The following is a 72089-nucleotide window of genomic DNA, read 5'->3' as shown; positions in this document are numbered from 1 at the left end:
GGAACCTATCCAAAAATCAATTTTTGTCACTTGTTTAGAAGGCAAACATATCTCACATAGATATGGAATAGGTTTGGTGTACCCTCAATGAAGACGCTCCCCTAGCAGCAGAGCTTTCTTACGATGAACAACGGCACGTCCCTTGATAGCAGGCTGAATACCTTTGCCAACCAGAAACCCAATTTCTAATAGTTACTGTTTGAAGTGTTGCACAATATTTTATTCATCGCTTCTGAGTTAAGCTAGACTGCTCTGCGCCAAGCTACCCAAGGGTTGAGCACAGGTTAATTTAGAGCTTGCTTGTGACTTCACTCTGAGAAGAATTGTGCTTGCTGCTTGAGAAGGGTTACAAACCCCCCAACCAGTAACCCAATTTCTCACACAGCAGGTTCCGATCTGGGATCCGTAAGAGTGGCTATACAATCTGTCCATGATTTTGGACATGCAAGAACTAAACACCATGAGATAACTCCAAAAAGAGAAGCCTGTGGCACGAGGGCACCAGTAACTCCTTGGAGGCACAGTTCATGGCCAAAACTCTCTAAGAAGGACACCATTCTCCCAGTCGAGTTTTATTATCCCACTGTGTTTTACCTTAGCTTATACCCAACTTTCAAACTAAAACCCTAAAATAGAGGGGCCATTTACTCGATTCTTTGCAGACTTCTTCCTGGGATGATGCTTCTGCATCTTTCAACTCTGCAATTTTAGGGGTTTCCTCCAGGACAGACAGGTCTTGGTCTCTTGGTCTCTCACTCTCTCTTTCTCTGTCTCTCTTTCCCAGTGTCCACTGCAACCACCTCCCAAAATGGCAATAGATATACAATTGTCAACTGCCTTTTATGATGAGTGTTTCCGATCTGTCCTTCGCAGACAACTGGCGTGTAGAGATTACAGAGAGCTACAATCTTTGGACCAGGGATACACTACTCACTTTACTCTAGGGTGGCCATCACATTTGGGTGATACTAGACCATGCAGAGTATTTCTGTGACTCAGAGTTCATTTGATTCATATTGTTGTAGAGATGCCAGCTTTTTCTCCCCTGTGGTCATACTGACACCTTTATTTCTCAGTGCAACTACTGAAGTCCTGTTAAAGGGGTGCTACAACCACTGGAGACAGACAGGTTGTCCTACAGAGAAATCAGTAGTTTTCTGGGTAAATAAGTGTTTTGAGAAAGCTGATATGACATGAACAGAGCACATAATATTCAACAGCAACAGTCTAACATTTCCTCTCACCCTCCTATTGCCACCTGCACAAGCACAGTGACAGTATATTTTCCTGCTGTGATGTTGCGCCCTCTCTCTCTGGAAGCTGATGTGCAATTCTTGCTTATACATTCTTTCTGATGTATCTTCATCCCCACACAGGAGTTCCCTTCCACTACGTTCTGGTGGCAGGAGAATAGTTTTAGAATTTAGCAATAAATCCTGGATTAATGCTCAGTCATGATTTAATGGACCCGAAATGCATCCAGCCTAGTTCATAAAAAGCAAGACAGGCTCTTTTACTGAAGTTAATTCTTTGCAATTAAACCTTAATTCCATGTCAATACACTGTTCAATACAGAAACGTTTTAAGGCGAAAGAAAACTGGGCAAATGCCCACGGCCCACACCTTCCAAGGGGCCCCCCCTTTACAGATTAAAAAAGTATTTTTAATGCCTTTGCTTGCAACTGCCTATTGACACGAAAAGTGAAGATTTGGCAGGAGGGGGCAGCCATGTGAACAACTGAATGCAACACAATCCGAGACAATGTTTGGCATAGGCACATGTGTGCCTGAACTGGCTGTGTTCTCCTGATAGTCCTGCCTGCTGTATGAATATTGAACGTTTTAAATGTCATTTTTATTTAACGTACTTTGATAAAAGGGAGACTAGGGTGGAATGTGAGAATATTTTTATTTTTAACCCTGTTCAACATCTAGATCAAAACAGTACCTCACTTATGAGTTTTGAGAGCGGTTTATGGAGACTATTTGTGATAATACAAATCACATTATTGAAAACCAATATCTGTTTACTGCCTTCTTGGGCATGTATTCCATATATATGATGTAAGCACAATCAGAGAATGGTCCAGTGTGTGGCACATATTTATATGTTACTTTTGCATATTCATCTACATTATGGTGTAGCCTCTTTTTAGAATTAATAAAGTGGCATACAGCCTCTCCCATCACAATAGCTTCCTAAGCAAGAATCATTTCTGCGAGCATCCTTCACTTCAAGTTCAATTTTTCAGTAGCATGAAATAGTAAAATGAAATAGTGAAATTAGATGTACACAGGAGTGCTTTCCACTAATAGTGATTTCTATAAATTTGCAATGGCAAATAGGAAATCTCTAACTTGCAAATCGCAAAATTGCAATTTCCAAATCAGAATTAGGAAACGTTGCATTCTGGATGCAGAACGACGATGTAAGATTAGGAAGTTTAGAAATACAGGGTGTGGGCCTAACCCAGAAGCCTAGGAAGGTGCTTTAAGGAAGGAGTGCTCCTGTCTGACAACTGGCAGTGGAATCCTAATCAGTGGAGAACACCATGTCCAAAAAAGATGGGGACAAGGACTCTGGCAGCAGGAAGTGCAAAGTAAAATTCTCAGAGAAGGAGCTGGAGCTTCCAACCGAAGAATGTGTGGCACACATGGACCAGCTCTTTAGGAAAGCATCATTTACTGTTCCTGAGGGCCAGAAAAAACAAAATATTGAACAGCATCCTGGAGAAGGTCAACTGCCTTGGTGTTACCCAGGGAACCATGCCAAAGATTAGAAAACACTGGTATGACCTAAGATCCAGCACCAAAGGTGGCCAGCAGGATGGCTGAGGCTTGTGGCACAGGTGGTGGACCCTCCAAACACCCCCTCCCACTGATTGAGGGGACACTTGAACCTGCAAGTGTGGCGGGTGTGTCAGAGATTGACACCTCCAATCCTGCAGGCTCCAGCCAGGTAAGTCATTTTCCCTTCAATTACTTACCATAACATATTGTCTGTAAGTCTATCTTAGCTAACAAAACTCCAGTGAGATGTTTGCTGTACTTTGGCAAACCATTATGGGAGCTGTAGTACATCTAGGTTACATGGTGCACTGTGTGCTGATATCTCCCCTACACATATATGTACATCACCTACATGTCCCAAACACACAAATCACAGTTTACAACAATATTGTGAATAAACATTACCCATTATTTAAAACTATATACATACATTCCCACAGATTACACGCAGAACGTGTTGAGACTCCTGAAGCTATTGACACACATGTGGAAATGAAGGACAGCACAATTGCAAATCCTACACACATTACACCACTACCATACTTTGAGCAAGGTGATGAGGAGCTATCCCAAAGCTGATCTACATCTGTGGGCAAGTCTATCAAGCAAGAGTCCACAATGAGGATATCAGACAGTTCACCTTTGTTTGGGTCCTGGAGAAATCCATCATCTCAGTACAGTGCCTGCAAGCCACACATAGAAAAACTGTTAATAGACACCTGCAAAGCCTGTCAAGGGCAATCCTGCAATTGCAGTAAGGACAAGACTGTTGGTTTGCTGCCATGGAGATGGAGCAACGTCTTCAAAGGCAGCACATGGCACCCTATGATGCCTTCAAAAGATCAATCAGTCAATTGGCAGGAGCCACAACCAATCTTGCCAGGATAACTGTCAATATACAAAATGTTATGGGGCATTGCTTCCAAGATGTTGTATGTGGGCAAGTACAAGCGACCACAGTCCTTGAAAACATACAGACACACAACCTGTCTGTCCCTCACATTTTGCCACCACCCGAGAGTAAAGTAAAGATGGCTTTAGCCTCAGTGCCACACAGGTGCCAGAAGTATACTGTACCAGGCGGACGTGTCGAAACACATCAGGAACAGACATATCCCCTCCTACACAGCCCAGTCCTGATGAGAAGGCAACCAACACTAGAGGCCAAAAAAAAGTGAATTTTGGAAACACTCAGAATTGTGAGGCTACTTTGTTATGATTGTGTTTCTTTACTTTGCTGCTTTCTTGACACAACAGCACATCCTCTGTGGATACAGTTGATGATGAACATTTACATTGTTGCAACCAAAATAAAAGGTGATCTTTCAGTCATGCGCAAACATTACCATCATGTGTATTGTCTATTTCTTAGGTGTGCTAATCACCTTAAAAATAGTTGTTGGTAATCTCTGTACATCAAGCTGGACTCTCTGCTGTACGTGCCCCATCCTGCTGAATTTGTAGGGGTGGTAGGACTTCATCATAGATAGAATCTGGCTCGATTTTGATGTTGCGCAGACCCTTCCTCGTGGAGCATGGCACTTGTGGCAATAATTTTACAACATGCTCAGGTGTGTAAAGCAATGCTCCACCAGCTTTGTGGAGATATCTGAATTTAGACTTCAGTATACCAAAGGTATGTTCTATTATTGATCGTGTTGTCTTTTATGTCCTGTTGTACTGCCTTTCACTTCTTGTTCTTGGAATCAAGTATGGTGTTAGTATTCAAGAGCACAAGGCATATGCACTGTCTCCTTAAATAGTATGAGAAGAAGAACTCATTAGGTCACATTACAAACACACTTTTGGACACTGTATGAATTGAGTTTGCAATTCTCTTTCCAAGTAAAAAGCCATCACCATAGTCACCCTGAGACAGGTGGCTATGTATTCCACTGTGGTGAAACATAAAGGAGTCATGTGTGCTGCCTGGAAATGTGACTACCTGTACAGTGAGTAAATGGGTGCGTTCCTATTTCTATAAATAGTAGGGGTGGGTGGAATTTGCGTAATTACGCAAAGCTCCGCGAAACGGTAAACAATCTCCGCGAGCAGGCAAAAGTTCCACGAACTCACGGAATTGCTTGTTCCGGCCGTTTGCGATTCTTTTTTTCTGTTCGCAAACGCTGTTTGCATGCTCGGGGGAAATATCTCGCGAACACGCATTTTGAAAGCGTGAACAAGCAAAAATTCCGCGAAGCCACGGATCGCAGAATTTTTGGCAATTTTGTGTTCTCTGCGGAATGCAAAATTACCGAAATTCCACGCGCCTAACGGAATTTACCGCCCAGGCCTAATAAATACATTCATTTGCAGACAGGGGGACTTATGGCAATATGTGTGCCATCAACACAGCTAATTACATTGGAAAACTGTGCTACCCTGTAAAACATTCATTTGGTCTGTTGCAAATATTGGGAAGCATTTGGAAAAATATATATATACATATATTCGTTCACTTTGCTAACCATGATGTCCAGAAACCTGTTGAAGAAACATTGAATATGCACTTTGTGACACTCCCCCTGCCACTGGCGTGACTCTCTGGTAACTGCCAGAGCCAAAAGGTATAAACAATACAATACCTGCACATGTGGTGGGATTGGCTTGCTTCTGATTGTTAGGGCCTGTAGCTAAGGTTGTAACTCAGCAATTCATTCCAGAATTGCCTCAGTACTGGGTCTGAACTTCTCATATTTCCCTTCCTCAGTCCGTTCAAACAGGTTGACCCTCAACCAAAATATCATCTCCTGTCTCCTCCTCCTTCTTTGCCTACCAGCCAAAATCCTCATCCTCCTCACCAAGACATTCACAGCTGCCATTCTGAAAGAACCAGGTGCATTCTGGGCGATGTTTTGTAGTTTGCACCTGGTTACCACATGATACATATTGATGGTATTATGGGAATTTTGCAACTATTTGCAATTAGGAAATCTTTTGTACATAGTGTTAGTGATTCACTATTTGGGAATCCCAATTTGTGATTTCCTATTTAAGGAATCCCAAAATGTGATTTCTACATGATGGAAATGGCATCATTTTGCACCACATAAAATGCCTTTGGTACATACCGAAGTGACATGCTGCATTTTCTAAAGACACACAAATGGTGGACTGAATGCAGAACAAATCAAAACATTCACACCCAGTCAAGAGATCAGGGGGAAATCCATCATTCTTTTGCTCACCATGCCACCCCAGTTTAGACCCAGCCATATGCAAATCAGTCTTGACCCTGTTCCTCATGGGAACAGTTCAGCCTGAATTTTCAAGCCAGGTCCTCCCAGACCAGAAACAAGCATCCTAGTACCGGTTTTGGGATTTCACCCCTGATCACCTAGGCTAGCTTGAATCCAGTAGCACAGTGAGCCCGGGTCCCATGCCTGGGAAAACCAGCCGTACTTAAAGTGAGAAAGCAAAAGACACACAAATGATGCATGGAATGCAGAACAAATCAAAACATTCACCACAGTCAAGAGATCAGGGTTAAATCCATTGTTCTTTTGCTCACCATGCCACCTCAGTTTAGACGCAGCCATATGTAAATCAGACTTGACTCTGTTCCTCATGGGAATAGTCGAGCCCGAACTGACAAGGCAGGTCCTCCCTGGACCAGAAACAAGCATCCTAGGACCGGTTTTGGTGTTTCACCCCTCATCAGTCAGGCTTGCTTGAATCCAGTTAAACAGTGAGCCCGGGAACTACATCTCTACATACCTGGCACACTTTTAGCATTTCCAAAAAGCCTAAAATTGTGAATTGCACCATAAGTGCCTTTGTACATCTCTCCCTGTGTTCCTACGAGGAAAGACAAACACATTCAGCCCAGTGCACAGTCCTCATTGCACTTGCAAGTGTTGCAGCGCGGAATACAAAATCCCTCCCTTTGTCACAGACCATAGATCTCACAGACACACTCAATCACTTTCATTCGCTGGTGGGGCCCATAACACCAACATTCATTCTCTATCGGTCTGCCTTCTAAGGAGGTGATTGTTCCATCCGCTGTAATGAAAGGAAATACCCGCTTATCTCTAATGAGCAATAGATTTGCCTAACCTTCCCTATTCATTAAGGCCTAAACTTCACCTTTTGGTACTCCTCTCATGGATAGGCCATGGATCAGCTAGTCACTGGTTTGGTCAGTTTCTAATTCTATAATTTCTTTACTTCAATACATTTTCTTGAAATAAACAACCCAACACAATTCTGTAATAAATCAAATTGAACTTTATCTAAATAATGCAAATAAATTCATTAATTGATTAAGCAGCCGACCATCATATTTACCTATTCTGGCTAAATGTCGTCCTCTAAGTCAAATTCAGTAATTCTGTCACTCAATGCCCTTTAAATGCAAGAGTTCTGAGTATCAGGAAATTTAGAATTCGATCAGTCCGTCAAAGATTCAGGGAAACAGCTGTGCTGCAGCGTCACCGTCCTCTCCGTCAGCATAACGTCAGGAAATGGAAAGAGCAACCCCCAACCTCTCTATTCTATGGGTTTTTATAATGAAATTTGACAAGATATTGTATCAATATAAGTTTTCTCATTCTCCGATTGGTCAATTCAAGATCGGATGACAAGTTCCCACCAAAGTATGGGATATGAGTTCATAGGTCTTGATCGTTCTGGTTTAAGAAGATGGCCCATTGTTCTTTGTAACTTGGCCGGTGTCCCGGGCTGTCCTTGATGGGTACAGTCTGGTTAGGTCATGAGCAGGCCACTGCTGCTGGTGTTGGTGCAGGCGCACTTCACTCAGAACCATACGAAGTAGCTCATGTCTCATCGAATACGAAAGTCGGCCATTTTAACTAGGCCCGAATGGTCAACTTAAGTAAAGAAACACAAAAACGTAATTAATACATAGAAATGACTAATAAAATGTTATTCCCTCACTAATACCTATATGTGTGTGTACTTATCTAGCAAAAGCAACACTCATTGCTGGTTATACTCACTTTATAAAGCACAAATCATAAATACATCACGAAAGCAACATATATCATGCAATATTCTAATTATCTATCATTAGTATGCATACACAATTTAGTTTACGTATTAATTAGGCCATGCAAATGCAATTCCCACGTGTATTTCATATATTAGTAAAGTTGGTAAATATCCACAGCAAACCAATTAGTACAATTACTATTAGTTAATTATTCTGATTAATGTAAACATGCAGAATGGAGAGGGTATACAAATTTTCTAAATTAAACCCGCTCCAGCAATCCCCCCACCACAACAACACAAAACTTTTATTACACTTTTACGGAAAATTTAAAATGTGTTCTTGCTCTTATTCATAATTCAGTTTCTTCAAATTCTTCTCTTTTTGCCTTTTTATACATACTCTCTTTCCACTCTTCTAATGTTATCTCTTCTAAATCTCTATCTGGATCCTTTTCTTTTCTTTTTAGTTTTTTTAGTTTTTCTCTTTTTATTTTATTCTTTTGTTTTCTTGTTTCTACAACACACACAACCTAATCTTAATACTAATAATATGAAGATCACACATGTTAATGGAAACAATATTTTACCCATAAATGTACTACCTATTTTAACTAAGAAATTCATAATAGCAGCTATTTTCTTCCCAATCCTTTCCCAAACACCTTCAACCTCCAGTGGTGCAATTTCGTCATGCAATTCAATAATATTTTTAATGTAATTTTTCAGATCTTTGCTTTCATCAGGAATATAAGTGCAACAATGTTGAACTTTCAGCATTCCACAGACTCCACCCTCTTTTGCCAATAGTATATCAAGGGCAAGTCGATGTTGCATTACCATAGCAAGCATGGCAACCATTTCAGTGTTTACCAATAAGAATCCTCCAGCGGTGCTTGTTGACAAGCGATCCACTACTGTTGATAATTTTCTAATTTTATTTGCATTCAGAGATATTCCCACTGCTGGTATCAATGCTCCAAAAATATCACCCACAATTTCTGCCCAAGATTCTCTCTTACTACGTACTAAATGATTACCTAAGCTATGTACACCATCTTCTCCTCTATCCATGTGAAAGATTTTTGGACATGTGCCATACCAATGGTCTGGCAAACGATAATATGCCCTGTTCCCACAGATAAAATACAGTCCAGGGAAAACTGGATCTCTTCCACCTTTAAATCCCCATCCACCCATGATCCGGTATGTATCATGGCACTCACTATTCCCTAGAAAATAATTGTCATACGCCGTTTGATTCCTTCTTATACACAATTTCCCTTTCTGGGGCCAATCTAAAGCTAAAGTTGGATTAGATTCACCCTTCAAATGTTTTTCCATTTCTACATCCCAGACAGTTTTCTCCACCTTTCCTTCAGATGCCTTTCTTTGCATTTTCAATCTCCTTTCCTCGACCATGTCTAAGAATGTCTTTTCTTCCTTCTTCAAACTGCAAGTCAAATTATTTTCGAAAATATATTCTAATGTTAGTTCTTTAGTTTCTAAGAAAAATTCACCTAATACCTTAGCAGGTTTTACCTTGTTTAGTTTGTTATTAGCAGGTACCTGCGCAAAAATGTTATCTACATCTGAGAAATAATATTCTAATTTTCCTGTCTGATAAAATAAACTAGCTATTACACTACATGTTATTCCATACGTTGCTGGAAGGTGATGATAAGTCACTCCTTCTGACACAGATGCAGGTAACTGCATGCATACGTAGCAGTCTCTTACGTCCATGGTCTTTACATATTCATACAACAATTTGAAAAGACGTTATTAGAAACATCATTAATAGACCTATCTTTATATAAATAATTATTATCTATTCTAGTCGTGACGAATACAGGCCCCAGCTAGGCCCGCAGGACACAAGGGTTCGCTCTCCTGTAATGGAATCTATAAGGAAGTTGGCACGGAAACTGCAAAGTATAAAGACAGCATTTATTAACCCTTAAGGGTGGTCCTACAATCCACACAACACTCTTCAGTATTGCATAGAGTAGCACAAAGAACTTACGTACATGGTCCCCTTTTATACACAATAGAGGGGCTCATAAGTGGGTGGATACAACATGAGGCCGAAGAACATTACCATTTATGGTCATTTTCGATACTGAATCAATATGTGGGCGGAGCTAACACACTCCTTGAGCCCGCGAAAACATGGTCAAGCAAGGCTAACTGATAACAGATGTGGTCAAGTCTGGGCATGTACCAGATGGACAAGGGAGCTATTTATAGACTGTTACTAGGCAGATTACAAGAGCAACTAACACAGAGGTTGGACTCTTCTCGTGGGGAACACGTGGAAGCATGACAATACAAAATGGAGTCCGAACTTCGGTCAACATAACAGAGAAAACATGATCTAGAGGAAGGGGATTAATGTCTTTAGTAAATGCTTAATCACATCGTTGTTTCAATTTACAAAAGACGACCCTTTCAGCATTTTTTGAAGACATCCGGTTTATTAGAATAATCATCATATATGTCAATTGTCATCATTTCTTCAACTTCTTTAGCTAGACGTTTCTGGTGAGCAACATCGGCAATAGCTTTCTTATCAGGGATACAGAGTGATACACATAGGGAGCAGAGCAAGGGACCACATTGAACACAGATACAGCACGAAAACAGAACTGCTACAATAATGCAGAGACCAGTTAAAACCTTCCATCCCCAGGCAGTAATTAATGCCCAAAACCATCCAGAAAAGGACCAAGTGCCGTTTTCTGTATGGATTTCAGCTGCAATTTTATGTAGCTTGTTGATGGCATTATAAACTGATGGCGTATGATCAGGGATAAACACACAACAGCTACTTCCGATAATTTTACATGCTCCTCCTCTGTCAGCTAGCATAACGTCTAATACCATACGATTCTGCAATGCAACAATTCTAGTAATTTGCAATTCCTCCGTAAGATTCCCAAGAGCAGCAGCAGTCTGATTTGTCACAGCCTCTACCACTCTTGTTAATCTTCGGATCTTCCTACTGTTCAGGGCAGCTCCAACAAAGAAAAACAATCCTAAGTTAAAATCAATATACTGTTGCAGACTGGTATCAGTCTGATCTACATCATCAATTGATAAAGTACGTTTATACCTATTTACAGTCACATTATTCAATAATTTCAGATCCTTATGATAAGATGCGGGTGCTAGGAATACAGGAGGTAATAGAAATGATACATAGCATACCCCAGACCACCCAGCCGGTAGACGGTAATAACCTTTATTTCCACACACAAAGTACGTATTATGGGAGGCTAAAAAGGTACTATTGTTCAACCCATCAATGTTCAGAACAGTAATACAATCACTAACACCAACAGGAATAAAACCCACACTCTGGACACACAGGTCCGCTTGGGCTTGTGCTACTTGAATCACAAATTTGTCCTTTCCCACAGTGTCTCTTGTGTTCGTGAAGATGTAGGGAATGGATTCATTGTCTGGTCGGTACTCTTCCCACTCCCAAATTGTCCCATTCGCTTGCGGATACCCATTCTTATCTTGGTGACATTCTTTATTGAGTCTGAAGAGCAATCGTCCCACTGTCGGTTTCCGAGTGGCAAAAAGCAAAGTATACCATGCTCTTCAAGAGCCATTATGAGAGAAAGGAAGTGGTATAAATGGCGTTCCTCCTTTCTTCTGATGGGCTGGCATCATCCCACATATCCAACAGTTCGTAGCGTTCGTAGCAACGTGGGTATGATGCAGCATCTGGATGAAAGTGTTATTCAAATAAGACTGTCGATGCTTCAACTCTTGATACGGTAATGTATAAAAGTAGTGCTCCTCAGGCACCGGAGTTGTCAACACAAGTATTTTCCGAGCGGGAGTTACATCCTCCACAAACCATGTGGTTATCCCAACAATAGCTACTGTCAACATGAACCCTAATGCACAAAGGATTTTCTTTTTCTCCATGTCAAAAAATAAAAACCCAATATCTTCCTGAAACTAAAAGTCTGTCAGAACTCTTCCCCTTGGGCAGCGGTCGATTTCTTCACCAGCGGGCCAAGACGGGTGTCGCTACACTAATGCAGGGCTGATCCCCCCCCCTTGCCTCATCGGCTCTCCGTTTCACTAACCCAAGGGCCGTTCTGACAGTATGTCCCGGTACTGGAGAACTCACTTCCTTGGTCGAAGATGATATCGCCTTCCTCCAGGAGTCGCGTGGTCCGGAAAGAGCTCCTCAGTGGCGTTTGGCTCCGCAGCACGGCCTGTCTCTGCAGCCAAGATTTCTCGTTGATCGGTCAGCGCGGCAGGTTCCACCAATCCGGGCGGCACCTTCCTACAGTGCAGGGAATGGATCCAATTCTTTCTGTTGGAGACTCGCACAGCCGTCCTTGTTGCGAGGAGGACCTGCTCAGGACCCACCCATCTCGGTTCCAAGCTGTTTGTTCTGTCAAATATTTTCACCATCACGTGGTCACCAGGTCGAAGACCATGTCCTTCACCGGTGGACCGATCAGGGAGCGCCTCTCGGACCTGTTGATGAATAGAAACCAAGTTATCCGTTAACTGTGCCAGATAATCGTTCATCATAACACAAGGTACATCATACACAGCTTTAGGTTTTGGTGGACCCCAAATATTCATTGGGCGTCCAAAGACAATCTGATACGGCGTAAGGCCAGTTCGAGAGTGTGGTACCGATCTAATTGAGAATAACGCCAGTGGTAGAGCATCTGGCCAAGTCAAAGACGTCAAAGCTTGAATTTTAGCGATCTTGAGCTTCAGTGTACCATTATACTTCTCGACCAGTCCCGCAGACTGAGGGTGGAATACCGCGTGAAACTTCTGGGTGATGCCCAGGCCCTTCAAGACATACTTTATAACATCCGCTACAAAGTGAGGCCCATTATCACTCCACAGAAGTCTACAGACGCCATATCGAGGGAAGAACTCTTTCAACAGCAGCTTCGCAGTAGTCATTGCAGTATTGTCTTTCGTAGGGTACGCTTCAACCCATTTACTGAAGGCGCAAACCACTACTAGAACATACTTCAAATTGTTACAGCGCTCAAGCTGGATGTAATCCATCTGCAAAACCTCGAAGGGTGCAGTGGGTGTCACGAATCCTCCTGCTGGAGTTCGAGTACCCTTTCCTGGGTTATACCTCAAGCAGATCATACAAGTCTGCACCACCCTCTTTGCCGTGCTAGCAATCTCTGGATGCTCCCAGACTTGGGTAAGCAATTTTACAATTGCGGAAGCTCCAACATGTGCTAGCCCATGTGCCATCTGAACCATAGGTTGTACAAAAGCCGTGGGTAATTTCCATCTATCCATCTGCTTATTTCTCCAGCAGCCCTCGTCATCCAGTTCTCCCTCACTAGCCCATTGTTCCCGCTCTTTGTCAGAAGCGGCCCTTTGCATTTCCCGCACTTCCTCCTTCGCATCATGCCATCTTTCCACCTGTGACTTTACTACATACATGGCAGTAGCACCGGGCTGCATCGCAGTTTCCCGTGCTACTCGATCTGCCAACGCATTCCCTTCTTCAACTTTGTCAACTACTTTCCTATGGGCGCTACACTTAACGATGGCAATTTTCTTTGGGTATGTCAATGCAGTTAAAAGATTGTGAACTAACTCTCCATGCATTATCTGTACTCCATGTGACGTTAAAAACCCTCTCTCCTTCCAGAGTAGGCCGAAGTCATGCGCTACTCCGAAGGCATAGCGGCTATCTGTATAAACATTCACACACAATCCTGTACTGAGCTCACATGCTCGTGTTAATGCTATCAGTTCCGCTGCTTGAGCTGATTTCTGTGGTATGCGTGCAGTCTCCACTATCGTTTGCAACGTGGTAATTGCATACGCTGCTGAAGTCGTACCATCTGGTAGCTTCAGACATGATCCGTCCACCCACAGTTCTCCATCTACATCTGGAAAGGGCGTATCCTGGAGATCAATACGACCCTTTGTTTGTTCCTCAGTCACAAGAATACAATCATGTGCTCTCCGCGCCTCAGGCTGGGTTTCGGGGTATGGCAACAATGTTGCCGGGTTTAACGTTACGCACCTTTTCAACGTAATATGAGGAGCCAAAAGCGTCAACTCATATCCCGTTAAACGGGCACTGGTCAAATGCTGCGTCTTCGTTTGATTAAGCAGGGCATCGACAGCATGGGGGACTAATACCAACAGCTTATGGGATAACACAATTCCCTCACTTTGGCGTATTGACACAGCTGTCGCCGCAACCGAGCGAAAACACCCTGGTAATGCTCGGGCGACAGGATCAAGTACAGCCGAAAAGTATGCACAAGGGCGCTGCTTATCGCCGTGCATCTGCACTAAAACTGACAATGCACATCCATCTTTCTCATGCACATACAATGAAAAGGGTTTTGCATAATCAGGGGTCCCTAACACTGGTGCTGAACAAAGGGCCTGTCGTAGTTGCTGAAAAGCAGTATCACACTCATCTGACCAAGGGATTGGGATAGGCGTGTCCTTTGTCAAGAGGGCTAACAATGGCTTAGCTATATGTGAAAACCCCAATATCCACTGTCTACAAAAAGAAACAAGACCCAAAAATGCACGCACGTCCTTCTGCGTGGACGGTCTCGGTGTGTCCAAAATTACTTGGATACGATCCGGTGTGAGTGCACGTCCCTCCTTAGACAAAAGGTGACCCAAATAAGTCACCTTTGGTCTACAGAATTGCAACTTCTTCCTAGATACCTTATGATTGTGGGATGCTAAAAAGGAAAGTAAGGATAACGTACTTTTTTCACACAACTCCAGGGTGTCAGCCGCCAGCAAGATGTCATCGACATATTGAATGAGGGCGACCCCCTCGAGCAGAACAAAGGAATCCAATTGTCTTTTCAAAGCCTGACTGTAAATGCTAGGGCTTTCTGTGTAGCCCTGGGGGATCCTACAAAAACGATAAGATCTATTATTTAATGTAAACCCAAAAAGATATCGGCTATCCGGGTGAATGGGAATGGAAAAGAAGGCATTCTTCAAATCGATCACTGAGAACATAGTCGCCGTAGGCGGGACCAAAGTAAGCAACGTCGTGATATCGGAAACCACTGGGTACTGAGGTATCACGATCTTATTTACTTCTCTCAAATCAATTATAAACCGATAAACTCTGGCATCCGTGTCCTTTTTCAATATGGGAAGAATCGGACTGTTACAGATGTTGTAGGGAACTTCCTCCACTACCCCTACCGCCATCAAATCCTGCACTATCTGTATGAGAGCCTCCTCGCCCTCCTGGGAAATACGGTACTGTGGGAGGCGTGGTAACACCGCCCCCTCCTGGACACTAATGTGGACCGGTGGAATCACCATTTGTCCCACATCAGTATCCGACGTTGCCCACAAAGCACGAGGGAGGGTAGCTAACAGCGCATGCTCTGACATCGCACACATCCGTTCAGACCGGGGGTAATTGTCATTCAATATTACCCGCACACCAGCAGGGGAGCAGCGGATCGTAGCCCTAAAATGCTTTAACATATCAAGGCCCATAATGTTATCCGGTGTGTACGGGGCAAGCAGAAACGGACAGGGTGCAGAAAAAGAATCAACCTTAAACATGAGGGGCTGCGAAAGAGGGCTTCGGGAGAGTGTACCGTCAAACCCTACCGATGTGACCATTAAGCCGGATGGGGGAGCCCCCGGAACCAATTGCTTAGACAGCGCACTACGTGTCGCTCCTGTATCCACTAGGAACTGATCAGTAGAGCCCAAAACCTCAGCCGATACATAAGGACCCTTCTGATCGACCGGCACCTCAACTGATTCTAACCCCCATCCAACGCATTCCTATGCATGCTGAGAGTCATGGTACCCCGATCGGTCAATCCCCGACACTTGATACTGATGCTGGCGATCGAAAACATTTGATCTATCTCGGTGCTGCCCAGCAGAGTCAAAACGAGCCTGTTCGTTAGAACTCCCTCTAAAGTTCGAGAAACCCCCTCTACCTCGCGGGCCACCCTGAGTATGCCCCTGACGCGAAGCATGCAACACCGGGCAGTCCCTAGCCCAATGACCCGATTGCTTACAATACGCACATTGGTTCCTATTCAAATCAGATCGGCCCGAGGGAGGACCATAAAATCCTCCCCTACCTCTATTACTACCCCGTCGGGGCGGGCCATATACTTGTGCCAACATCACCTTTGTTTTTAAATCCTTCGATTTCTTTTCCTCCTGGCCCTTTGCTTCTTGCTCCTGACGCTCATAATACTGGGCGATAGTCAGGAGGGCCGTCGGTGTAGCGGAAGACCAAGAACTTTCACTCGCTTTCAAACGGGTCGCAACTGCCGGCAGCAAATTAGCCACATATTTATCCGCAAAGAGGTGGCGACCCGTATCATCAGTAAGCGACTGGCCACTAAAATCATGAAACGTCTCCTCGAAACGCGTAAAGAAGTCCGCAACCGACTCGTCAACTTTCTGTTTACATGAAGCTAACATATTCCAGTCAATCTTTTTAGGGGGGATAATTGTCTTCAACTTGGTCAGAATAGCAGCAGGGAGGTCTAAGATACTCTGGGGTGGTTTCTGCGCGGGCTTCCGTTCCCTATCCTCATCCTCAAGGTCAGACCACCGAGCCTTAAAGGCAACTACATCATCTACCTTTCGGACAGATCGCCACATATCCGGTGGTAGAATAAGGCCAAAGAACAGGTCTATATCTGCTAAGGTCATAACGCAAGAATTCAAGGCCCCCTCGACTTCTTCGTAGAAGGCCGCTGGATTCTTGCGGGGATCAGGCAATGCATTCTTTAAGGCCATAACATCAGTTCTATGCCAAGGAGTATAAACCCAATTATACACAAAATATCCCTTAGCATCGGCGGAGGTAATGTCCGAGCTAGTCCCCGCTCCTTTAGGGGGAACATACAAAGGCGCCGCCTCTCGCATTGGTTTAACATGCACTATGCCATCCTTATCTGACTGGGAGGTGGATGAGTGGCCTTCTGCTGTACACGGATCCGACTGCTTCACCTCCCCTGCTTGTTGGCGCGCTTTTCCTTTAAGGGCCAGCACCGCGTCCCGCAAAGCGAACAGCCGCCGAGCCGTGTCAGGAGCCTTAGAGGGAGAGAAAACACCATTATGCAATGCTTTAGCATCCAATGTCACATCATCAGGCTCAAAAACACTGGAATATTTCCGGTAAGCAGCAGTCACTTCATCAGCAAAGTGACCCAAAAAATACAATTTCTCTCTCTCCTGCCACGGCCCCCAAGTATGGAACAATTCATCCAGGGACACCTTGCCCTTAAGTGCACGGAAGGAAACTTGCCGAAGCTCAGCCATTTGCTCAGCCGACAGCATGGACCGCGTATCTACCTTACCCGGAACCGGGTCAGAATCTTGTGGCCTCGGAGCAGATGCGCCCACATAAGGGGGCGGAGAGCGATCTAGTAAATAAAAATCATCATCAATATTATTAAGGACAGGATAAAGTGGCTGCCGAACAGCATATTGACCCGAGACTTGCAGCCTACGCTCTTTCTCTTGTCTCTCCGTTTGTTCTTTGTCCTCCCGACGCCTCGCTTCCTGTGCTCGCACATGATCATTCTTCCGTTGTTCTTTATCAAACAGCGCTTTCTCACGCTTCTCTCGCTCACGCACTTCCTTCACCCACAACCGCACACACTCAAACATATCCTGCCGAGCACGCCGTTTACACATACACTGTTCCACATACTCAATCTTACGTATATCAAACGATCCATACAAAGGCCATCGCAACTCAGGATCTTTTTTAGTATATTTCCTCCATACTGTGCTGTACATTATAGAAGAAAGACCATGCTTCACATACATATCCCTATTAGGAGTCCCCTCTGGGGGAGCTGGAGCAGATTCCTCGAGGTTCAACCGGTTTCTAAAGCAGCAACACCACTTACGGAGTGCGCTAAAAGCAGGCATGCTCAGAAATAATGCAAAATATGCAATATTATAAAGAAAAGGGCACTTAATCGTTGCGCCGTTCAAGGTTACACAGCTCCGGAGAAATCTCTCCACATTACCTGCCTATATGTGTTGCAACGCATATATTTTCACAAAGACAAATACAAAATATGACTAGTCATCACAAATCAAACTCAAATAGCCAGACCAGGCTTCAAAAAAAACTCGGAGCAAGTACCGTACAACGGTTCTTACCAATCAAGAGTCCAGATTCCAACTGCCAAGCTCCAAAATCGCCCAAACGGCTTTCACGGCAGGACCGACAGAAGAGGTCTCAGTCGAGGACCGGCGCCACCCAGACGGTCAGCTCGGAAGGGAAGGAAGAAAAACCTCGGGATGCCAGGGCTAAGACGCCGCTGGCAGTGATCACGTCCCTGGCCAAATTCCTCACCTTCGTCGCGACCAGTCCTTCGAGCATCCGAGTCGCCGATGAGCCCCACGTGACGGGCGCCAATTGACGAATACAGGCCCCAGCTAGGCCCGCAGGACACAAGGGTTCGCTCTCCTGTAATGGAATCTATAAGGAAGTTGGCACGGAAACTGCAAAGTATAAAGACAACATTTATTAACCCTTAAGGGTGGTCCTACAATCCACACAACACTCTTCAGTATTGCATAGAGTAGCACAAAGAACTTACGTACATGGTCCCCTTTTATACACAATAGAGGGGCTCATAAGTGGGTGGATACAACATGAGGCCGAAGAACATTACCATTTATGGTCATTTTCGATACTGAATCAATATGTGGGCGGAGCTAACACACTCCTTGAGCCCGCGAAAACATGGTCAAGCAAGGCTAACTGATAACAGATGTGGTCAAGTCTGGGCATGTACCAGATGGACAAGGGAGCTATTTATAGACTGTTACTAGGCAGATTACAAGAGCAACTAACACAGAGGTTGGACTCTTCTCGTGGGGAACACGTGGAAGCATGACAATACAAAATGGAGTCCGAACTTCGGTCAACATAACAGAGAAAACATGATCTAGAGGAAGGGGATTAATGTCTTTAGTAAATGCTTAATCACATCGTTGTTTCAATTTACAACAGTCGGAACTACCTTTTGAATCTTCCCTATGTTAGTGATGTTTTCATTATGTCAATAGTAACCTTAAAAGAAATTAGAAGAGCAAGTATGCTCCATAGAAGCATTAATAATCCTTTACAACAACAACAACACATTTTACACCATTTTACACCATCTTTTCATGAATGTACATCTATTTTTACTACTATCTATGTTAGCCATTTTTACTAAAACGAACTGTGTCTTTTGACTTAGCCTTTTTTACTTCACAATTAGTTTCTAACCCAAGGCTTTTAAGCACCTACGTGGTTCTACCAGTTTCTACTTTTTCTTAATTTATTGTTTTCCACATCAACAGCTTCTTTGTTCTATTCAGTTTGGCAATTCATCATCTTTTGCCTCCTTCTCGTAATCTGGATACAGAATTTCCTGATCTTCCGCTTCTTCTTCTCCAATGTCGGATAAGAGAACTCTCAGGATTTCTGATTCTTCCTCTTCTTTAACCACTTTCAGTACAGTCTCCTCTGGATTTCTTTGACTATTTGCCTCTTCTCACGGTTCAGGCAGAGCCACATACGTCCATTCTGGTGACTTTTACTTCTGGTTAGGTTTCCTTTTTTTTTTCTTCTTTATTCTGAATCGTTTCTTCTTCTTTCGATTTTTCTTGGCTAGTCACTTCATTCACCTGTTCTGCCCTTGGTGAATTCACTCGTGTCAGCCGATATCTCAATTTCTTTATTTTGTTTGGCCATACATCATCCTTTGCAACTCTTTTCAGTTTACCTCCTTTATTATTCTTTTCTTCTCTCCAAGCTCTTTTCCTTAGAACTCGACCTTCGGGTATTTTGTTTTCACTTTCTTCAGACTCTGTCTCAAATTGCTTTTTCTTTTCAACAATTTCCTTGTCCACCACTTGTTTTGTTTTCCCTACTTCTGTCCCTCCTCGGGTCTCCGACACGCAATCTTCCTGCTGGCTACTTGTCCCTTCACCTAGCTGGATGTTGCAGTTCCCTACACCTCCTCGGGGGTCTTCCGCAGAAATCTGTCCCTCTCTCTCTGTACCTGTCCCTTCTTCACTTAGATCTATTAATTCAGGTGGAATCTCTCTCACTCTTTCATCTGGAACTTCCTTTTCCCGAATTTCGTTCACTGCCTCTTCATGATCTTTTCCTTTCTTCTTTCTGTGTTCTTTTCTAGGACCTTGTCTCTCTTGTTCGTTTTCAGAATCTGAACTGGTATCAGAAATCTGCAATCTTCTTCTCAGAGAGATACTTCTGGGGACCAATTTTAGATTTTGTTCTGTTTCCCCCCTTTCAGAGTTTTCTTGTGTTTTTGGCTCTTCGTTATCTGACTCAGTACTTGAAGTATTCTTTTTCTGTGATGTCCACTGGATTTGGTATCCTCAAAGAATGGCTGGCATGGATCCAGTTTTTCAATCCAGCACACTTTACAGCTGTTGTCGTGGTCAGAATGACTTGTCTTGGTTTTCCCCACCTTGGAACCAAACAGTTTCTTCTTCTGTGAACTTTTATCCTTACCCAGTCCCCTGGGCTCAGATCATGGGCTGGCTTCCTTTCAAGAGTGGTGGCATCCGCTCCAACCTGATGAAACACAGAATGCACTGCGTCAGCCAGGCCTAACAGAGACATGGTTAGATGAAGCCTCAACGCCCGATGCCCTGGAAGCGGTCCCCGTAGGATATAACCTGCTTAGAATTGATAGAGAAAGGCAGAAAGGTGGGGGATTGGCAATGATTTATAAAAACGACCTACACTGTACCTTAGAGAAGGCCACACTACCTAACAGTGAGGGTGGTTTCTTCTCGATTAAAGCCAACCCAAAAAATTTTATTAATGGATTTTTTGTATACCGGCCCCCAGGCAAGACTTCCCAGTTCTGTAATAATCTGACAGAGCTAATATCTCAGCATGCACTTCGCTACAAAAAAATTCTCATTTTGGGAGACATTAATTTCCACTTTGAGGACCCCAATTGTAAGGAGGCACAAGCTGTGATAGATGCTTTGAAATCACAGTCGCTCAAACTGCAATCAACTCTCCCCTCACATCAATTGGGACACCTTCTTGACCCCATTTTTTCTAACTGGGAAGGGGTTAAGGTTGTCACTCCATTGCAAATTACATGGTCAGACCATTTCGCTATTCCTTTTGAGATTGAAATTGGCCCACAGGATGATAGTATGATCAAACCTAGACCTCAGAAGCGTAGAGACTGGAAGACGTTTACGAAGGAAAACTATAAAACCGCTCTACTCAAAGAATCCCCGTCTCCAGGTAACACTTTGCTCAAAGCCTGGGCCGATTATGAAATATGGATGTCTAGGGCTTTGGACAAGGTAGTGCCATGGACACTAAAGCCCCCCCGCCAGGAAAATTAAGACTGCCCCCTGGTTCTCTAAAGAACTTAAAGAAGCTAAAGCTAAATGTAAAAATACTGAACGTAGCTGGAGGAAAAACTACAATTCTGAGGATAAACTGAATTATAAAAGAGAACTTAAAGCCTATCACAAACTCGTAAGAGCAGCTAAAGGCGCTCATTTCAAAGAACGTATAAAATCGGCAAAAAATCCTACTAAGGAACTTTTTTCAATCTACAAAGAGCTTACGGTTCCTACTAGATTAGAGGCCCAAGACATCTTCTCCAATGAATTATGTGATGAGATTGCAGATTTTTTTATAAACAAAGTGGACTTAATACACGCTTCCTTCACAGATAACATGCCAACTAAACATTCGGCAGTGAGAAATGTCACCGCCACCATACCCCGTCTGACATGTTTTAGAGTTCCAGAGAGGTTAGATTTACTTACTATTGTTAATAGCATTCAGACTGGCTCTCCTTTGGATGTGATATCCCCCAATCGTTGCAAGGGAATATTTGACTGCATGATTGAACAGATTGAACACTTGATTTCCTTATCCTTCCAGGAGTGCCACGTGCCTAACACTTGGAAAACAGCACAGGTCATACCCCTGAAAAAGAAACCCAATATCCACATTTCCCAGTTAAAAAATCTACTCCCCATCTCTCTCCTCCCATTTTGTGGGAAAGTCGTGGAGAAGGTAGTCAATAGTCAACTCATGAAGTTCATTGAAGAAAACTTGCATCTCCACCCCACTCAGTCAGGTTTTAGAGCGGGCCACTCTACTGAGTCAGCGGTGCTCTTCTCCACTGAATGTCTGAGACTAGCTGCAGACGAGGGGCAGACGGCAGCGTTGGTTCTACTAGATCTCAGTGCAGCATTTGACACCGTGCTGCACTCGACGCTGCTGTCTCGCCTCTCAGATTTGGGAGTTGAAGGACCAGCCCTGAAGTGGGTAGAATCTTTTCTAGATAACAGGAGCTTTCAGATTTACTATCCTCCCTACAAATCTACTCTTCGCAAATTGAGACATGGGGTTCCACAGGGCTCAAGTCTGAGCCCCACGCTATTCAATTTATACATGGAGCCCTTAGCACATATTGTGGATGCTTTTGGTGTGGATATCGTCTCATATGCGGACGATACCCAACTAATAATTAAACTCACCAACAATCAGGCAGAGGATGCTAAAAACTTTTCCAACTGCATGAGAGCTGTGGCAGAGTAGATGAACAACAACTGCCTACGCCTTAATGGCGATAAAACAGAAGTGTTGGTGGTTGGTAAATCCCCCTCGGCCTGGTCCCAGGCTTGGTGGCCACTAGAACTAGGTGCAATTCCCGTCCCGGCAGACTCCGTTAGAAATCTGGGAGTGTTGCTGGATGGGGAGTTATCTTTTAAACAACAGATTAACAAAACTACGGGAAAATGTTTTGGAATATTAAAAACTCTTCGGAAAGTTCTCACCTTGCTCCCCATTAGTGCCAGGAAAACATTGATTCATGCCCTAGTCACTCCACATCTAGACTACGGCAATGCTCTTCTTCTTGGCCTAAGTAGAAAGGGCATACATCAATTGCAGTGCGTCCAAAATGCAGCCGCCCGCCTGGTTCTCAATCTTCCTCGCAGGGCCTCAGGAAAAACTGCATTACGGAAACTCCACTGGCTCCCTATCGAGGAGCGCATCAAGTTCAAAGCACTTTGTTTTGCCCATCGCATTGCCCAGGGTAAAGGACCTGGTTATTTACGCAATCTCCTTACCATCCATCGCCCTATTCGCAACCTGAGATCGGCTGGAGCGATGCTATTCCAGCTCCCTCACGTACGCAGGACCAGGATGGGAGGTAGCTCCTTTCGCCTTCTAGCTAGTAGGCACTGGAACCATCTCCCTCTCGACTTGCGTATGGAACCCTCTGAAGCCAGATTTAGACTAAAGCTGAAAACGTACCTTTTCCCTAGTGAATAATGGTCTTCTTCTCCCTAGGATTGATTTAGCCTCGGACATCGGCTTTTCAGGGGGACATTAGCATTTCTTAAGTGCGGGGACACACCGTTTTGAGTGTAACCAGGCGCTCTATAAGTGGTTTTATTATTATTATTATTATTAAGTACCAGAGGCAAGACATCAGGCCATTTCATACCTGTTGCTAAACACATTTTCCCAATTCTATTTTTGATCGTACCATTCATCTGTTCAACCACACCAGAAGCCTCTGGTCGGTAGGCACAATGTAGTTTCTGTTGTACATTCAATGCTTCACTAATCAATTTTACGATCTCATTATGGAAATGTCCTCCTCTGTCTGATTCAAGAGTCACTGGGAACCCGAACCTGGGGATGAATTCTCTCAAAAGTAGCTTTGCCACTGTCATCCCATCATTTCTTCTTGTTGGAAATGCTTCCACCCACCTGGAGAACAGGCAGACTATAACCAAGACATACCTCAATCTGTTACAAGGAGGCATCTCAATGAAATCCACCTGCATTCTAGTGAAAGGCCCTCCTTCTCGGCCTATGGTTCCTAGACTCACTACTGTCTTTCTCCCATGATTGTATTGCTGACATATTAGACATCTCTGACATAGACTTTCTGCTACAAGTCTAAACTTGGGGTTGTATCATGTTTGCTTAAAGGACCTGATCATGGCATATCTCCCTATGTGTCCCTGGCCATGATACATCCGTGCCATGGTAGACATCATGCTATCAGGCATAACTGGTCTTCCATCTCGATAGACCCACACATGGTCCTTTTCTCTTGGTGCACATCCTGCTTTTACCCACTGTTTCATTTCCTCATCTCCTGACTCTTCCTGCAATTGTCTCACCTCTTCCCAAGTTCCCACAATGTTAGTAAACATTAAGGAGCAAGAAAACATTTTCCTTTCCTTTGCCCGATTGACAGAATTCTGATTGCGTGCGCAATATTGTGCCATGTCATTGTCGTATCAGTTTCCGGTAGTGATGTAATCACCACCTTGACTATGACAGCACATTTTACCACAGCCAATTGTCTAGGCAGCTGTATCGCCTCAAGCAATTTTCCAACCACTTCAGCATTCTTAATAGGAGTTCCACTTGAGGTCAGGAAACCTCTTTGTAGCCATAGTTGGCCAAAATCATGGACAACTCCGAAGCCGTAGTGGCTGTCAGTTATCACAGTCACTCTCACACTTTTCCCAATCTTGCATGCTCTAGTTAAAGCAACAAGTTCAGCTACTTGGGCTGATCTTACTCCTTTCAGGTAGGATGCTTCCATTACTGCTGCAACCGTGCATACTGCATATGCTGCACTTAGCACTCCTTCATCTGTTCTCAAACATGACCCATCAACGAACAACACAAAATCACCTTCTGGCAAAGGTACATCCTTTATATCTGGTTGTGGTTTTGTGCAATACTCAAGCACATCCAGACAGTTATGATCTGCTTCGTCTCTTACTTCCACATTCTCAGCATCAGGCAACAATGTTGCAGGATTCACATTCAAACACCTCCCAAGGTTCACATTTGTTGCACCTAATATGACCTTTTCATACTTAGTCAGCCGACTGTGTGTCATATACTGAGTACGACTCCTTGTCAAAAGTATCACCACATCATGAGGTACAAACACTTTCAATGGATATCCCATCACAATTCCTTCACTCTGCTCCAAGCTTCGACATGTTGCAGCCACTGCCTTCAAACACCCAGGTAAAGCTACAGCTACTGGGTCAAGCATTGATGAAAAGTATGCAATTGGTCTCCTCAATCTCCCAGGTTTCTGTATCAACACAGAAAGTGCACATCCATTTCTCTCACTGCAATACAACTCGAACTCTTTCTCGTAATCAGGCATACCCAATGCTGGTGCTTCACACAAACCATCTTTCAATCGTTTGAATGCGGCCAATTCTTCCTTGTTCAATTCAATGGGATCTTTTACATCACTTCTGGTCAGATGTACCGATGGTTTTGCAATCAGGGAGAAATTACTTATCCACTGGCGGCAATACCCTACCATTCCCAGAAATATTCTCACCTCTCTTTGAGTCATGGGAGCTCTCATTCCTTTTATGATTCTGATTCTGTCTATGGTTATTTTCCTCAGTCCTTTCTCAATTTTATGTCCTAAGTACTGTACTTCTTTTTTACAAAACTGCAATTTCACTGGTGACACCTTCAGTCCTCCATCTGCCAAATGATTCAGCAATGCTATAGTGTCTACCTCACAAGCTTCACGTGTTTTCGACGCCACCAAAAGGTCGTCGATATACAGCACTAGTACTGAGCTTTCGGGCATTTGTACATTTTCCAATGACTTCTTCAATAGCTGATTAAAAATTGAGGGGCTTTCCGTATACCCCTGTGGGATTCGGCACCATGCCAAAATTCGCTCACCAAACCGAAATGCAAAAATTTGCTGACTGTCATGATGTAATGGGATAGAAAAGAAAGCATGGCAGAGATCAATCACTGTATACCATTCCGCATAATGGGGAATCTGGTATAAAATCACTGATGGATTTGGCACCATGGGACAACATGACACAACAATTTTGTTTACCTTTCTCAAATCCTGTACTATCCTGAATTTCCCATTAGGCTTTTTCAGTCCCATTATTGGTGAATTACATGGACTACTCATTATTTCTCTCAGAATTCCTTGCTTAATCATTTTCTCAATTATTGGAGTTACTCCTTCAATTATTTCAGGTGTCAGTTTATATTGAGGGACATTTTGATAGGTTACTCCTTCTTTTACAGTTATCTTTACTGGATCTACATTTCTCATTAGTCCTACATCTTCTCCAGTAAAATCCCACACTTCCGCTTTCACGGACTGCTTCGATTCTTTGGGTAATTCATTAAGGTTGAATACAGCATATGTTTCAGTAACCTCGCTTTCTCTGTTTGCTAGGGTCATTTTATACAATACATCTTCATCTGGTGTTTCAAATGCTATTCCATCCGGAGTACAAAATATAGTGCAATTCATTTTGAACAACAGGTCCCTACCTAACAAATTCACCGGACTTGTGTCGCACACGACAAAGCGGTGCATCTCTGAAAATTTCCCTATACTAACTTTTACTGGTTCTGTCAGATATGTCTTTATCTGTCTGTTGGATACACCAACTACTTGGATCGTTTCATCCGAGAGAGGAAGATTCTTAACATCAGCTGATCTAACAGTTGATCGAGTAGCGCCAGTGTCCACTAGGAAAGTAATATTTTCATCATTAACCTTCCCATCTACAAATGGTCCTGTCTGGTCTACTTCTAGAGTTGCGCCAAGTACGCACTCCTCTTCCTCCCTTCGGCACCGTCAATAGCTTCCTTCTGAATCACTCTCATCGCGTTGCAGCCAATACTGCGAAACAGCGCGAGCGCGTGGCGGCTTATTTACCTGTTCTTCATTGTAGAATTCATTACTATACTTCTGATAGTTTCTGCTCTGCGGAAAAGGCGGTTTTGGCACCTGATTCTGTGGGGTAACAACCTGCTGCTGTTGCTGCAGTTGACCACTCACCTCACTCTGCACCTGTGGATTCAATGACGGATTTTCATTATTAGTATTTGAAGGAAATTTACACTCAGATTTCCAATGCCCTAACCTACCACAATTATGACATGGGAACTTCTTTTTAGCTTCTTCTATATTACCTTTTCCTTTTCCTGGGCCAAATCTCGGTTTAGGTCCTGTGTTATTTGCTTGTTCTACTAACTGAGCTTCCTGCCTTTCAGCTACCTTTACCTGTGCCCACATGGCCTTTTCCTTCAATTTTCGCTGCTTTGCCTCAATCTCATCACTGAAATATTTAGCATGTCTCAAAACTTCATCTATTTTCTTATTTTGCCAATCAACCGTATGTTGTTTTATCATATCACCAATTTCTGGACGTAAACCATATACAAATCTGTATACGAAATGACTCAAATCCTTATCACTCAGGTTCTTATCTCCACTAAACTGTTTAAAAGCTAGAATTAACCTCTCATAGTATGCATGTACTGACTCCTTACTTTCTTGATGTGTTCGGTCATTTTTTACCCAGTCTGTTTCTTTAGGGGGTACCTTATTTTTCAAAAATGCCATAACCTGTTCGTATTTCTTCATTACCTCTTGGTCAGGAGCTCCTGTCTTAGGACCCCTAGGGTATTCTTGAGTTGGCCAATTAATCATTAATTTACATTCTGTCCATAAATCAGCTGGTACTATTATGTCAAATAGACTATTTAAATCTATCCATAGTACTTTCGACAATTTTACAAATCTGTCTACCTGCCGGTACCACTCGACAGGCTTTTCGCGTAGTCGAGGGAAATCATTTGGGAAAGACAAAATGTCCTTTCTTGTCCATGGAACGTGTATATATCCTCCTCCTGGAATCTCCCTCATGGGGTATTCAATTACTACCTTTTCTTTCTCTCTAACAGGGAATGCTGATACTATCTTCTCTGAGGCATTGTCACGTTTTCTATACCACCTACTTCTCCATTTATCCACATCTCCCCATTTTCTCAATAAGATGATTATGTCCTTAATCTGACCTATCCGTCCTGTGGTGTTCAAATTTTCAATATCTTTTTCAGTGAAATCAATTCGATAGGGCTTTTGCAAAGCCATTACCTTTTCAATATCAATTCCCATTTCATTCGCTACTTCTCCTAGTCTTTTATGTAGGTTTTTCGCTCTCCATGTCACACTTTTGCACAGAAACAATAATTCTTCATCCTGATATGCCTACAATTTTTCAGTAGGGATAGTTCCTACTATCAATTCTTCTAATACCATTCGTAATTTGGCCACATCTATTGACTGGGATTCTTTGTCTTTTTTCTGTAACCCTCTTAGCCATTCACTTAATTCTTCTACAGATGGTCCTACTGGATTTTCTATGCTACCTTGTTCTGGATTCCTCTGTGGTTCTAATAATGTTTCTACTGTCATTCTACTCTTTTCAGCATAATTCTGACTTATAAATGGATTATTTGAAACGCTTGGTTCAAACATATTTATTGTCGGTCCCCATGGATTCTCATTTTGACTCCGTTCTGGACTCTCAACCAAATTATGACTGCTATAAGGTACTGTTAAGCAATGTTCGCTATCCTTGTTTTTCTCAAATATGGGCATTACTGGACCTATGGTTACTGGAACTGTTACGGCTTCTAGATTTTTGGTCAATTCTCTTATTTTCTCTGTTAATTCTAGAGTAGTTTTGGCCAATTCCGCTGAGTTTTCACTATTTACTCTATTTTCTGTCTGGTTTTCTACCTCTTTAACCCCTTCGGTGCTCATGACGGAACGGTTCCGTCATGAGCGTCGGTTGAGCTGTGCTCATGACGGAACCGTTCCGTCATGAGCCCGCCCGCGCAAGAAACGGTCAGCACCGCGGCGGAATTTGCGCCGCATGGAAGGGGTTAAGGAGTTACTTTTCCCTAACTCTGGTGACATGGTCTCTGTTTTAATAATTCGTAAAGTTTCTATCATTGGGGCACTTGGTGTCAACATTTCTGGTTCTGGTCGATACGGTGGTGAGTTTTTATAAAACACATCATTAAGAACATCATCTTCTGATTCATTCGCTTCGTACCCACTCGATTCCACGTTATGCCTTTCCTCTACACACTTTCTTCCTTCATTCTCTCCTATCGTTCTTACGGGAAACACACCCTCAGTCATACTTGCATTCCGCCATCTTTTCATTCGATCATCATGTGTTTCATGTCCATATGATCTGCCAAACAGGTACCTATATCCTCTACCATTTATTTGTCTTTCTCGTTCATGCATTTCGTCCTCCCACTCTGTCAATGCCTCAAATTGTGTTGGTCTAGGTCTTGGTTCTAGATACATCATTCTTTCCCTCAAATTTCTCAAAACAGCCAGATTAAATGAACCATGTTCTGGAAATGCCAGGACTACATCTTCCTTGGTATAGTTTACCCAATTGTCTAACCAAATACAGGTATGATATCCATATTTCGCAATCATTAAAGATGCGGGTGTTTTTGGTGGAGGAAGTAACTGTCCTTCCCGAGTCTTCACCGGTTTGTCTTTCTTAAACCACTTCTTAATTTTACCAAACCATGTCTTTTTCTCCTTGTCTGGTGGCTGGTAATACATTTTCTTGTTTTCCGTATATCGCTAGTCTTCTTTACCACTATACCGCTGTTCTATCCAATCACAACGCGGTTTACACTAACGCACCAATCAGGGGCGTCTACGTCACTGTCACAATCCTCTAATCCCAGCGCGACTCACACCAACGCACCAATAGGGAGCGTTTACGTCACCCTGTATTTCTCCAATCCTAGTGCGGCTTTACACTAAGGCACCAATCCGGAGCATTTTACGCCTCTGACCGATTGTCCAATCCCAGCGCGGTCGTTCTGACGACAGCAACCGCTGCGGCAGCTCCTGCTTCTGTCTACCCCTCCTTTACAAATCTGCTCAGTAAACTTTGTTTCAAGTTTTACACTTCTGTTAGTAACAACATAGAAACGTCTCCATTGTCCGCTTCGCTAACCAAAGAACAGCAAAAGACCTTTCTCACGAGAATTCCGAAAGTTGGCCATTTTAACTAGGCCCGAATGGTCAACTTAAGCAAAGAAACACAAAAACGTAATTAATACATAGAAATGACTAATAAAATGTTATTCCCTCACTAATACCCATATGTGTGTGTATTTATCTAGCAAAAGCAACACTCATTGCGGGTTATACTCACTTTATAAAGCACAAATCACAAATACATCACGAAAGCAACATACATCATGCAATATTCTAATTATCTATCATTAGTATGCATACACAATTTAGTTTACGTATTAATTAGGCCATGCAAATGCAATTCCCACGTGTATTTCATATATTAGTAAAGTTGGTAAATATCCACAGCAAACCAATTAGTACAATTACTATTAGAGAATTATTCTGATTAATGTAAACATGGAGAATGGTGAGGGTATACAAATTTTCTAAATTTAACCCGCTCCAGCACAAGTGTAGTGCACAGCTGCTCTGTTATACTTTCTCAGATTTCGTCACATTGTGCAAACAAAGCTTGCTTGGTGTCTATCCTTGTGTGGAACCTAACAATAAGGGGTTTGCAGTTCCCAGGGGAAGGATGGAGGGAAAATATCAGGTCAGAGAAGAAGTTCAGACGGTTGAGGGACAGTTCCTTTAGAGACTAAGGACCTCACACACCCATGCGGGTGTCATGCTTCATCATAGGGCTTTGCTCCACTTCAGGCCAGTGCTGAAATGCCTGATGGGCACCTTCAAAGGGGCTCTTTACCGGAGATCTTTTGTCCTAATGCTGTATGTGAAGGCCTAGTTTAAGGACCAAAGTTTAGACTGAAATGTGTGCATGAAATGTGTGATATAATATAGACTAAGCATTCATTCTCTGGATTGAATTTTAATCTGTGAGTATGCTTGTCCACTTAAAAAGGTGGTGGCTCTCAGTAGAGACAACGATCTCTGATGGCCCAAAAAGTTAAAAGGTTGACATGTTTCTTTCCTTCAAGTAGTCAATAATGATCAAAATGGCAATTCGTCTGAACCGGTGGATTATAGTTTGGAACCTGGGGTGGAATGTATAGTAATCCAAACACTATATACCCTATAAGGGTGTACCTTACCAAAGCTGCCTGAAGGGCTGACCTGAAATGCAGAAAAAAAGGGAACATGAGTACAACAGAGCTGTATAATCTAGTCAGCTCAAACATTTAAACCATTAGTATAGCATGAATAAATTATACATGCTAGCAATCATGAAAGCGTCACACAATGAGCGATTTAACAGGAAATAAATGGAACAGGTGACAGGCAGGTGACACTCTAATGAATGGAGGAATTTTTCATACACTGTATGGATAGAGGCTGGGTCACTTACCCAAATTGGGTAATTTACGTGCCTCCTTGAGATATTGCTGAGACCATGTCGAATTGGTGTGCTGAAAGTACATCAATAAAACAATGAAGTGGCCCCAGGAGAATCCGTCGTATCGAGCAAGGTGGACAGAGTTGGTATATTACTCACAGAGTCAAAGTGACACTGCGCCAAACGACCTCCTCCGTCTCTGGTGTCTCAGTAGTAAAGGCACTGGGGAGGTCAATAGCTTAAAAACTGTGTTGCTCTTAATTGTATGCAGGTAGTTAAGGAGCTGGGTCATCAGCCCTATTGGTGGTACGTGGGTGCCATGTTGGAAGAGTGAAAGAGTAGAGAATTAGCCTTAAAATCCCGTCCAGGCTTTCAGAAACTGGGGTGTGTGAAAATAGTAGGATGCAGTCCCAATTGGTGGGGGCTATCCAAGGACAGGGACTGGTTATGCCTGGTGCAGAAGTTCAGTTGTGGGCACAGTTGCTGCACCACAAGCTTTCTATGTGGAAAATATCCAGATGGATGGATAGTGAAGGAAGCACGCTTCCTAGTCTCAGTATATCTCAGTAGTCCACTTCTCCCCGTGGTATATCCTTGTTTAATCAGTGGATATGGGTAGACAAATGGAAAATCCAATTTTGTTCCCTTTCCAATAGGGGCCCTTTGTTCTGGTTAAGGGGGCCTCAAGCACTGTATGTCATCAGCTGAATGGTCATGTTTAACAAGATGGGCACACATGCTTGAGCTGGTCCACAAGCATCTAACATTGCTATGGTGTTTAATAATGCGTGTCTTCACTGTTCTGGTAGTCATGCCTGTTCTTTTTTCAAAAGAACATATCACTGAATAAATGCATTTTTTTGTGTTGCAATTAGTATGTTTATTTTGTGTCCAGGTTAATGGATTAGTCCGCTTGACCTCTTTTGTAGTAGAAGTAAGACCGCAGACTACGCATGAGCCACAGGGAAAATGACCCCTCAGAGGGGGAAGCGCCCAAAGTAATCTTTGGTCAGGAGTATCAGGTATCCGAGGTCTTGTGTATACCAATATGTCTTTGATATTATAGGTGCGTTTGAAGGCAAACCTGGGTTGTGGAATGGTGAGGTCACCAGCCTGTAAGATATCCCAGTGCTTTTTGATTATCTTGCGCCTCCTGTTCGAATCAAGAATCATGTGGTTATGCAGGTAAGTTTGTCATCTGGTCCTTGTGTGAACCAGCTGTGTGCGTCAAAGTAGCTTTCAGTGCTGCTGTCCGTGCTTTACCTTATCTGTGTGTACTTGAGGTTTGCGACTGATGCTGCCTGTTGTGTGTGAGATATGCTTGAACTCTAGGTGCGTCTTCCTTGTGCCAGAGACACCTGAAATGCTGATATCCACTATGATCTGTTGTGTGTGTGAAGAGACCTTGCAAACTTCATCCTTTCAGTGATAGTCCATTTCTGTATGAGAGATGCCTGCACTGGTGATGGTTGTTCTTTTTGTGCAATGTTACATTACTGCTACCTGGTCTGTGCAAGAGATGCTTGCTTTACTGTAGTCTGCACCGTGCCTATTTTGCTTGTAAGTTAATCTTGCATTGCTGCTGCTGTAGTGTGTCATTTTCATAAAAAAGAAAAGTCCAATATTCCAGCAATAAAATTATGTCTCAATTTCAGGTGCTTGTAACTCCTAATTAAAGCTACTAAAAAACGTAGTGGTCACCGATTTTGTTTCTATTTTTGTGGGCTATCGCTATGGATCTTTTGTATTGTGGAACCTTTCTGTAGACTATAACGGTTGTACATCCACCAACTTTGTCATAATTTTGTCTTCGGTAAGTTGTTTACAAGTGAGGGCATATATCACCCTGCTTGCTAGATATTTCCCATATGAGTAGTTCAATATTAACAATGCTACCAGCAACCACAACCAGCAGATATGTGTCCTGGTAGATGTCACTCCTCTGCGATATGTGTAACTACAAGTATACATGTCCTGACTGATGCATGAGCATGTGATACCTGTGTCAGTTTGAGATTGTAACCTATAAAACACTTAAAACTTGAGATACACCTTTTCTATAGAAAGCATCAGCCTTAGAGATCAATAACATGATGTAATTCTCTCTGAGAGCTTATATTGTAAGATTTAGCTAACCTAAAGTATAGGTTACATGTATAGGTTACATATATGATGTCTGAGCCTGTAAGATTTGCTTGATAAGAAGCATGTGACTATTATATCCGGGTTAACCCCAGGCAGAGTTCCCGTAGCCGCACTACGCAAGCCTATGTGAAGCAGCAAAAAAACTCTGCAACGCTGCGCAAAGTTACGCGAGCATGCAGAGTTGTTTGTTCCGCATGCTCGCGAGATGTTTTTGATGTTCGGCAACGCGCATTGCGTGTTCAGAGGGAAATGTCACGCAAACTTCACCATGCAGTCACCAACGGGCGCGGCCATCTTGTTTTCCTAGCCTTTGCATGGTTCTGGGGCCCTTTTCACCGAGGTGGAGGTGGCTGCCCTTGTTTTTATGTACAGTGCCACCTCCCCTTACCCTTGGCAGCAGGCAGCAGGCTAAGCTACCCCGGAGCGTCACCGCCGGTGGGCGAGGGTGTGCTGACCAGTGTTTTGCTGCTCTGGGGTTCGGTGCACCCATAAACAGCTAACTCACCAGTGGTCAGACATCTTGGACTGGGAGCAAGACCTGCTGGACCTGCTAGGTGTTGAGGTTGTGGGGCTTGGTGAGTAGATAATTATAGTAATATTGTGTGTTCTGTTCTGTGTTCTTGCACGTTTTTTTTTTTCCCAAATAGCAAGAATGCTGCTGCTTACATGCAGGTAAGTTACGTTTAAAAATCTTATGTGATTGTTATTCTTCTAGACCCTAGACAGGTGCTCGGTGCTACTAATATTACTTGTTTGCAACTTTGCGCTCGCTTGTGCTGATTGTGTAAGAGAGTTTAGAGAACTTAAGTTAGGTAATGCTAGAGAGACTCCAGTCCTTTCCTTTGTCCTCCTGTCACTAAGATAGTGGTGGATTGATAGGTAGTTTAGTTGTTTAGTATTAGTTGGTATTTCTTTTGCGGTCCGCATGATGCGTCCTCCGTCACGTCACGTGCTGCTGATTGCTGACTCCAGTCCTTAGTAGAACCTTTTGTAGTTTGCTAGTGAGTGAGTAATATAGCAACTAAGTCATCAGCACATCAGCAGCAACCAACCAACAATTTGGTGTATGTAAATTTATGCATGCGTCCATCTATGCATTTTTGAGGACTAAAATAAATGGAAATACAGATTTAGGGCCAGATTCACAGAACTAACTTAAGACAAAATCCTAAACTTACTACCATTTTGGTATTCACAGAAGGCACTTACTCATTTTGGTATTCACAGAAGGCACTTACTATTTCGGTATTCACAGAAGTTAGTAGTCCTAACTTTAGGACTCCTAAATGCCTTCTGTGAATACCGAAAGTCTTAAATTTAGGATTTTTCTCAGTTTAGGAGTAGTAAAGTTAGGACTCCTAACTTTAGGACTCCTAAATGCCTTCTGTGAATACCAAAAGTCTTAAAGTTAGGATTTTTCTCAGTTTAGGAGTAGTAAATTAGTAGTCCTAACTTTAGGACTCCTAAATGCCTTCTGTGAAAACCGAAAGTCTTAAAGTTAGGAATTTTCTCAGTTTAGGAGTCAGGATGGAACACTGGATTAATAAATAATAACTAGACGGTTCGCGATACTACTAGTCGATCAGATTAGATAGGTTAATTTTATTGCAATTGTTGTTTCCAAAAACGTTTTTAGAGCTTTTAAAAAAATATTTTATTTGTTTCACACCAATGTCTCTTTCTTTATTATCTTACATGATCAGCAACCAGGGGCAAGAAGTCGACGGGGTCTGAGGTGGGAGTTGGAGATGACTCCCAGAGCCAGGACCGCTCCTCTACTCTGCTGTCCCCAGTAAGTCCTTCTGTTGTTAATATTAATAATTATATTTCCCTAACTTTTACTGCACCTTATTTTTTCCGGACTATTCTTTCCATTTCGTAACTCTATTTTTTACCAAATCTTCTTCGATCTATCTGTTTCTAAATTCTTGTTATCCCTGCCTCTAACTGTACTCTGTACTACTACTATTAGTCTGTCTGTAGCTTGCCCAGTTGGCCACTCTTTATTTTAAAAAAGTTTTAAAGCTCAGATTCACCAATAGCTCTAGCCACGGACTGGGTCCAGTCCTTTGGGTTGTCCTCTTGTTAATTTTGAGAGGTTTCTCAACAATTCCCACCAACAAAATGCCCAACCAGATATTTTACTATTTTTGATAGGATAGGACATACTACTACTGTCTACTCTACTCTAGTACCCAATTTGTATTAGTGATGTATGTGGTGTATGTATGTATTCTATTAACTATTTTCAATCTTGCTAGTGAGAAACAATAAATAGGGGGAGGCGTATATGGTATTTAGAAAATGTGTAATGTTTTTTCTAGGCGTACCGACCACTGGTGCAGGGGCCAGCGGCAGGGCAGGCGACGTCAGCCAGGAGGGAGCAGTGGATGCGGCAGCTGCCGCAGGGGTGGGTGAGTCAGCAGCAGTGGCGGGTAGTGGTAAGTTATACTAATATTACTTACTTATTGACAATAGTTACACACTCACTGCAAGGGTGTACACTGTACTGTTGAGAGAGACTAAGTTGTTGTGAACAATGGTTGAAGAAGAAGACACCCTTTACTTAGCATTAGCAATAGCATTAGCGGCATGAGTTGAGTAACTAAGTGCCTCTTCTATCTGACTTCAACTCAACTGGGAAAGTTTTATGGAGAAGTCTAAGAGTCAGGCGACCTTGATGGATGGGTTGACCTTGACCGAAAAGGGAAAGAAGGAAGGAAGGAGGAAGGACGGGCGAGATGTAATATATGACTGACAGAGAAGGATGTATGGGATGCATAGGTGGCAGATAGGAATCGGATGCCTGGGTGGTTAAAGGATGGGTGGAAGGTGAAAGAAAAGATGCCTGCCTGGGTGGGTGAAACTGTATGGGTGAAAAGAAGAATCCTCTGGGGATTTCATGGGTCAAAGGCAAGGAAGGAAGGACGTATGGGTGGTGGTTTAAAAAAATAACAAATGTCTGTTGGTGAAACTTAGGTTTGTTGAGAGATTAAGAAGAATGATAAACATGTTTACTTTGAATGAATGGATGCCTGGATGGTATTCAATCATCATGACATAGGTGGAGACTGTCACTGGATGTAGAGACTTTGAAGAGAATGGAAAAGAAAAAGAAACCGCGCCAGAGTAGCAAAGCCAAGGAGAATAGAAGATTAGAAATAAAAAAATGTAATGCTAGAAGAGCAATGCAATGATTGATAAATGGAAAAATCGTTGGGAAGAGAAACAACAGGACTGTTTTTGCAAAATTTTTGATTCACGGTTGTATTTTCAGAATACTCCCTTGACTCACAGTAGTTTGCAAGGACAGCATATATATTGTGCATGTATGTTATCAAGTGCCTCCCTCCGACTCTGAGGTCCACTCCCTACCTATGTCATTTATTTTCGACTGTGTCAGCCTACCATGGGTGGCCTATCGGCTGCATGGTTACACAATTAATCAAAAGTACCTCATGTCGTCCCATATATAATCAATGATCATTTGGAACAGATATCATCTGCCTTGTTGTAGAAGTTAGGGTTAAAGTGAAATTGAGCTGCTGCCATTGATGTAACAGAGTATGGCCATGATAGAAAAATAAGATAATTGTGTAGTTGTAGACTACAGCTTCCCCACCTGCAGACAGTAGTAAATAAAAATAACCTGAGTTTGTGACACAAGTATGTTTGTCTAGGTTGCAAGCTGACTGAGCTGGCATGCCTACAACAAGGTTAATTTAGCTAAACAAGAGAGGGAAGAAGAAGACTTGTCTACTCCATAGTGCCTAGTAGTAGTAATGCCTGAAACTACCACAAATGTTAGAGGCCGTGGAAGTGGGAGGATACCACAAATGTTATGTACTTTGCTTGCTAGTGCTACTGTGCCTCTATGTGTAGAATTAATTTTGTTTTATTGTTTTACTAAGAGTATTAGTTACAATTGTCTTTTTTCTTTCATGATATAGCTACTCCTTCCCAACCAAAAGCACACCCAAACAGGAAGGAGTTGGCAGCCACGGCCCAGCGCAGGAAGCTGGAGACCATCTACAAAGAATATCGGCGGCTGGTGGTTCTGGCGGAGGAGGAGGAGGAGAAGCACCGCATGCTCTTACAGGTGGCGCGCCTAGAGGAGCGGACGAAGGTCCTGGAGGGTAACAAGCAAGCCTGCTGCTACAAATCTGTACCCTTGCTCTTTTTAATTTTTTTTTTGGGTGGGTGGGAATTGGGCATTGGGGAAAGTTGGGGTTTATATCTATTATTTATTATGGACAATGGAGCAGACGTTGGACTCTTTAATTTTCTATGGAGATTGGTTGGGATTCGGGAGAGGGGTGATTAAGGTGTTGTGGGATTTTTACATTAGTTTATTTTCTTAGGGGAATACATTCTTTATACTTAAAGTTTACATACGATGTAAATGTTTTGTCTGGGGCAGACTCTTTTACTTCACACGGTTTCCTTTGCTGCTGCAGGGCCACTGCCAGTTTTTTATTTAAATAATCTGCCGATAGTGTAACAAACGAACAGATAGATGTGGTACCCTCACTTGTGAGTGGCTTGTCCTACTAGTACTGTCAGTCTTCCTCATAGTTTATGCAGTCTGCAACTGGACTCAGAAGGGTGTGTGTGTGAATTAATGAATTAAATTTCCATATTATTAATTATGCCTCCCTAAACTTCTTCCCTTACCTGTGATTGATGTTTATTTAAACTTAGGCAAAGCAATGTCTGCATGGTGATGAGGGTTTGGTTTCCCAAGATGCCATGTTGGTGGTGGTAGTAGTAGACACTGGCAGTATCATTTGCCAAAAAAGAAAATGAGACAGTCAGTCACCTGAGGGAGACTCAGAAAGGAGTAGTAGAAGTACAGTACACAAGAAGACTGTCAAACATAAAACCATGATAATGATAAGCAAAGCTAAAGTAAAAGAAAACATAATGGTGGTGGGGATAGACTAGTAGAAGAAACAAACTGTAGTTGACTGGACCTATGAAGTTGACAACCATAACCTTTGGTGCTGTAAGGATGATGAATCGATTCCGGCAATTAATTATGATGGATTATATTCCTCTGGAAAAAAATTGACTTGAAAATACAGAGCATGGGTGGGCAAGCAGAATAAGATCCTCACCCTGCCTTGAGTTAGTGTTACTTTCACCACATCCGCCCCAGCAAGTGTGCGATCAATCATTGGTGTAAATTAATTTAATTTAGTCACACCTCATTATAAATCACACAGCCTGGGGGAAGAGGGCTAGGGTTTGATGAATGGTTGGGAAGGGGTATTTGAGAGAACGGTTTGACAAAGACAAACACTACACATGGACAACACACAATCTTGGCAGACAACCATCATAAATCTGTTAAGAGAGAAAAAGGAAATAAATGCATGATGATGACTTGATGGTTAATGATGAGTAGTACTGGACTAGTAGTACAGGGCAGCAGCATATTATTAGTTATTAATATTATGCATTTGCCATGCCTGTCTGCCCCCAGCGAGACCCAAATTACATACATTTTATGTTCTGTTGTACCAGGCTTCCTTTTAAAGCTAGCAAAGAAAATAAAAAAATAGCTGTAGGGGTCAAATATATAAGCAAACATAATAAACAACAACACACACAGTCGTAAAATGATTGAAGAGAAAAAATGAATCAAATGAAATAAAAGAAGATGATATTATAAGTTACTATGGTATGGTCAAATTGGGAGTTGCATCTCGGCATTCCTCTTGGTCCTTCCTTCCATGGATGCTCTGTCCGTCAATCTTGGATGCCACTGCCTGCCTGGTGGATGCAGATTGGTAAGGTAAGTGTGAGTTGTTTTTCCCAGTATTGCACAGGGTAAAGGCCGGCCTGTAAGTGTAGATGGAAAAACAAAAGGAATATTGAAAAATCAAGGAAAAAAGTGAAGTTCAAATGCATTCATTAAGGAGGAGTGCAACAAGAAGACTTTTAGAGGCAGCATGGCTAAATCATGTCTACTCTGTTATCAGCATTTACCTACATCAACAACAACAGGACAGAGGCAGGCCCGCGGCGCCCACCCAACCTCCACCTACCTTAGATTTTGAGCCAGACAGCACTGAGCAGTGCACACATATATAGCAAGATATAATTTTCCAAACAGAGTAACTAAATCAATGCACCGCTGTCAGTCATACCACTACACTCACTTCCACCATTACACAGACATGTAGGGCTGGTGTGATTGTTGTTGACTTGTTTACCTTTTAGGCCACTTCATGAAACACCCTGAGTTATTCCATCAATCATCTCCAATCCTACCGACTGACTGAGTATAGTATGATCATCATGGTGTCCAAATCTGTAGTGTACCGAGTGAGTCTAGATTCCAGAATCAAAAATGCAATTGATCGGCTTAAAGTAGTACAATTTTGTTATTAAACAACAAGAGGGGAAACATTGACTTGAGTCACTTTTTGTGTGGAGATTATATTAGTACACTTCATGCACAACAACAGCACAAACACCAATCACTCAGAGTCAGCGTCCAATGCATGCCATCATTTACCTGTTCTTAAGGGGCAGTCCCTCTCGGCTTGGAAAGGAGGATAGCTATAATTACTAGTCAGGTTCTTTGGTGGGACTCGAGTCTTCACGAGGCAGGCACACATTTCTTGTACTATTCTCCATCCAATGTTTGACTTGAGGGAAATGGATTCAGGGCGAATCAGGAGTGGACTGGACTCGGAGGAGTGGACTTACTTCTTCACTGACTGCACACAGTTGCAACTCCAATTCGGCAATAAAGAGTAAGATGGTGGTAATTGGTTTATTGTGATTCGGACCAGAAAGACAGAGACAAACACAAATAATAAAAGTAAATAAGCAAGAAAGAAAGTAACAAGTCGAAATCCTAGTTGTCAGGGAAGTAGAGCTCATCCTCAAACTCTGGTGGTTCACCCAGAAGTAGGTCATCTGACATACTTTGATGACCTAAGTCGCCATCATCATTATTATTAATATTATTATTATTAACAGATTTGTACAGCGCATAGCTGCCCCAGCAACTGGGCGTCCCAGTGCTAACCAAAAGTACCCGTAAGTAGTGACAGCCCGGGAGAAGGAGAGAAAGTTACGCCGGTAAAAGCCAGGTCTTTATTGCTCTCTGAAAAGCTAGGTGATCTTGGAGGCCTCTAATAGCAGTCGGAATGGAGTTCCAGCGTTCGGCTGCCAAAACTCTAAAAGAACGACCTCCAGCTCTGGCTCTTAAAACTCTGGGGGTGCATGCCAACCCTTGGTCAGCTGACCGCAGGAGACGACTCGGGACGTACAGTGTTAGCAAGTCTGCTAGGTCCGGGGGAGCTTGTTGAGTCAAGATTTTGTGAGCAATGCATAGTGTCTTGAACTGGATTCTTTTCTCTACCGGTAGCCATTGTAGTTTAGGTAGAAACCTAGACAATGAACATGGTTTCGGAAGCACCAGTAGAGTACGGGCTGCTGCGTTTTGTATTCTCTGAAGGCACTGAATACAGGATTTGATGGCACTTAAATATAAGGAATTGCCATAATCCAGTCTAGATAAGATTGTAGCCTGTAAAATAGTCTGCCGGACTTTGGGCTCGAAAAAGCCAAGTAGAGGTTTTAAACCTATCAGGAGCCCAAAGCAGGTCCCTGCAGCTACTTTGGATTGAGAGTCAAAAGAGAGACCTCTATCAATCCAAAAGCCCAGGTTCTTGACCGCCTCCTTCGGCAGGGGTGCTGGTTTTAGTTGGTCTGACCACCATTGTTCTGACCACATATCGCTGTCTCTTCAACAGCAGAATTTCCAACTTACTGGCATTTAGCTGCAAGCAGTTTGTTGTCAACCAATTAGCGATCGCCAGCATAGCCTCCTTAAATTTGATGAGATTATTTTTAGATTTCTTAGAAAAGTCGATGACTAATTGGGTGTTGTCGGCATAGGAGACCGACAGCCCTCTGCTTTTTGCCACCACTGCCAAGGGGTGTATATAGATGTTAAAGAGCATGGGGCTCAGTATCGATCCTTGTGGAACCCCATGTCTGATCGCCTACTCCTGGGAGTGGTAGGGTAGCACTATGACCTGGAAAGTTCTGCCCTCTAAGAAGGAGCGAAACCAGGCCAAGGACGAACCCCCAATCCCTATCTCCTGTAACCTGCACAGTAATATTTCATGCGAGACAGTGTCAAAAGCAGCACTTCTTCCTGCTGTTCTACTTCAGGTATGGTGTAATCTGGTGGTATAAAGTGCTGACTCATTTTGATAATAGCTAACCTCTCCACATTTTGGGACGAGAGACTGGTCCTTCTCACTGTCAGAACGGCACCAGCAGCACTGAAAACATGTTCAGAAGACACACTTGCGACAGGGCAAGCCAGATAGTTTATCGCCAGCCTGCTGAGCACTGGCCATTGGCACTTTTTCCCATACCAATACACCAATGTAGACCTCTGTTGGGTGATCCAGATAGTCCTGGACCATCCGCTTAATGCTCAGGGGTGCTCCGCTTTGCTCGGCCTCTTTTGCCTTTGCCTCAGCACTGTACCTACAAGCCCTTGCTGTAGAAACCATTCCTGTGCCGATTTTGCTGGGGCTGATGCTCCTGTTCTTGTTTTTTTGATGTTTTTCTTGGTGTTGTTGGTGGTTTTGACTGCTGTGAGCCAACCGCACTGCCCTCATGCCCTGAAGTTGAACTTGACGCCGGCTGCCATGCAGTACTTGTCGTAGGCTGGAGTAGCGGGCCTCTAATTCCCCGCCGTTCTTTTTCAGATTGAGGTGGTAGGATCCAAGTGGCATCTAGATCATCATAAGGGGGGCTTTCAGAAGAAGTTAATGGACTAACCCTCCCTTTACTTGCTAGGGATCTGGAAGACAATGGATCTTCTCTAAAAGTGGCCTGCTCTTCTTCTTCATCTGCAGGAAGCTTAATCTAAAAGAAGAGAAAATTGCATGCAAAACAACAACCAGCAAGATGGCATGGCCACTACAAAGAAGGCTTGCAGGCCTAATGCAGAAGCACACTGGCTGCCCCTTCACAAAATGGCCACCAGCCACATGGCCAGGCCACAACAGCAAGAAAGGGAAGACAAACAATGCAGGCCTGTGGCAAAAGCACACTGGATGTCTTCTCAAAATGGCTGCCAGCAACATGACCAGGCAGGCCACAACAAGAAGCAATAAGTCAAGAGGAACAAAGGAAAGAAGACATGCAGGTCTATGGCAAAATCACTACCACCAACACAAAATGGCCACCAGCCACATGGTCACTCACAACAAGCAGGAGGCCTGGAAAACAATTAAATCAATCAGGCCTATATGGACACAGTCTTTACAAAATGGTCCCTGGCCACACGGGAAGGCTCAGCCAAGGCAACAAATGTTAATGTTAATGTTAATGTTAATGTCATTTATAGAGCGCAACAATTACCCGGAGGTGTCCTGGCGCTTCTTGATTCTCTAAAGACTGGCAGGAAACAATAAAAGGAGGCAGACTACTCTTTGGAAAAGAGCCACGTTTTTAATTCCTTACGAAAGGGTAAAAGCTCGGTGAAGGATCTCAGATGGCGAGGTAATTCATTCCAAGCCTTCGCTGTGCCATAGATAAAACTTTTGCCTCCCCAACGGGCTTTCTTTATACGAGGCACCCAAACCAGGTTGGCCTCTTCAGAACGCAGGTGTCTGCCTGGAACGTACCAGCGCAGTATTTGCTGTAGAAACTCTGGACCTATGCCATGTAAGGCCTTAAAGGCCAGGCATAGTACTTTAAATTGTATACGGCTTTTTACTGGGAGCCAGTGTAAAGCTTTCCTCTCTTTGGAAACGGAACAGGGTTTTGAAGAGTCCATAAGTAATCTAACTGCTGCATTTTGCAGTAACTGCAGTTTCTTTAATCCTTTTAGTTGCATATTGCTGGCCCAGTATTACAAACACACTCACACACTGGCCAGACAAAGGAAGAAGGTAAGCTAAACAACACAGATTTAATGCAACAATGCAAAAAACGAAAGTAAAAAAGCACTACCACCACCATAAATTGGCCACCAGCCACATGGTCACTCACAACAACAACAAGCAGGAGGCCTGGAAAACAATGAACTCAAGCAGGCCTATATGGATACAGACTTTACAAAATGGTCCTGGCCACACGGGGAGGCTCAGCCAAGACAAATGTTGGCCCACTATTACAAACACACTCACACACTGGCCAGACAAATGAAGGAGGCGTGCTAAACAACACGGCTTTAATGCAACAATGCCAAAAATGAAAATCCAAAGGGCTAAAAAAGGTTTGCAAGTTACAACCATACACATCCAACAAAGGCATTTATTTAACACACATAAAAAAAGTGAAATACTAAACACAACACATTTTGCATTTCAATCCAATGCCATCCATGCCTTAAATTATGTTTAAATTAAACAGACATCACAGAAACAGTTGTTTCATGCTCCCATGAGTAGCTCTGTGCCTACTGGCTGAAAGGCCTATTGACAGACAACTGGGCTAGTGAATTAAATAAATATTGCAAATTGATTTCAAAAGTTGGAGAAAATGTACTGAAGTTTGCAACATGTTTCCTTTATAAAAGAAAACTAGAAGAAAATCACATACAAAGAAACAACTAGGCCCCTACTGAAACTACAGGCCGCCCACCACAATGCATTTAAAAAAAAAATAAGAGAAGCACAAAAAAAGGTAGGTACAATGCCCCAATCAAACAAACAACACAAATTATCCAACTTACTTGTGAAATCTCAAATCCCAAAGTCCTCAAATCCAATGATATATGATGAAGCAGACACAAAGAGTGATCCTTCCAGCTCCAAATCCAAGTGAAAAGTGAACAGGAGATGGACAAAGCACTGGGAGGAGCCTGCTGGACAGTAACAGCAAGTTGGAGATTCTGGGGCACTTCCTTCCTCTTCAAAAAAAGAAAAAGAACTCCTTGCACAAAAAAATTACAGCCAAATGTCAATCGGAGGAGTTTTTTTTTAATCCAAATCATCATTTCAAGAACGTTTTGATGCTGCTTGAGAGAGATTCTTCTCTAGATTGCAAATTCTGTGTGTTCGGGAGCACGCTCTCCACAAACGTTTTGCCAGAAGTCCGATGGCGCGCCCAAATGATGAGTTCATGATCGCACACTCTCGCAGGACCGTGCGGCCGGCTAACAAATCTCCTAGCGCTTACGAATGGATGGAAAATTTCATCGGCGAACGCAGGCATCCCGGTAAGTCATTCCCGCATGCGCAAAAATGCATTTCGAGCACACAAACACAAAAAAACTCCGCCCTGTTGCGGAGCGCTGAGTTTTCGGTAACTCCGCGTTCTATGCGGAATGCGGACTTGCCAAAAATCCGCAAACACCGTGAGCGGAGCGGATTTTACGCCCAGGGTTATTCTAGTTAAGCTGAGGGATATATTTGCTTTCAGATGCTTGAGCAAGTAAGGTTGATGTGACCCTAGCGATGCGTGGCTGTAAGAAGACTTAGGGCCAAATTTAGACTTTGGCCTAATTTACAGTTTGGCAGGTAGGATATCCCAACCAAAATATGGCAAATGTCCCATGCACTGTATTACAATGCCATAGGTTGTAGTACACTTGTAATATGGCAGACAGGAAATCTGCCACCTTTGTGACGTCTGGAATATGTATGTAATTTAAGGGATGAAGTTGCAGTCACATATTTCAGTGACCGAACTGCTGTTTGAGGATTGAGCCTGTGAGATGTGTGTAGAGTGTTGAATATATCTGCTGTTTAAGGTCTGAGCTTGTCAGTGGCAGCCGGCACTGATCGGGAGTGGCAGGACGGGGAGGCGGGCATTACAGGGGGAAGGAGGCAAATAGTAAATTAAATAAACGTACCTCCTGTCCGTGTCACCACGTCCTCCTTGTCTCTCCACTCTGTCACAAGAAGGACCCAGGAAGCATCCCAGGCAGTGTTGTTATTGGTCTGAGCACCGTGGTTCGGCGCTCAGGAGGCAATTGGGGGCCTGGGCATGTTCACCACCCAGGCTGTAATGCAGCCTGGGTGGAGAACATGCTATGCGCGCATGAACGTTTGGCCTGCACAAAACGGCTGGCCAAAAATTCATGCGCATGTAGAGAGTGAAAACCACCCCTCCCCTGCTTTAGCAGAGCAGCCCCACCTTGCAAAGCTGCTGCTCCCGCAATAAGAAAAAATAAAATGATGGTGAGGCGAGGTTCCTCCGCCTTAGCAGAGGAGCTGCCAATGGAGCTTGTGCACCTGTATAACCCAAGGAATAAATCTCCATCTCATCCCCAGGGAGTTGACACCTGGGTCTGCAACATTTACATATGTAACTTTAAGATAGATTCCCAGCATGAAGCCTGAGTATATGTTAAGACCTGTGTACGTGCAACATAGCTTTGGGTATGCAGACAGAATATCGAGTTGGAAATGTCGACTTACACATAAAATCGAGTTGGAAATATCATGACACAGACAAATCGACAGCAAGAATATCGTGGTCAAGAATATCAACTTTAAGGTAAGAAATATAGTTTTTTTAAATATCGAAGTTATCGTTTTATAATATATATAAATATCGTTTGCAAAAATATAGTTGTTTAAAATATCGATTTTTAAAATAATGTTATGTATTTTAGTATGTATTTAATTGTATGTGATCTATTTTTTGTATGAGTATTGCTTTTGTTTTTTAATATATGTGTTACATTTTTAGTAGTTATCAATTTTATTTTAATTAAATGTTGTGTTTTTTAGTTCCGTAGCGGGTTGTGGGTTTATAGGGGAATAGGGTGGGAAGTAATTCAATTATAATACATTAATGATTATTTTTTATTTAGTAATATTTATTTAATTTAGATTTTATAGTGTTAATTGCCAGGAGTAATTTAGTATTAATTATGTATTAATTGATTATTAATTGGTTGTTAATTAATTTTAATTCATTCATTGGTAATTAATTATGGTAATTGTGTTATTTTTAGGATCGGGTTGTTGGCTTCATAGGGGTAAAGGGTGGGAAGTAATTTAATCATCATAAATTAATGAATTCTTTTAATGTATTATTATTTATTAAATATAGATTTTATAGTGCTAATTGTAGGAAGTAATTTATTATTAAGTAATTATTAATTGGTTGTTAATTATTATTAAATAATTCGTTGGTAATTAATAATGTTAATTGTGTCATTGTTTTAGGAGCGGGTTGTTGTGTTTATCGGGTAAAGGGTGGGAAGTTATTTATTTTTAATTAATTCATAATTATTTGTTAATTAATGCTAATTAATTATTTAAAATTTAAATACGGCAATTGTGTAATTCATTTTAGATGTGAGTTGTGTGGTTTATAGTGGTAAAGGGTGAGAAGTAATTTATTTTTAATTAATTATCATGTAGTTGATAATTTATTATTTTAAAATTAATTATGGAAAAGGTGTAATGCTTTTTAGGTGTGGGTTGTGGGTTTTTTAGGGGTAGAGGTTGGAAAGTAATTTAGGTTTAATTAATTAATAATTAGTTGATCATTAATATTAATTCATCAATTGATAATTAATTAGGCTAATTGTTAAAATGTATTTGTGTGTGTGTTTTGGTGTTATAGGGGTAACGTTTGGGGAGTACTTTCATTTTTTTCTGTTTTAGTTTGTTTTTTAATTAATAATATTTCTTTAATTGATAGTTAATTATGTTAATTATGGAGGTACATTTTTTTTTAATTTAGATGTGTGATGTGAATTGTGCGGTGTTAAAGGGTAGGAAATTAATTCTTGCTTTTGTTTATAAATAATTTCTCATTAAAAATATTTATTTGTTTGTAAATTACTTTTACATTTTTTAATATAATATTTCTAGGTATTTTTCATATGTATTTAACATTATATTATATTTCTATTTTTTAGATTTTTAAAATATTTTTATAGATTTTTCATTTTGTTATATTTTTTAATATTTTGGTGCCGATTCCGATCCGTTAAAAAAAATTACCGTCCGACTCGTATCCGTATTTGTTTACGTACGAATCGTACCTGTACCGTACAAACTGCGAAGTACGATTCGTACATGAAAAATACATACGAATTGTGTCGGGAAAATGGTCAGAGAAGGAGCCGTAAATTTTTACGTCTGAATAGCGTCGGGAAAAGTGTCCGTCAGTGAGCCGGACATTTTTACGTGCAAATCGTAAAACAGAAGTCCGAGCGCCCAAGTACGATCCGTACCGCCCGTCCAAATACACAACCGCATGTAAAATGGCCCGTACGGAGCGAACGCTGTAGCCTACATGTACATGGGTAAACTTGTGCCCGGATACGAGTCATACAGCCCCCCTCACATGTCAGCACCGTACCCCCGTATGTCAGCACCGTACCCCCCCTCCGCACCGTACCCCAACACCGTAGCACAGCCCCGCACCTGTACGCGCCGCACCCCAGGCCCGTCTTCCAGCCCCGCACCTGTACGCCCCGTACCCCAGGATGTACCCCAGCCCCCCACCTGTACACGCCGCACCCCAGGCCCGTCTCCCAGCCCCGTACCTGTATGTACCGTACCCCAACACCGTAGCACAGCCCCGCAACTGTACGCACCATACCCCAACACCTTAGCACAGCCCCCCACCTGTACGCCACGCACCCCAGGCTCGTACCCCAGCCCCATACCTGTACGCACCGTAGCCCAACACCGTACCCCAGCACCCTCACCCAGCATCGCGTATGTACGGACCTTACCTACGTGAAAAAGACTCGTACAGAACCAGGACACTGTAAAACAGCACAAGGAGGGTCAATTTGACTCGCACAACACCACAAAACACGTCAACATGACAAAATACATCTCTATGACTGATCTGGCACATCCAAACAGGCAAACAGAGGCCCTAAATCACAACCACCTCTTATAACACACCCACCACAAATTCAAACACAGCCACACCCACAAATGGACCAATAAAAAGGGCCCACACACACAACCCATGAGCCTTTGCAACAGACTCACTGCTGCCAGACCCCACAGACAAACAACTGCCCCTTACTTACACCTTAACTACACCTTCACTTACACACCTTCACACAACCTCATTCACAAACACCCCCTCTTCACATTCACACACACACCTACACCTTCACACCCACACACCCACAACCATCCACACCCACACCCCACACCATGCCCACAGACAAGAATCCAAAGTTCACAAGGGCGGAGCTGGACCTCCTCGTCAACGAAGTCCTCAGAGTCGAACCACAGCTGTTTAGAACATTGGTCAGACAGACCAGCATAGCCCAAAAAACAAGCCTGTGGCAGAGGATCGTCGATAAGGTGAATGCTGTTGCGCCCATCCAAAGGACGAGGCATTAATGCCAAGCCAGGTGGTACGATCTGCGTAGGGCAGTCAAGAGGAAGATGAACGAGGAATACGCCCAGAGTAACATCACTGGAGGTGGGCTGCCCCGCAGACCCGTACATTACCATCCCTGGGAGGAGAAGGTGATGGCCATGCTTCCACCGGTGGGAGTACACGGAGTCGAAGGAGTCGCAGAGCCTGGTGAGTACACAAACAACTCACGTAACATGGGGGGAATGCCATCCACATCACAAATACACCAAATGCACGCAACTTCCCCCAAGCCCTCACCGCACACAACCACACTCCAAAACCACACTCATGCCACTAACGTCTCCATGCCCCATTCACAAATAAAGGCAATGCCATGTCCCAGGCCACACCAACCACAAACCCAAGACTGGATGTCTGAGATGCTGGGAGGGTGGGGCTCACACACCACATTGTGCAACTCCGAAGCAGACACCAATGCCCTCAGCCCATATGGCCTAGGTACATACCCATGCACCGTGCCCAATGCACAGGGACTGGCAAAGTACTGACAAGGTAGCTGACACTTGGCCCTGCTGTATGCAGCACAAGGCCCTTCTGTGACCACTGTACACTCAAACCCCAACTACACAAGCTCAGATATCTAGCACAGGCACTAAAACTCACTGTGATGCCAGCATGCACCATGAGGGGAAAGACACATCACCTGGGAGACCCAATGACAATTCACACTACACCCAACAGCAGGCCCGGTCACACACCCCCCCTCACACAAGCACACAACCCCGGGGCAGGCAACGGATTTAACCACTCTCACAATGGACATGCGACACAGCAAGACCAATCCATCGTCAAATAAGCATCCGAGCCAAACTTCTACTGGTCAAACACTCAGGAGAACATACCAAACTGTCCCCCGCAACATACCCATCCCCAAGTGGACATTGAGAGGAATGCTAGGCACATCCAACTACCTGGAGGATCTGTGACAACTTGACTATGTATGAAACATGGATGTGACATGAAACAGCATTAACATTGTCTCTCTCTCACACACAGGGCAATGTCATCGACCTCCCCTCAACAATGGTGGGGAACAATCACAGTCCCAGGCTCAGCGTGCAGATGATCCCACCGGCAGCGACGACTCTCACCACTCCGTGGATGACCCCGACCAACCTGGCCCCTCTGGTGTCCAAGCCCCTGCAGCACCTGCGTCAGGTACATCTGTGCCAACCACCACCCCCATTCCTGCCACATCCCAGGAGACACCCAGGAGCCCTGCTCGCACTGAACAACACAGCCAGTCTGACCAGGAGGGACAAGGTTCTCCGGGCACCCAGGAGGAGGCAGACAACCCTGATAATGCCATCCCTCAGGGGTCCCGTAGACCCGATGTGCCCACAACGGCAGGCCAGGCTCGTGTGGGCAGGGGTGGTGGGAGTGGAGGCAGGTGGAGGCGCGAACCTGACCAGCCAGCTGAGGGAACCGGTATGTCACACATACGCCGCATCCTGGACACATACCAGCGTGACACCAGGGGCATCAGCCAGGTAGTGTCGAGCCTCACAGAGATGAAGGTGACCCTCGACGAGATGAAGAACCTGCAGGCCGAGCAACATGCCAGTCAACAACAACATCAAGGACGGATGGAGGCAAGACTGGCTGAGCTCCTGGCGGTGCAAACGGACATGAGCCGTTCACTCCGTCGGATTGCCGACAACATGGGCAACCCTCCCTGTGACACCAGGTGAAGACCAGCACCAGCCACAGGGAGGGAGGAGGAGGAGGAGGATTCGTCTGACGGAGCATCACAGACATCGTCAAGGCCTGCATCTGAGGGTCCCCGGAGGAAGGTGGGTCGTCCACGGAAAAGACCGTGAGAGTCAGCGGACCATCCACATCTCCCAGGTCACCTGGCCTGGCACCTGGCCCTCTGGCGCAACAGCACCACCTCACCCAATGACATTCTCTGCCACATGGACTTGCTGGTCACAGTCTGAACAATGATGACCAACACTGTGGTCTGGACTAACCCTGGGCGTAGTTTGCGAAGTAGCACTTCGCGAAGCTACGCAAAGTGCAGTTCGCACTACGCGAGCTAAGTGTAGCACTTCGCGAACTGCGTAGTACCTTGTTCGCACTGTGCCAGATGTCGTTTTCAATGATTGCACAGTGCGGACAAGCAACCGGCACTGTGCAATCATTGAAAATGGCATCTTGCACAGTGCGAGCTGTAGTTTTCTGATGCTCAAGTAGATTTTTACTCGAGCGGCAGCTTTCTCAACGCGAACTGGTAGTTTCTCATCGCGAGCAGTCGCGAGCATACGCGACCACTCGCAATGAGAAACATGACCTCCTCGCGTTGGGAATCTCGCCGGGAGGTTTATTTTCCATGCTCGCGATCGCCAACTTGATGTTGCTGATCGCGAACAAGGAAAAAGTCTCGCCGGGATGTCATTTTGCTTGCTCGCGGTCGCCAACTTGATGTTGAGGACCGCGAGCAAGCAAAAAATGACCGCAGCACTACGCAACACTACGCTACGCGTGTTCGCATTGTGCTACGTGCAGTTCGCGTAGTGCGAAGTAGCGCGAACTTCGCAAACTACGCGAACGTAGCGTAGTGCTTTGCCCAGGCTTAGTCTGGACTCTGATGACTCCAACTGACAAGGATGCCATCTCCCCCTGTGAACTTTGGATTCTATGCACCCGGTAGGGCAACTTACTTCATCCACCAAAAGCCTTACTCCACCAAAAATAAATACTTTATTTTGTCATGAGATGTTGCAGTCATTTGACATTATTCCCCAACATATGTGTGTGTAAATGTCAAACTAGGCCTGAGTGTTGAACTAACTCCACACATCCATACCCTGGGATAGGAGTCTGGTACAGGACACACATGGGTCACAATGTATCATTCAATGCAGACATGGAGCACAATACTCACCTGTGATGGCCTCAAGCTGCTGAGGGGGTGCATGCAATACTGTGCCGACAGACCTATTTGGAAGAGTACCATCAAGGCGTAGAGGTCATGCCTCATTCTGAGGTTCCCGGGGAGGGAGTCCCAGGTATGTGTTCCCAGGTGGGAGAACTATGTCCTGCATGCTGGAGTACGGTGGATCTGAAGAATGGTGGCAAGGTCAAGGTTGGATGCACGGAGATGGCACTACGGGGTCTCGGATGTTATGTTATGTTAAATAGTTTATATAGCACATGAATCACCCCCAAGGGGGTCTCTCAGCACTAGCGGAGCTGTGCAGGATGGGTGAAGTGATGTTATTCTGCGAAGAGGGTGATTTTCTGAATCTTTCTGATACGGAGGACCAGGGACCCACAGTGCTTTATGTGTCAAGCAACAAAGCCTAAATTTGACCCGCTTCCACACTGGCAACCAATGAAGTTGTTGAAGCAGAGGAAGTGAGGCTGATCTGTACGGTGCATTGGTGATTAGTCGTACAGCGGTGTTTTGCACCACTTGCAGACGGCTAAGGGCAGATTCATTAGCAGAGACCATGAGGGCGTTGCAGTAGTCCAATTTATTCAGTACAAGGACCTGTACGAGTGTCTTGCGGAAAAAGTTCGGAAGATAGGGAAGGGCTTTCCTCAAAAGGCTCAGTGTCAAAAAACATGCACTGACTGTATGGGAGACATGGTCTTTCATAGACAAAGCTTGGTCAAATCGCACACCAAGGTTTTTTTTACTGTCAGTTTAGGCGGAGGAGCAGGGCCCAGTTCAGTTGGCCACCAGGTAGGTGACCACATAATGGGGGCATCTCCGTAGAGGATAATCTCCGTTTTGCTGGCGTTCAGCTGAAGAAAATTGCCGCTCATCCACTGCGAGATGGCCAGCATACCTGAGGAGAAAGATGCTTGGGCTGTCAGAGAAGATTTGTCAAATGGAAAAATAAGTTGGGTGTCATCCGCATAAGATACAGGGATGAACCCTAGTGTTCTCAGAAGAGAGGCAAGGGGGGCCACATAGATGTTAAACAACGTAGGGCTCAAACAGGAGCCCTGTGGCACACCCTTGGTCAGATTTTCAGTGGTGGAACGAAATGGGCCCAGATTGAGAGTTTGTGTTCGGTTGAAAAGGAAGCTGGTTACCCAGTTCAGCGCCGTTCCCCCCAGTCCAGTCTCCCTTAATTTCCTGAGCAAGGTCAGATGGTCAACCGTATCGAAAGCGGCGGAAAGATCCAAAAGGACCAGAATGGCAGACTGTCCTTGATCAAGTGTAAGTCTGATGTAGTCAGTGACGGCTACCAGAGCGGTCTCTGTGCTGTAATTTGTGCGAAAGCCCGATTGGGACGGGTCGAGGTAGCCAGTCACTTCGATATGGTTCGAGAGATGTTTGTTCACATGCTTTTCAAGGACCTTGCTCAGATAGGGGAGGAGGGAGATAGGACGGAGGTTGGAAAGGTCGTCCATTGGGATTTTGTTGTTTTTACGCAACGGAATGACCTGGGCTGCTTTCCATATGGAGGGAACCAGACCCTTCCCTAGGGAGGAGTTAAGGAGACAGTGGTACAAGGTTGGTGTAGGGTCGGGGTTGTGGCCTGGCTCCTGAGTGTGGGTGGGGAGTCTGAAGGTCTTCCTGCAGCACACAGTGATCCATTGCAGCTATCTCTGCTGGACGGTGATGTGGCTGGGGCGCGGGATGTTGCAGCTGAGGTGTGCAGATGCAGCCTGGATGTGGACAAGTGTCCTGGGAGTTTGGATGTGGCTGCCCCGTAGAGGGCAGGGTAGTATTTGACACGGATGTTGTCGTGGACCTGAGGGATGGTCCATCTTTCCTTTGAGTGGATCTATCTGGAGATCATGTGCATAATGCAGAGGGTGTTGCAGTCTGAGGCACAGATGCTGGTGATTACCATGGCAAATGTGAGCAAGCAATCCATGATGCACACCATCTTGTGTGCATGGACACTGGGTGCTTGTGCGGGGCTTCTGCGGGTGGGACACAAGCAGTTGACCCAGCTGTAAGGGGACAATCCTCAGATGTTGACCTCAGTCCTGTACAAGTCCAGCCTCAGGTGGCTGCTGTTCTGCCATTCATCAATGGATCTCATGCAATCTAGAATATTGGAACTGGCAATATCTGCGTCCTTGGTGAGGGTGAGGAGCACCTGGCTGTCAATGGCATACGAGTTGATGATGAGGTTGTGTGCGCATGTGATGGTGGAGAGGGGGGTCCTGGACACATTGTAGTTTGACACGCTGACAGATGATACCTGTGCCATGTGCCTCACAACGACAGCATACTACATGCAGAAGCCTTGAGTCCCACTCCCATGTCCTTGCTGGGGTACAGAGCCAGTGGGGAGTAGGAGGGACATGACCTGGTGGGTGTGACAGGGCCTGGAAGGCGTGGCAGCACTGTGTAGGCAGTCGGAGTTGCACACTCATCATGCAAAGGTGTTATGTGTGCGTTTAGTGTATGCCTGAGAGCTGGCAGCAGATGTGTGGATGGACATTGCTTGGAGGGTGGCTGCAACATCAGACTGTAGTGTGATGTGGGTCATGCAAGGACATGAGGCTCGTGCAATGTGCACGTTGCATGTGCAGACGGTCCAGCCTGTGGGACGGCGTGGCCGCAACTGTGGCACAGACAGCCAAATGAATGGGTTGATGGGGGAAGGGAGGAGCATCTTTGATGTGTGTCTGTTGGCAAATCAGGAAACTTTGTGTGCCCTTGCTGCAGTGGCTGCAACAGCAGGCGGCATGTCCTGGGAACTATGCCACAATTTCCACACAAAGACTAGGATGTCAGAAAGGACTGCTGCAACAGGTGTATGTCAAGGAAGGAGTGACCGGTTTTCAATGGCACACCCAGAGACAAAGGATGCACAATCCTCAAAGATGACTGACACCGGATCATGAAACTGAAGGCCAAGCTGCGCACAGGAAACACACCCCAGAAGGTGTTGACGGCCCGTTGTGGGGACCAACATACCAAAACACATACACAGCCATGGACGTCATGCCCAATAGAGAATCAAATACATGTAGAACAGCATGCAGGTTGCCAATCTACACATAGACTCATATGCACAATCCTTGACAACTATGCCAGAGATGGCGCATGCACAGTGGCAAGAGACCTGCATTGACAGAGATGAGGCACCTTGGAGGCTGAGGAACACCTATATTACTCAGGCTCACACCTATGGAAATGCATCAATATTAACAGACTCACATGGTCTTTTGGATTAACATGTGGGACCTACACTGGACACCCCCTTCGCACCATAGATGCTGTCAATCCATGGGAGTGGCACACAAGTGAAGGGGGTGAGCCAAACATCCCCTGCTGCACACGGAGAGGCTGCAATTCCCCATTGAGCCTCTCATGGGGATGTCCCGCAATATGTCCACCCGTAGCCTCCCGTATGTTTCCGAGGGAAGTTGTACACACATAGATGCCTTCATCAAAATCCACAATCCCATAACAGATGACTGTCACGAAGTGTGACTATCAATTCATGTGAGTCATGCTACATGTTATGTGCCCCATGGTGAGTCGACATGTATGCATAGTAACAGTACCTGCACAGGAGCAGTGCCCACACATTACAAACAACTACCACACAATCCTTACCCAAAGGAGACTTCTCACCATGTCCGTGCATGTAACGCTGATTCAGCACACGTTGCATTACTCATGAGGAATAGCAGGAGCACAACAATGCCACGAGCAGACAGCATGCGCAAATACCTGGGGATGAGAGACACACAAGAAGTCAGGAAACACATAGTCATCCGCATGCATGGTCATGTACTCTACATGAATAAGGTTGACACCATGCTAGTTGTCAATTGAGTGTGTCAGCTAAAATGTGTGGAATGACATCAGCACTCGAGTGACACATCAGCACACACCTCAAAGTCACTTCGCATACAGTCAGCTGGACACACACATTGCAACACATGCCACACAAGGCTCCAAGCGTGCACACTCGGAACCAGGGACTAACCAGCACGAGAAGAAGTTGCTTATGAGCTGACTCCAGATGTCCTCCTCCTCCTCCTCCTCCTCACTTGCCTCGTGACCAAGGCCGTCATCCTCCACGGGTGGATGTTCCTGCTCATCGGGATCCAGGATGAGTGGCACAGCTTTCTCCACTGCCATGTTGTGCAGCATGCAGCACACGAGGAAGATTTTGCAGACCTTCACCGGTGCATATGGGAGGGACCCGCCGGTCTTGTGGAGGCAACGGAATCGGCTCTTCAGGAGGCCAAACGTCCTCTCAATCACTTGCCTGGTCTGCCCATGGGCGTTGTTGTAACGGTGATCTGCAGCTGTCCTCGGGTTGCAGAGAGGCGTCACCAGCATTACATGTTGGGATAGCCAGAGTCCCCTACATGGAAACATCATGTAAAGAAGTGGGTCAGGAGATGCCGTCACATACTAAGATACCATTGAATACTGGACAAACAGAGTCTACCCACCAACAAGACATGCTCGTTCATTGTGCAGCTGCAGCATCATTTCTGGCATCCTGCTACGCCTCATGATGTAGGCATCGTGTGCTGACCCTGGAAAACGTGCACAGACATGGGAAATCACCATGTTAGCAAGACACACCACAAGGGCATTAATGGAGTGGTAATGTTTACGGTTACGAAAGGCTACCTCCTGTGCCTGTGGTGGTACCAAAGCCACATTTGTCCCATCAATGGACCCAATTACATGGGGCATCCCTCCCACGGCATAGAACTCACCCTTGATACCTGTCAACTGCTCAGGAGTTGGAAAATGGATGAATTCATCCAGGTGCTCCAAGATGGCTTCTAAAACATCATGCAGGACACGGCTGAACATGGTCTGGGACATGCCGCCCACATCAGCTATGGTCAATTGAAACGTACCGGTGGCAAAGAAATGTAGGGCTGACATCACCTTCATCTTGGGGGTCAGCGCAGTCGGATAACTGTGTCGCGGTTGGAGGTGTGGGGCCAGCCTGTTTGTCAGGTCCACAATTAACCGTTGGGGGAATCTGTAGCGGCGTATGCAGTCGCGTTCCCTCATGGCAGCCAAGTCTGGCATTGGTCGGGGGAGAGGCGGTGCCCTGCAGAAATTTGGAAGGAATAATGATGATTGAGTACATTACTACACCAATGTCAAAGAACGGAGCACATGTTCAACAGCTAATACACATATGCTACATACAGAGTCTGGTCTGTGCAATACATCCTGCACACGTATGCCAGCCAGGTGAAACTCCTACCAAGAGCCAGCTACAAACGTGGATTGTCAAGGTGTACATGACATGCCATGAAAGTAGCTGTGGGCCAGTGTGAGTGATCAGCCAGACACATTACAGGAGTGACACACATCCACATATGTGCATTTGAAGGATGTTATCTCATACAGACAGCTGCCAGCAAGCTAGACGCACAGGTTACATGTCATGGAAAAAGGACAGACCACACACCTTGCCATGAAGGGCTACATATCAAAAATTATCACACAGACATTGAGACTACGCTGATATGCCCTAAGCTCGCAAGTCCCTGTTCGATGCATACAGACACACGTTACGTGTTATTCCACATGTGTCCTGGTGTGCGTAATAGTGTAACATGGGCATCTACACACAGACACATGTTGGATGCAGCTACAGCAGATGCCGTTGACGGAACACCAACAGCAAGATCATGGAAACACATGACACACACATGACATAGTCAGATCGGGGCACGCTGGTAGTGAGATGTCAGGTGCCATCATCCGTGTACCTGGCATCAGGGGACAGTTGCGGGTGTTGGTGACTGTGCCATGCCAGTGATGCAGTGCTTGACAAGTTTGAACTACATGCACACATGTAAAAGGTGTGAAGGGGAAGTGTGCCACATAGTGCCCCATCACACATGACATGTGTACACAGGTCATCACACAACTATTGGGTTAAAACATGAGGAGACATGTGCCAGCTCACTGCCTGACACACCTAGGCCCTACACATGAAGCACTGCACTGATAATGACTTGATGTCCATCCTTGTGCGAGTCTGACACCTCCATTCCTTTCCTGTGCGCCTCCTATCACCAGTGTGAGCTGTGAAACGCACCGTACACACGCTCTGAGGGTGTGTGTACGGTCGTATCACTATATGGGGTTTGGGTAGGAGTACGCGTGAGTGTACAGACCGTACACACGTACGTGTACACACTGGTCCTATCCCTATGGGAGTTTCGCCGTAGGCGTACGCCATAGAGATACGGCTTGTACACGCGTGTGTAGGGTCCGTAGCACGATGGCGTACGCCTACGGCAACACCACCATAGTGCTACGGGCTGTACCCGCGTGTGTAGGGCCCGTAGCACTATGGCAGTGTTGCTGTAGGCGTACGCCATAGTCCTGTAGCACTATGGCAGTGATGCTGTAATCATACGCCATAGTGCTACGGGCCGTACCCGCGTGCGTACGGCCCGTAGCACGATGGCGTATGCCTACTGCAACACCACCATAGTGCTACGGGCCCTACACACGCGGGTACGGCCCGTAGCACAATGGCGTACGCCTAGGGCAACACCACCATAGTGCTACGGCCCTACACACACGGGTACGGCCCGTAGCACTATGGCGTACGCCTACGGCAACACTACCATAGTGCAACGGGCCCTACACACATGTGTGCGGCCCGTAGCACGATGGCGTACGCCTACGGCAACGCCGCCATAGTGCTACGGGCCCTACACACACGGGTACGGCCCATAGCACTATGGCGTACGCCTACGGCAACACCGCCATAGTGCTATGGGCCCTACACACGTGGGTACGGCCCGTAGCACTATGGCGTACGCCTATGGCAACACTACCATAGTGCTACGGGCCCTACACACGCGGGTACGGCCTGTAGCACGATGGCGTACGCCTACGGCAACACTGCCATAGTGCTACGGGCCCTACACACGCGGGTACGGCCCGTAGCACTAGAGCAGTGGTGCCCTAGGGGTACGTGTGAAACGCACCGTACCTGTGTGGGGATTTGAAATATACAATGGGGACACATAAGGGACAAGTATTAGGGCCTACATACATGCTGGTTGTCATGGATACCCAGTTTGAAGTTCAAATTTTTCCATCATGTGGCCTGGAAAAAGCAGTTGGCCACAATATACATTGTTGCAAAGTGGTTGTTGACTTGACATGATGCTGCAAATTCTAAAACATGCTAATGCTGTCACTGGTGTATGTTTAAAGGGATTGGAGGAAACGTAGGATGCAAAGGAGTCTGACCAATCACTTTGCACTCCTGTTACTGAAATAGGCCAGCAATGCAGATATAAGTCAGGCAGAACCCATGAGAGGGCACTTGTATGCACATCCTTTGATTCAACACTACTGCTGCTGCCTGTGATTCCTCTGGCACCATGTCGCGGTCTGTGGAGAGGGCCCAGCCATTCACCCAGGAGGAGAATGAGGCATTGCTGGACGTCATCCTCCCACCGTTCCCAGCCTGTATGGTAGACCAGGGGTGCATGTGAGTGCTGACTCTGCTACCTTTGACTGTGCCCCTTCTTTTTGTGACTGGCACTTCTGGCATTGTGTCCAGGTGTGACAGATATGAAATGTTGTTTAGAGTGGGTCCCGGGGGGGGGGGAATGGCTCATGTCTGTCATGCAGAGTATGATGTGGTTCATGTGTGCACTCCTCACTTGCATTGTGCTTACTGTGACATTCACTGCATGCTGCATGGCACATTCAGCATAGCTAATCCTCTTGGCCCTTCTTGTTCTATAGTCCTGAGGTGATTCAGTGTTCCCCCCGTGTGACAGGTGACTGTACCCACAGATGTGTGTGAGTTGAGTGGAGCTGTGGTGAGAGTGTCCAAATGATCTGGAAATTGATGTGTGTGAATGTTCCTTTTCACGTGGGTGAGTGTCTATGTGGAGTGTTGCACCACATCTGCATGGAGGAGGCAACAGCTCGACCCATCTGATGTGAGAAGTAAGCCGTGCTGTGTGTCTGACTTGCTTGGCTAGCCCCACGCCTGTGACACCCCCAGGCAAGTGGCACATGTGCAGAGTGAGGTTTGTATCGGCTGTTGCCACTGGCAGGTGAATGATCTGTGCCTGTGTGTGTCTGTGTAGTCTGCTGTTGTTGGGTCAGTGGCCTGGGGCATGTGACTGCTTGGAGGTGCTGGCCATCAGCTTTGTGTTGCTTGTGATGTCCAGTGTGTGCCATGATCAGGGAGTGTGTCGCACCCCTCATGCCACCTGTGTACTTTCAATGCCATGTAGTGCATTGGGGCTTCCACTGAGCCTAATGTCCCTATGACAAAGGTGCTATTCGTTGGCAGCATACTATGCCCTGCTCAACATATCAAAGATGTTCAAATGTGTGTCTCTGTGACATGGAGCAGGTGTAGTGATGTTGTCTCACTTTGTCATCCTCACAGGTAACCGCCTATGAGAAGGGGGAGATTTGGAAGCGGGCCGTCAGGGCCGTGAGATCTGTGGAGGGTCGCAGTCGGCGCCTGGCACAGGTGAGGAAACGCTGGCAGGACATCCGGTGCTGGACCAGGAGGATCGCCCGGTTCCTGGTGGGGGACTCACCAGAAGGCAAGAACCGCGGGTGCCGGCGCCTGACCCACCAATTGAAGCGTGTCCTGGCGGTGGTCTTCCCTGACATGGATATGCGGTTACAGGCGATGCAGCAGCAGCAAGGGGGTAGGTACATGTGTGTTTGTAGTGTGTCACCAGCTTTGGGAAGTGCCCAGTCGCATCGATACACTGGCAGGGTTAATAAGTGCATTGCAGTTCCTGTTCCCCAAAGTCATCCGCTGCTGTTCTTCCTCCTTTCCCCTCCTTGACATGTGTTCCCTGGTCTGTGTGTGATCACTATTGCACATGCTCATCTAGGCTGGCGGTTGATCCAAGTGCACATTGCTGTCTGCATCATGTGGGGGTGGGGTCGGAGACATGTGTTGTTACCTTGCCTGTGCCCTGTCCTGTTCAGTCATATGGGGGTCCATATCAGTTGGCACTGATGCTGAGTCTCAACATAGGAGTGTGAGTGTACAAATGAACAGACTTGCAGCATGCATGACCGATGTTGTTGCCTCCGACATGATGTGAATAGTTGGAAGATATGCATAGTGCCGGGACGGTAGCTCATGTTACAGTCAGATAATTCCAGGCCCATGGAGCAGTGTGCCCACTTCTGTACCCTAAGACACCCTTGCCTCGGTATCATGTGTGTCATCCAACACTGTGCCCATTCTTAATGTGTTCAGCATAGTTTTGCCTCTGTGGCATTGTTCACTGGCCTCATTTGTATTTATCTAAAGTGTGCTACATGTGCCCATTGTACAGGCTGACCCCATTGTGCTTCTGCATCCTCACACTGGCCAGTGCCTGTGTGTCTATGTCCAACAATCTGTTGAGGTTTTGTGTCACAAATATGTGTTGGCAGCCTCACGAGGTGATGTGGAGTACATTTAGGATTTCCTGATGCACTTTTTAGTAAACCCAGATTGAGAGGTGTCACTTTTTGAGCTGTCTCAATCACATTGTCTCAGGTATGGGTTGTTTTTGCGGGCAAGGACCACATGTCCATACCTTATGTCTCCTTGCCAGGTCTGATCAGTGTGTGATGATTGTCTAGACAGGCACTCAACGTGCAGTGACCCAGGCATGTTGTGCAGGGAGTCATGTTTGTGTTTTGCAGCATGTGTCACAAGTTAAAAAACAAGTTACCTGCTCATCCATTATTGGCACGGGTGTGTGCTCCAGATGCTATGTGGTTTGGTCTGTGTGTGCTGACATCTGTGTGGACATTCTTCGTTCACATCAGGGTGTCTCCTCAGTGCAGGTGCTCCTTATTCCAACACAATTTCAGGTCCATTTGCTAATGCATTGTCCTGTGTCTGAACATGTGTGCCACTCCACATGACAGGTAGTGTGTCAGATGTGTTGCCAACTGTGTCATCATGGTACGGATGGCCATGTGACAGGTGGCATTTTTTAAGTTGTTATTCAAGACGGCATGTGCCCTGGCACTCACTACACTTGTCAACATGTCCCAATAGTTTATATGCTTCACATTGATTTTTGTGAAGGACAATGATGTGCCTGCATGACAGAGGTCTCCCAAGGGAGTGCACAAGTACCACTTTTACACTTTTGGGGTTACACACCGGCACAATTTGAACATGGGCACATTTCAGGCCAAAAGTTGTTTAGGATTTATACATATCCATGTTCCCACAGTGTGTTAGCATTTGGGTTAGTCCTTGGTTGTTGCTGAAGGCAACTTACCGGTGTCAAGTCATCCCGACCACCGTGGTGCCATGTATGTGTACTTCCTGATACCACATTTCTTCTTAACATTGGCTTCTTGCCATTATGCGGGCAGCTCATACTATGACTGTGTAAATGTAGTTTTGTGTGCACCTCCTTGTGTGACTTCTGATATTCATGCACATGTGTGTTCTGTTCCACAGGTGGGACATTCACACATTCCAAATATGTCAATTGTGTAAAGTTTTGTGCTTCCCAATGGATCAGATAGTATTACATTTGCTTTTCTACAGTACTCACATGTCTATGAGTGTGGGGACCCCTTCAGCATTGGCGTCTGTTATTTGGCATTGGGTGCACCAATACTATTTCGTTCACAGTGACCAGGAGGTGGCATGCCGTCATGGTCTGCCTGTGCGCCACTGTTCACAGACATTAGCTTCTCTGTATAATTGGATTTCCAGTTATTTGCTGTGGTGTCCTGATTTTCATTATTTCAGGGGGCATGTTGGGTGAACCAACTGGGGAGTGCAGGGCTTACATATGTGCTGGTTATTCTAGATGTTCCTCATGATGCTTTTCATGATCTGCACTGTGACCTATTTAGTTTGGACTCATGTGTCAGATGTACACAGGTGACTGATTATTTCCTGTCTCTTCACCTTGCCCACAGCATCATCGGGGGACACCAAGGGAGACACCTGCACAGATGTGGAGGAGGGATCCAGCACCAGTGCCACCACACCTGGCGAGTAGGCAGCATCAAGTGGCATGGAGGGCGAGGGGAGTGCGGCGGAGGACCTGGGTAGTACCACCACCGACTACGACGCAGATGGGTCCGAGGCTGAACTCCCTGAGGGGGCGGAGGCTGCTCCAACAGCTGGCAGCAGCACTGCAACTGTCACCGCCCCCTCCATTCCCATCACCGCCCTCCCACTTGCTCGGGTCCCTTCTGTCCGTGTAGGGCAACAACGTGTCTCCTTCGTGCCAGGCACCGCACCCCCTGCCCCTGTCTCCCCTGCTGCCCTCACTGCCGAGTCTGTGGACATTCAGCGGCAGTTGCAGGTTGGGCAGACATCGATCCTGACTGTCCTCCATGGCCACACCAGACTGCTGACACAGATGGTGTCGTACATGGAGGGCATGTCATCAGCGATGTCTGGCCAACGGATGTTGCTGAGGTCCATGGACTCGTCACTAACGGCAGCAGTGAGTCTCCTGCAGCGCTCCGCCCCCTCACCTACCCCTGCGCCATCCACACTTCCCACTCCCATTCCTGTCCCAAGCACACACACACCTTCCCAGGCAGGCACCACGCCAGACACAGGCAGCACACCAACAGGGAAGGGCAAGCGCACACCTCCTGTCACTCACACTCAGGGGAAAGAAGGCACACCCACTGGGTCTAGGGAACACAGGCGGACACGCAGCCACAGTAGGAGTCCGCATGCCTCACTCCCCAGTCCCTCCGATGTCACTCCCCTCAGCTCCCCTGCCCCACAGTCTGAGAAGGAGACCTACTTGGCTGTGCTGGGCCTCAGCCCCACTGTTTCACCTGCGCGCAAACGGGCAAGGCACTCCACGGGTAGGGGAGTAGAGTCCTCCCCCGTCCACCACCTCCCCCAGTAGTGCTGCAACCCATCCGTCCGACCCCCCCCCTCCTTGGGGCCTGTGGTTCCTTCGGGTGCAGGTGAGATGCTGCAAGATCTTGCGGACGTGTGCAGCGCAGTACTGACCTCCACCTTTGGCGCTGCCCCACCCCCTGTGGTGGAGTCGACCGTCCCTGCACCCCCAACACCTGCCCTACCCCCTCCTGTCCCTACGGTGCCTGGTCCTTCCCCACATGATGCCCCCAACCCAGTCGATCAACCAGAGGTATCTAATTTGCAGGCATGCTAGGGGAGACGCATGGCCATGTGCCCCCCCAGGACTTCTTGTCTGGACTGGCCTATGGCCTTTGTAAATAGTGTCCTTTTCTACTTTTTTTTTTCATGCTGAATAAAGCATTTTGTTTTACTTTGCACACAATTGCTTTTCAGGTATTGATGTTGGTGCTGATGCTCCATGATTTGGGGTGGTGATCATGTGCTGGGTATCTGGGAAATGTAGTAGTCTGCTGCTCATGGGGTGGACCCTGGTATCTGCGTGGCATCACAAGGTCTCTGCAATGATTCTTTGGTCGTGTATGCTCTTTGTGTTTTGAGACATTGTCCCAAGGAGTGTTCCTTCCTCTGTGGCACCTGATATCTTCCCTGCAGGGAGTTGCACCATTGTTGTGCTGACCTGTGTCTACATTCCCTTGGTGGCTGATGGATCCCTTCAACTATGTCCATGCCTGCTCAGCAATGTGTCCGGCTGCATCGTCTGTGCCATCCTTGGTAGTCACTGTACTTGTGTATAGAGTATATTGCCATGCCTCCATGAGGATACGGTCCCTTTTCCGCACTATGCATGTGTGTACTCCCCGCCTAGCACACATATGGTACTTGTTCTGCAGGGTATTTGGTCACCTGACTGACAATTGTGGGCATTGTATCTGTGGGTGGTCCACTCTATTCCTTCCATGGGAGACAACAACTTGGTGGCTGTGCCAGCACCTGTACATTCCTATCAGTCCTGGAATGTGCGTGACAGTGTGTGTTCCCTTTGGCTCTCTTAGTTTAGTGGGTTTCACATGACTATACAGTCTTGTGACATGATCTCAGTATGTGTATTGTGCAGCCTCCGCAAGGGGTGGGTATGCATGTGTCATTTGTCATCGCACCCACATGTGGTCTGTCATGCAGTGGGGGAATGACATCCATCCTCATGGCAGTGGGACACTTCTGTCAGTGATGTGTTGATATGGCACTCTCAACATAGTCGCACATTGGGGATGCGTTCATGGATCCATGGAGTTGTGGTCATCTGAGGATGATGCACCCACCCCTCATATGTCTGGGCACTGCTGGGAGTGATATGCACCCACCCCTCATATGTCTGGGCACTGCTGGGAGGCCTCTGCACCCACCCTTCATATGTCTGGGCACTGCTGGGAGTCCTCTGCACCCACTCCTCATTAGTCTGGGCACTGCTGGGATGCCTCTGCACCCACCCCTCATATGTCTGGGCACTGCTGGGAGGCCTCTGCACCCGCCCCTCATATGTCTGGGCACTGCTGGGAGTCCTCTGCACCCACCCCTCATATGTCTGGGCACTGCTGGGATGCCTCTACACCCACCCCTCATATGTCTGGGCACTGCTGGGAGTGATATGCACCCACCCCTCATATGTCTGGGCACTGCTGGGAGGCCTCTGCACCCACCCCTCATATGTCTGGGCACTGCTGGGAGTCCTCTGCACCCACACCTCATATGTCTGGGCACTGCTGGGAGTCCTCTGCACCCACCCCTCATATGTCTGGGCACTGCTGGGATGCCTCTGCACCCACCCCTCATTTGTCTGGGCACTGCTGGGAGTGATATGCACCCACCCTTCATATGTCTGGGCACTTCTGGGAGGCCTCTGCACCCACTCCTCATATGTCTGGGCACTGCTGGGAGACCTCTGCACCCACCCCTCATATGTCTGGTCACTGTTGGGATGCCTCTGCACCCACCCCTCATTTGTCTGGGCACTGCTGGGAGTGATATGCACCCACCCCTCATATGTCTGGGCACTGCTGGGAGTGATATGCACCCACCCCTCATTTGTCTGGGCACTGCGGGGATGTCTCTGCACCCACCCCTCATATGTCTGGGCACTGCTGGGATGCTTCTGCACCCACCCCTAATATGTCTGGGCACTGCTGGGAGTGATATGCACCCACCCCTCATATGTCTGGGCACTGCTGGGAGTGATATGCACCCACCCCTCATTTGTCTGGGCACTGCGCGGATGTCTCTGCACCCACCCCTCATATGTCTGGGCACTGCTGGGATGCCTCTGCACCCACCCCTCATATGTCTGGGCACTGCTGGGACTGATATGCACCCACCCCTCATATGTCTGGGCACTGCTGGGAGTCCTCTGCACCCACCCCTCATATGCCTGGGCACTGCTGTGATGCCTCTGCACCCACCCCTCATATGTCTGGGCACTGTTGGGAGTGATATGCACCCACCCCTCATATGTCTGGGCACTGCTGGGAGTGATTTGCACCCACCCCTCATTTGTCTGGGCACTGCTGGGAGGCCTCTGCACCTACCCCTCATATGCCTGGGCACTGCTGGGAGTCCTCTGCACCCACCCCACATATATCTGGGCACTGCTGGGAGGCCTCTGCACCCACCCCATATTTGTCTGGGCACTGCTTGGATGTCTCTGCACCCACCCCTCATATGTCTGGGCACTGCTGGGAGTCCTCTGCACCCACACCTCATATGTCTGGGCACTGCTGGGAGTCCTCTGCACCCACCCCTCATATGTCTGGGCACTGCTGGGATGCCTCTGCACCCACCCCTCATTTGTCTGGGCACTGCTGGGATGCCTCTGCACCCACCCCTCATATGTCTGGGCACTGCTGGGAGTGATATGCACCCACCCTTCATATGTCTGGGCACTTCTGGGAGGCCTCTGCACCCACTCCTCATATGTCTGGGCACTGCTGGGAGACCTCTGCACCCACCCCTCATATGTCTGGTCACTGTTGGGATGCCTCTGCACCCACCCCTCATTTGTCTGGGCACTGCTGGGAGTGATATGCACCCACCCCTCATATGTCTGGGCACTGCTGGGAGTGATATGCACCCACCCCTCATTTGTCTGGGCACTGCGGGGATGTCTCTGCACCCACCCCTCATATGTCTGGGCACTGCTGGGATGCTTCTGCACCCACCCCTAATATGTCTGGGCACTGCTGGGAGTGATATGCACCCACCCCTCATATGTCTGGGCACTGCTGGGAGTGATATGCACCCACCCCTCATTTGTCTGGGCACTGCGCGGATGTCTCTGCACCCACCCCTCATATGTCTGGGCACTGCTGGGATGCCTCTGCACCCACCCCTCATATGTCTGGGCACTGCTGGGACTGATATGCACCCACCCCTCATATGTCTGGGCACTGCTGGGAGTCCTCTGCACCCACCCCTCATATGCCTGGGCACTGCTGTGATGCCTCTGCACCCACCCCTCATATGTCTGGGCACTGTTGGGAGTGATATGCACCCACCCCTCATATGTCTGGGCACTGCTGGGAGTGATTTGCACCCACCCCTCATTTGTCTGGGCACTGCTGGGAGGCCTCTGCACCTACCCCTCATATGTCTGGGCACTGCTGGGAGTCCTCTGCACCCACCCCGCATATATCTGGGCACTGCTGGGAGGCCTCTGCACCCACCCCATATTTGTCTGGGCACTGCTTGGATGTCTCTGCACCCAAACCACATATGTCTGGGCACTGCTGGGAGTGATATGCACCCACCCCTCATATGTCTGGGCACTGCTGGGAGGCCTCTGCACCCACCCCTCATATGTCTGGGCACTGCTGGAAGTCCTCTGCACCCACCCCTCATATGTCTGGGCACTTCTGGGATGCCTCTGCACCCACCCCTCATATGTCTGGGCCCTGCTGGGAGTGATATGCACCCACCCCTCATATGTCTGGGCACTGCTGGGATGCCTCTACACCCACCCCTCATATGTCTGGGCACTGCTGGGAGTGATATGCACCCTCCCCCATGTCTCTGTCCACTGCTGGGAGTCCTCTGCAGCCACCCACCCACCCACCAACCCACCCGCCCCCTTGGTGCAGTACACTGCCGTCCTGTGCATACACACACACCAATATACTGCTTATATGCTACAACAGGCCCTATGCCAACATTCGTGGCGTGTGTACACCTTGTATCCATTCTGTACTGGTGCCGTGGGGGTACAGGTGGGACGGACCCTAACCCCGCATTCATAGGGTGTACGCGCCGTACCCACTCTGGGGGGGCGTGGGTACGGGCTGTACCACCATTGGGGTGGTGATGGAGGTGTACGCGCGATACCCACGCTGTGGGGGCGTGGGTACGGGCTGTACCACCAGTGGAGTGGTGATGGAGGGGTATGCACCGTACCCACGGCCTCACAGCGTGGGTATGGCGCGTACCCCTCCATCACCACTCCATTGGTGGTACGGCCCGTACCCACGCCCCCACAGCGTGGGTACGGCACGTACACCTCCATCACCACTACAATGGTGGCACGGCCCGTACCCACGCCCCCAGAGCATGGGTACGGGCCGTACCACCATTGTAGTAGTGACGGGTACGCGTCCACGTCCACTTCCGTTGTGGCGGTACATGGGATTGGTAGACACGCCCCCCGAAGTGACCAGACCATGGGGGTAAGTTATGTGCAGGATATATATGTTTTAACTTGGGGGGGTTATGTTTCCTGCCCCTTGCCCCCCCACCCCTTTGCCCCTGGGTGTTGTTCTGACCTTCTGCGGCGTCTGCGGCGGTTTCGGTGCACCAGGTCGTAGGCTAGGAGGGCCGGGATGACACGTAGGATGGGGTCCATGGCTGTCCGTCGCGTACCGGTGCTCCTTGTTCGCGTCGTCCTCAATTTCCCGGCAGTTTTTGGCTCCCATAAAAAATGCTACGTGCGGAGTGACGTAGGCATGAATCGTACTTGCTGGTCCGTAAAACGCTGCCTGACTCCGTTCGGACGTCACGTACGCGATGTCCCGGATCGGAATTGTGGGTATTTTTTAGCTGGTCGGTGTTTTGTACAACTCGTGCGGAAATGGCATTTCTGTACGAATCGTACTTGCAGGTTTGTAAAGTGGTTTTCCCAGGTACGAGTCGGACGGAGAATGCGCTCCGTACGACCATTCGTACCCGGGTTTTACAGGATCGGAATCTGCACCATAGTGTTGGTGATATCTTGTTTGTTTTGAACTGACTGGATTAGGAATATAAATTTTTACCCCTCCGCTATCCAACACTTTCCCTATTGTTGCACTAACTAGAGTGGAAATAGCATTTTTTACCCCTCCCCTATCCAACACTTTCCCTCGTGTTGCACTACCTAGACTGGGAATAGTATTTTCTACCCCTCCGCTATCCAACACTTTCCCTACTGTTGCACTCACTGGAGTGGAAATAGTAATTTTTACCCCTCCGCTATCCAACAATTCCCCTAATGTTGCACTCACTGGAGTGGGAATAGTCATTTTTATTCTTCCGCTATCCAACACGTTCCCTACTGTTGCACTCACCGGAGTGGGAATAGTAATTTTTACCCCTCCGCTATCCAACACTTTACCTACTGTTGCACTCACTGGAGTGGTAATAGTAATTTTTACCTCTTCGCTATCCAACACTTTCCCTACTGTTGCGCTCACTGGAGTGGGACTAGTCATTTTTATTGCTCTGCTATCCAACACTTTCCCTAGTGTTGCACTCACTGGAGTGGGAATAGTAATCTTTACTCCTCCACTATCCAACACTTTCCCTACTGTTGCACTCACTGGAGTAGGAATACTAATTTTTATCTCTTTGCTATCCAACACTCTCCCTACCATTGCACTTGCTGGAATGGGAACAGTAATTTGTACCCCTCTGCTACCCAACACTTTCTCTACTATTGCACTCACTGGAGTTGGAATAGTCTTTTGTATTCCTCCGCTATCCAACACTTTCACTACTGTTTCACTCACTGGAGTGGGAATAGTAATTTTTACCCGTCCGATATCCAACATTGTCACTAGTGTTGCACTCACTGGAGTGGGAATAGTAATTTTTACACCTCCTCTAGCCAACACTTTCCATACTGTTGTACTCACTTGAGTGGAAATAGTAATTTTTACCCCTCCGCTATCCAACACTTTACCTACTGCTGCACTAACTGGAGTGGAAATAGTCATTTTTACCCCTCCGCTATCCAACAATTTCCCTACTGTTGCACTCACTGGAGTGGGAATAGTCATTTTTATTCTTCCGCTATCCAACACGTTCCCTACTGTTTCACTCACTGGAGTGGGAATAGTCATTTTGACCCCTCCGCTATCCAACACTTTCCCTACTGTTGTTCTCACTGGAGTGGGAATAGTAATTTTTGCCCCTCCGCTATCTAACATGTTCCCTACTGTTGCACTCACTGGAGTGGGAATAGTATTTTTTACGCCTCTGCTATCTAACACTTTCCCTACTGTTGCACTCACTGGAGTGGAAATAGTAATTTTTACCTCTTCGCTATCCAACACTTTCCCTACTGTTGCACTCAGTGGAGTGGGAATAGTCATTTTTATTGCTCTGCTATTCAACACTTTCCCTACTGTTTCACTCACTGCAGTGGGAATAGTAATTTTTACCCCTCCACTATCCAACATTTTCCGTAGTGTTGCATTCACTGGAGTGGGAATAGTAATTTTTACTCCTCCACTATCCAACACTTTCCCTACTGTTGCACTCACTGGAGTGGGAATACTCATTTTTAACTCTTTGCTATCCAACAACCTCCCTACCATTGCACTTGCTGGAATGGGAATAGTAATTTTTACCCCTCTGCTATCCAACACTTTCTCTACTGTTGCACTCACTGGAGTTGGAATAGTCTTTTGTATTCCTCCACTATCCAACACTTTCCCTACTGTTGCACTAATTGGAGTTGGGAATAGTAATTTTTACCCCTCTGCTATCCAGCACTTTCCCTACTGTTGCACTCACTGGAGTCGGAATAGTCATTTTTATTGCTCTGCTACCCAACACTTTCCCTACTGTTTCACTCAGGAGTGGGAATAGTAATTTTTACCCCTCCGCTATCCAACATTTTCACTAGTGTTGCACTCACTGGGGTGGGAATAGTAATTTTTACACCTAATCTATCCAACACTTTCCCTACTGTTGTACTCACTTGAGTGGGAATAGTAATTTTTACCCCTCCGCTATTCAGCGTTTTACCTACTGTTGCACTCACTAAAGTGGCAAATTTAAGTTTAAAGACTTTTAAATAGGTTGTTTTAATTTATAATATGATTTTTTTTTAAATTTATAATATGATTTTTTATGACATTTTATATTATTGGTGTATGTATATATATATATATATATATATATATATATATATATATATATATATATATATATATATATATATATATATGTGTGTATATTATCTACTGGCTGTCGCCAGTAGATAGTGATAGTTAGGACCGTGTTTCCATAGGAAATCCGCAACATTCTATTTGGAATAACTTTGGCGCCGGTTGACGAATCCTCGCAAAATTTTCAAAATAGGTGGGGCGCTCCGCTCCGCTCCTACCCTAAAAGTCTTGGCGGGATTCGTCAAGCGGGGGCTGAGAAAAAAGGGGGGCCCCAAAACGCGTTTTCCCCATGCAATTTTCCATAGGGACCTTTAGTCCAAGGTACAGCCCGAACGGCTGAACAGAATTACTTGAAATTTGAAAGAGAGGTAGTCCTCAGCTCAGGGATGTGCCTTTTGCATATATGGAGTCAATCTGTTCAGTACTTCCTGAGAAAATTGCAGTTAAAAGCACATACATATCTATAGCCGCGCACCGTGCGCGCACCGTGCGAGCACCGTGCGCGCACCGTGCGAGCACCCTAACGTGCGCGAGCGTAATTCTGATTGGTGGTTACATGTTAGTCAACGTTCGAATCGGTCGAAATCAGGAAGTGTCGGCTGCCATTTTGTTTGTTTTCAGTGCGAGAGTGAAAAAGGAAGGTGGTGAACGTGAAAAGGGGGCAGGGTAGAGAGTTCCTGACCCCCTAGCCTTTGTCAGGGGGTCCCTGAAGGACCCCGAAGGCAGAAAAAAACATTTTAATTTTTTTTTTTTTTTAAATCGCGGGGGTGCGCGCTCCCTGCGCGCACGGTAAAAAACCAAAAAAAAAATGTTTTAAATACGCAGTTTATTGTATAAATATATAAAAAAAAAAATAATACTTAGCATTTAAAAAACTGTACAAATTCACTGAAAAACCATAGGTTTCACACACGTTATAGTTAGGAATTAGCATTTAAAAAACCTTGCAAATTCACTTAAAAACCATAGGTTTCACACATGTTATAGTTAGGTGGATATTTCACTCGTAAAAAACCAATGAAATTCCCCCATTATAGTTAGTTCAGATAACTATAACTCGCGCGGCCGCCACTCTATCACAAGGATGATGTCATGAGTGATGTCATGAGTGATGCCACTGACCATGTCATGAGTGATGTAATAGGTGACGTCATCAGCAGTGGAATGCGGTCGCGCGAGTTATAGTTATCTGAATATAAAATATATATATATTTGTCAATTTTCATATATACAATTTTAAATAAATTAAAATTAATATTTTATTAATTGTTTTAAAGTAAATATATAGATATATATATATTACATTTTGGTGCCGATTCCGATCCATTAAAAAATATTACCGTACGACTCGTATCTGTATTTTTTT

The sequence above is a fragment of the Triturus cristatus genome, chromosome 1_2 (assembly GCF_964204655.1).
Source record: "Triturus cristatus chromosome 1_2, aTriCri1.1, whole genome shotgun sequence".
Lineage (NCBI taxonomy): Eukaryota > Metazoa > Chordata > Amphibia > Caudata > Salamandridae > Triturus > Triturus cristatus.
This window is presented reverse-complemented; position numbering follows the sequence as displayed.